Source organism: Lingula anatina, chromosome 9 (assembly GCF_051362555.1).
Source record: "Lingula anatina isolate TDL-2025a chromosome 9, LinAna3.0, whole genome shotgun sequence".
Lineage (NCBI taxonomy): Eukaryota > Metazoa > Brachiopoda > Lingulata > Lingulida > Lingulidae > Lingula > Lingula anatina.
This window is the reverse complement of record NC_141775.1, coordinates 10,170,270-10,236,200: the sequence shown is the minus strand read 5'-3', so window position 1 is coordinate 10,236,200 and position 65,931 is coordinate 10,170,270. Positions and strand designations below refer to the sequence as shown.

Genomic DNA, 65,931 nt, shown 5'->3' with positions numbered 1-65,931 from the left:
ACATGATACGGAGGCAAGCACAGGTCTCAAACTACTGCACATGCGCGAACAGTACGCTGTTTGAAATAAACAAATGGTGAAATTGACAAAGCCTGTCGGTGTTTACCGTCTGGTTGATTTGATTTCATTTGCTTTCTGGTGTTGTTTTAAGAAATTATATTAGAAATATTCTGTTGATTGTATGTTTTAAAAAGCAAATCCATCGAACTTTCCTGATTAACATTCATAATTGCCGCCATTGTAAGGGGGATTCCCTTCGCATTTATAGTGTTATATGTGGCCCCAAGGGGATTTTCCACCCCTCCCCCACTCTTGATTAATAAAATTCTTCATCTGGAGGATTGTAAATTATATTGCAAAAAACATTGAAAATCGTAGGAAGGTTAACTGCAGTTAATGCTGCGAGGATATTCTTAACAGTGGGGGAACTCGGCCAATATAAAATTTTTAACTTCGTTTTACGATATTGGAGCGCCTGTTTTAATTTTTGAAAGCGAGGCAATGGAACCAAACAATGCGATACAATTTTTAATCTCGTAAAAATTGCTATTTTTATATAAAGGTCATAGCGTGGAGTACATCGAAATGCAACTTGTTTATTATTATGATCTTAAATAATAATTAATATAAAACAAACGATATAATATGTTCTTAACGTTAGCTTATTTATTAGCTTAATTGATTATTTTTCGTATTTGGAGATTAAAAACACAAAAGTTGTCTGGTTTCATATCGAGGCACTACGTTTCGTTCGTGTGCTACGGAGGCATCAATGTTTGATTGTATGGAGCTTGCGAAATGAGCCGAGGATTGCCGATTGTAATTCTATAGAACTTTGACTTTAAAGATCCGGGATGCGGTCGGGTGAAAGAAATATTTCAAACGATGTTGCATAAACAAATTAGTGTTATTTGCCCTGGCACCGACTGCTATCCATTCAAAAGTGTCGACTGTGTGGTTTATGAAATTACTATGTATGAAACCATAGCGGCTTTTGCCCTTTTTGGAGCTTCAACCGTAGTGTGTGTGTGTGTGTGTGTGTGTGTGTGTGTGTGTGTGTGTGTGTAACCTTGATCTGTTATGACTTCCATTCTGTTATAGAAAAATGGGCCATACATTTATTTGTTGGAAATGATACCTCCTGTAGCTTTTAATTTATCCATTTGGATTATAATTTCCTCCCCTTCACGCTGTCTGCCATTTTGGATTTCGTTGTGATATAGTTTAGGATGTGCTGGCCCCCAGTGGACTATATTCAGGTGAGAAACCTTTGTTAAGTTTTTTACCAACTTCAGTTGAAAAAAATATCACCCGTTCAATTGCATACATGGATTATGCATTCTTTAAGCTAGTGCTTCAACGTTTTCAACTTGTAAAGGAGCCACCATGGTTTCATACAAATGCCTTCATGTCAACTGTCCCAGATAACCCGGGAGTCTCCCGGATACAGAACGAATCTCCTGGTCTCCCGCGCGGATGACCAAATCTCCCCGATAAAAGCGACTTTGAAAATTTACATCACTGTCAGCTTCATAATTCTCTTCTAATTTTAGGGGTGGGTTGAGAAAGTGATCGCTCCCCCCCCCCCCCCCCACACACACACACTGAATACAACGGCAGCGACCACGCCCCCTTACACTAGTTTGCCATGCCGCTCTATTATACATGGAAAAGCTGACACAGTATAATGCATATGTTCCCTCTAGCCGCAGGTTAACTAGTACAGGGTGCTCAAAATATTATAACATGTGCAAAAGTAACTTAAATTCAAACCCGCCATGGTATTTAAACAGTTTTTAAAATAATCCATTAACAGCCCAAGACAGCCCTAACCCCAAAGACAAGACATACAGGGAAGCTATAAGTGCTTCGATCGATCATTTTAAGAGCCACGGGGACAAGGACTGTGGATGTGACAATAAATACATCGGGGAGACAGAAAGAACTCTTGGATCATGGAACACAAGAGAAGAAGCTCCACCACCTAAAAGGTCTTTACACACATTCACTCGAAGAAACCGGGGCACCATATCCCGTGGAAAGAACATGCACAGGTAGTAAAGCTTGTTTGAGATCTTGAGAGGGGGTGGGGGACGGGGGGGGGGTGGGGGGGTGGGGGGGGGGTGGGGGGGGGGTCAAGGAGATTATTTACATCTGTGCTCACAACCGAAGCTTGAACTGACAAGGAAGAGACGCCAACTGTCGCACATACGGGACAGCACTCTTACTGAGACCATAGTAAATATATAAGTGCTCAGTTTCATGGATACACATACGCCTACAGAGGAAGGTCACAGAGTGACCGAAAACTTAGCAAGGTGCATCTTGAATTTAGTGTAGTAAACGAAAGAAAAGTTTAGTCTCATAATCCATTAGCAGATTTTAGTTTATTCAGTTTTGGTGGACAGACATTATTTAATGATGCTTTTGTTTTGGAAAATTTTGAATGCGACTTGCCTAATTTCAGTAAAGGGATTTGTTTACAATGTAACTGTAACCAACCGTTTAAAGGGTACTTGTGTTTTGGAAATACGTGCATGCTACATAGTTTCTAAGTGGAAGTTTGAATATATCAGGTAAAAAGAAAAAAAAAGAGTTACGCAAGGTCATATTTACAGTGCGGATGGCAAGTTCCCAATGAAATGTATTTTTCAATTTGAACCCCCCCCCCCCCCCCCCCCCCCCCACCATAGTTTGAAAGACCACGAATGCGTCTCGATTTTATGAGTATGTGGTCTAATCTGCGTTATTTCCTAATACCCCCTTTACACTGGACTGCGTCCTTTCTGCGTCCTATCTGCGACCATGAAATTTGGCATCGCTGTGGTCTAAATAAGGAGGCACGAGCATTGATTTTGTATCAGAATGAATGCTCAATGATCGACCAGTTGTCGGCACGTAAAGTATTATAATTTTTAACTCTTAAATGGGGCCGTACTGCTGGACGCAGAAAGGACGCCGTCCAGTGTAAAGGGGGCTTAAACAGTACGAACTACAACTGTCATCTTCGCAGTGAAAAACATCTTGATTTATTATATTGTTTGAGGTTTGGAGGGTCCATTAATGTTACTTATGCTTTGACAGCCGCAAAGTACAGTCAACTGTACATTATGTGGTCCAGCAATTTCCTGTTATAATGGTCAGTTTTTGGTTGTTTGCTTGGAATTGTTCGCACTAGCTTTCTTTTTGTTTGTCAACAAGTGTTTCAAGGTCAGAAGGTCAACCATAAGCTTCTCATCAATTTATTTATTTATTTACTTATTTGTTAATTTATTTTCGGACCCTAGGCTAAAACAGATCGGGATATATCCAGCCTTTGCATTTCTTTTAAGATAAATTTTTGTTGCTTCATTATTTTCCTGATGGTGCGTTTCACTTACATCCCTTTCGTTATTTTTATAGAAGGAAGAGAAATGTTGTCATTTTATTAGGAACCACAAAAAGCTTTAACGAGCATTTTCTTGTGATCGTCTGCCATAGTGAAAGTAGTTTGCAGTCAAGAAAAAAAAACGTGTAAAAACAGCAAAAGACCCAGATTAAAACTGGCCAAAACAATTTAAATTGCTCGCAGCCAATAATGCAATGCTCCCATTTGGAACAGGAAACTGTGGTTCAAAGTCATTAATTCGGATATCAAAGTCACTAATTCACGGCTCCAAGTTGTAATTATTGTTAATGAGGACTGATACTTCTTATATCTGAAAAATTGGGGTATGCCATCGAAGACACTTAGAACTGTACCCCGGAACTTTCATAAATACTAGAATGGAGAAAAACAATCAAATACGCAAAGCTAGAAGGCCACTTGGAAGATTTTCGTTTCAAAATAGTTCTCGTCTGAACGTTCGTATCTTCATCATGAACCGTTTTACATTTAAAATGTCGACTGAATTTATGCTGAACAAAGCCAGTATGCATACTACGCGCAAATGCATCACAAGCAAATAAAATAAAAGAGATAATTGCGGTCAGGTCACTTGACCGCCCCATATCCATTGCATGATTTTGTGGCTATCACACGAAAGGTTAATGCGAGGTTAGGAACGTGTTGCTCCTCCGAAGATAAGCAGATACAAAACATGGACGAAAATTGCGAATCGTTGTAGTCCATGTCCATGTCCAAGTACAAAATAAACCATTTTCAAAGGAAGGGGGTGTTTAATTCTCGTCAAAAGAGGACATCTTTTGTGCTTGATATGCATTGAATGCCGGAATATGGTCTGTTTTGACCTGCGACGCAGGCGAGAGAGCCTTTGGGTCGTAGACTTAATCTTCTTTTTCTATTTTTTTAACCGAGGCCAACGCAGGTGTTATTTAACCTTACCCTGAACTTGTAAGATTTTTGTAAGACAGCCATCAAAACATTAGAATGTTCAGAGAAGCTTATAAAGAGATGAAATGACTATGTATTAAAGACAAACCGAACTGCATAATTATCACATCCTGCTCAGGTATGAAAAGGCTATGATGTATGAATGGATGATGAAGCAGCGCAAAAGCTCATTTGCCATAAAGAAAAAAAATCGTTGAAGCACACTGTGTCAAATGTTATTATTTAAAGCTAATATTTAAACTTTTTTACCTTTAAACGGGGCGTACGCATAGGCAAGGTTACTGCAACGCGTGATTTTACGGTTATCTTATCTTAGTTTGTATAATAGAGGCGGCTTGTATGAAGTTCAAGGTTATCATATAGGGTTAGACATAAATCCGATTATATAAATGATAAATAAGCACAAGACAGGAAATATGTCTGCCCTCAAAATTTTCTTCCATTTTGAATCTTCATAAATTTTTCGCTGACCTTTAAAACCTGGTGTAAAATGATAAGTCCTGTCGACGTAAGTAGTGAACATGAGTGACGTCGACGACGCACACATTTTGTGTGATAGCCTATTTGCATAGCTGTTTCGTGCGACATTTAATTGACTTTTTTTTTTTGTCTTTCCATACTTGGATGGGAGAGGGGGCATGGTATAAAGCAGTGAAAATGTTGGACTACAGGCAGAATTACATGCAAAGATTACACAAAATGTGATCGCCAATGGCGTGACTCAAGTTTCCACTTTTTTGTATAATGACTTTATTCTGGGGTAAAAAAGGTACAGTTTGATACTTGTGGGGGTGGGCTTAACTCGTTGGTTACCGAGTACCGGGCCCATGGTTTTCAGGTGTCTAAAAATATTCAGTGTACGTCCGGTTTGTCTCTAGTTGACATGTGTGTCAGGAAATGGAAAAAGCGACCATAAACAAGGTCATCAAAAATGCTTTTTTCTGCATATCAAACGTTAGAATAAATACAGGAGTGTACCGGTAGTAAGTGCAACAAAGTCACAGCAGCCAAAACACCTACTCCTGTACACGACATATCTAGGACAACCAATCAGCGTCGGCCTTGCGCAGAAGTAGGGGTGGAAAATGCATATAAATACAACGCCCGTGCTTCACATCTTCCCACCTGTCACGCTGTCTCCGCTGGTTATACACCAAATCCATCCAGGATCGAGGAATCACAGCACTTTACTCCAGAATGCCTCACCTCAAAGAATTCAGCAGCATTGACAAGAGGTATTTCACCACCAATCAGGTATGTTAATTCTTACCATACTGCATGCACTACAGATCGGTACGGGGTTCGTCGCGAAAATTGTATTTAAGAAAACATGTCCTTGCCCTAATTATGCGCGATTTTATGCAACATATTGCAGTATATTTGAATTAAAATGAATTAATTCGGAATTACGTTTTTCGACATTGCACTTTCGCTGTGAAAGTGACTGTACAGAATTGGTGCTCGTTTAATGAGGTCCTACATGCCACTTCACAAAACTATTCACTTACAAAACTTAAAAAGAAAAAGAAAAAAAAGTGTGGTATTTAATATAAACCGGTTACTGCCGCAATTGAAGATTTCCGCCTATTTTTGCAGCACAATAGTGTATAGCACGCTCTATGGTGGTTGGAGATCTGAACTTAGAGTGAACTACAAAAGATAAAGTTGGTAGGCCAGGTGGTAGGGTGGGAGGGGTTCATGCACAGTAATAATTTCAGTTCTCTGATGGGATTGGCGGGAATTGGAGAGAGCTACCGAAATTTATCATTATAACTATTATTTATATTATTTTATTTATTTATTTATTTATTTATTTATTTATTTATTTATTTATTTATTCTTTTTTTTTTTTTTTTTTTTTTGGAGGGGGGGGGGGGGAGATTTGGGAGGGAAATTTTCATGGATTGTAATTAGTAGTGAGACCTGACTTTCCTTTTCAGGCCTCTGGCGGAAATGGCGGAACGCCATTCACGTACGTAAGGCTGGACGACGGCGCCATTATGACCAGGCTAAAAGCCTGGAAAGACGATTGGCGTATCCGTGGAGTGGAGATGTGGATGAGCGACGGGAAGTCTCACCTTGTTGGGAAGCGATCTGGAGCTTCCAGCGAGTTTCGCTTGAACAGCGGCGAGAAGCTGACCAAGCTCAACATCCAGGCCAGCGGAGAGACCAGCTCTGGCGGGAATCATCGTCTCGGCGCCATCTGGTTGCAGACGGACAAAGGGCGCGACTGGGGAATCTTCTCACGTTGGTTGGATGAAAACGGCCGTTATTGGCCGGATGTGGGCTCCGGCATCGTCTGCGGAATGTTCGGCGCCGGGGGCGAGGACGTCGACAGTCTGGGGTTCGCCATACTACATCCAATTAAGCAGGCACGATTGGTGGACGTAACCTACCCAAATCTTGACACGGAGATTGTCGCCTCGGTCCCGGAAACCGTCGTCCAGCAGAGGATCACCAATGAATCGTCCGTGGAACAGACCTACACCGTGAAGGGTTCCCGATCCGTCACCATTACGCGACAGTGGAGCATTACCACAGGTTTGGAGTACTCTTTGCAGACAACGGTCTCCGGGGGTATCCCAGGGGTTGCAGACGTCGAGGTCAGTTCAACCTGGAAGGTCACCGCGAGTGCCTCATACGGGAGGTCCACAACGACAACGGAACAGCGCACGTGGGAATGGCCGATCAAGTGCCCTCCAAACCGAAAGCTGTATGCCACAGGTACCATGTACGCCGACTCCATAGACACGGAGTACAAGGCCAACATGCAGATCGACCTTGTGAACGGCAACAGCTACAAGTACAGCGTGGAAGGGATCTATGACGGCATGAATGCTCGCAGTGGGTCGGTTAAGATTGATGACCTGGGCCCTTGCAATTAAACAGTCATTTAACCTTGACGTCACGACTTTTAGGTCGGTGACGTCACACTGCACCTGCCTAAGTGACGTCAGGGCCCGTTGCAGCAATGCAAACCAATGATTCACGCCTATAACCCTTTGCACAATTTGAACGCGTTTCGGGGCATTTTTTCGCAATTTAGAGATAAATGACTTAATTCAGTGATAAATTAGAGACTGATCATTATTTGTAAAACAATCAGGCATTCATGTTGAAAACCAAGAGTACATGGCTGAATAGTGACAAAATCCACTTGGTCATTATGCCCATAATGTATTTTCGCTTATTCAACATTCTTCTTCGCGTAGAAACGCTTTTCTTGGCCACTTATGTAGATGTGGACAGTGTGGTTAAAACCACAATATTAGCAAGGGAGATATACCACAGAAAAATTCAGTGCGCATTTTATGTGTCACTTGCACCGATATCTAGTGTATGAACTGTGTTAAGAGATGATTTGTTATCTTAAATCATTCTATTTATCTCTTCAGTTGACCAAGGAGAAAATCCAGCAGCGTATAGGTTGCATTCTCTTTGAATCATAAAGTTCACTTTCAAGGACTGAAAAATTGCTTATTCAGGTTTCATGTAGATGCTTAAAATCACGTAACCGGTGATTCGATCAAAAGCAAATGAAAAAAGGCCTCTTAGTGTTTATACGATGAGAATAGAAAATTTGGCATCGAAACTCGAGAGTGGCGGTTGGACAGAATTGAAATAGACCAGTGTCATATTTGCACCCCCGGTTACTACTTTTTAGCAGGCAAATAAATAAACTTTAACATTATCATTTTCTGGTAATTTTGTCTTTCTTTGTACCATTATCTTACATCTCTATCGATTGGCTTACTAATTTTGAAGAAATAAAAAGCTTTATTAACGTACTAGAGACTATTAATTTTTTTTTAATAGTTACCCTAATGTACCATTCCTCATCTAGTTTTGAGCCAATCGTAACGAAGATAGAGACAGGTGAATTTCATTTGTGACAGTAAAATTCGAAAATCGAACTGCGAAATGAGTTTATAGTCTAAAGGCGTACAAACGTACCTGTAAATTCTCCGCGTATGGCGCATCCATGACGGCCACCGAGGAAATGGCCGACCAAGTAGAAGCGTGTTGTACGTCGTGGTAACTTTTGTTTACATATTTTACTAAAAGAAGTTTCAATTAATAAATATTAAAGGTCGTGAACCGCACTAAATGCGCCAAATTTTCAGTAGGTCGTCAGTAAAAGACAACACTTTGCCCTTTCGGAATAATTTATACCTTCTAACCAACAGAAAGGCCTATATTGCCGGTAACAAGGGTATTTGACCTTGGCGTTTTTGAAGGGACTGCCTTGGTTGCTTAGCAGTACTCACTCGCGCTCTTCTACCTTTCCTTTGATAGTAACGGTCAAAGTCAAAAGAGAATATGTTCCGGTCTAAATATTTAAATCATGGCACATTGGTTAGGAATATGACGTTAACGGACAAGTAATATCTTTGGGATATTTGGAGTTCATATTTCACACTCGCAAAAATGGAACAGCATATGCTCGTATCTAAACATAGTTTCCGGTCAGACCATATGGGCTAACACCGCTAGCACGTTTTCTCTATACTACTGGTATAGATTATTATAGTATTTCATGATAATGTTGGCATCTATAGCACTGAATGGCGCGACAGAGGCAGTATCCTGAACAAAAATGTTCATCGCCTTGGAATTGATAAAGTGATTTTTATTTGCTCTAACCGATACAGATACAGAAATACATGCAAAATTACAAAGGCGTTAAACTACTTTTTATCTCCTACTTTTTTCTTCTCCCTCCCTTTACAGTCAAATCCTCAAGACTACTGCCTTGTCAGCGCTGTAAAAACAGGGTTTTTTTTCAAACTTTTCTCAGTCTAATTTCAGTAAACCGGCTGTGGTATAATTCAGTCTTGGCCCAGCACAACGGGTGATTTTCTTTCAAAGTTTTTGCAGCCATGAGCATATCTTCCCACTCACTTATGTTTTAAGACAATGGGCCACATATATAACTGTAAAATCCCCAGGTTACCATAAAATCCAATTCTGAACCAGCCACAGAAATGCAGCAAACTCTCTGCAATTTCTTTTGTCAAGAAAACTCAACATCAACAGCAGGCCTCCTGTCCCATTGGACAACATCCAAATCACAGGATTGATAGATGGCGCTATAACCAAGAGGCTAAAACCACTGCGTCTGATCACTCTTGGCCAGGAAATGGCTACTCAATCAATACAACCCAATCCATAACCAGGACAGTGCTAGTCCAAAGCTTTCTTGTACCAGAACCTTGCTCTGAAGTCATCGCTGCATGTCAGGAAGGCGGGGCCAGTGGGGGAGTGAACGATACAAGGTATTACATTGTTATGACCTGAAAATAATCGATGAGAGCATCATAAATTTAAAGGAATAAAAAATAAAATAAATAAAATAAAATAAAACTAGAAAAGCACTCCAAGAGCGCAAACCTCCGCCAAGTCAGCAATTTTGATTATGATTGATTATTGATTGATTATTGATCCGGATCACCACCAATAACTAATCACTTATAAGATAACATATTTGTAACAAAATTTCATCAAAATCAGTCAATAACTTTTTGAGTTATGTTGATGACAAACAAACAGACAGACAGACAAACAGGGGTGAAAACATAACCTCCTTGGCGGAGGTAATAAAATAAAATAAGCATAATAATAATTTCCATATCACTGCCAGGCCAAATTGACCAAATTTTACATGACAGGTAAAAGGTTTTAAAATTGATACAAAAATTAGAAATTTATTCTGCATTAATACCAAATTGAAGCAAAAAATTGAAAGTACTCAAATATGCTGTTTGGTAGTTAAAGCCCTAGGATAAAGAAACATTTTGGCCAGTGATGGTAACAATATTTGCATTATATATAATAAAAATAATAATAAAACTCACTGAGAGCAAGAAGCTTTTGCCTGTCAGCATTTCTAGAGTCCCAGCAACACAAACTAGTGGTGGCCTCATCAGGGAATAACACTGTGGAAAGATACAAGATATTGTATTCTTGTCCGTTTGTGCATGCATTTGCATGTGTGTGTGCATGAGTGTGCATGTCTGATACCTATCCAAAACATAACCAAAACAGTGTAAAAATGATATTAAGTGTTACAGGATGTTGGTTGCAAAAGCGCATTTCTATGTGATATTGTGTACTGTGTGAGTGTGTTGTATATAAGAATTTGTTGCAAGTAACACACGGTGAGATGTGACAGTGTGTTAGGTGTGGCAGTGCGTTGGATATAACAGTGTATTACAGGTGACATTTAGTCAGGGTGTTCCAGGTGATAAAATGTTAGACATGACAGCGCCCTATGTACACCAGTATATCCCTCACCATAATCCTCAGTATGATTGAAGACTGCTTGTGTCCTGTGCTCCATTTTGCCTGTTGTCCCTGCCCCTGTGTAGGCTATAAGACACCTGGAGGTAGACAGCTCCCAGAGCTTCACAAGGGAGTCTTTACCACAAGTTAATACATACTGAAACAAACATATTAAAAGTACATAAGAATGGAGAGTTGATAGAGAGTGGATTCTTAGTAATGCATATAAACCTCTTCTACTAAATTAAATTTCTTATACGACTCAAATAAAGTCAACATGTCAATGGATAAACTGAATGAATCACTAGATCAGCCATAGAAGAGCCTTAAACATCTCCTTTCTTTAGATTTTGGGTTGTAAATTTGACCCATCCATCTGACTTACTTGTTTGCCACATTTATATACAGCATAGAGAACTAAAAGAAAAATCTGTTCAAATATCATTTTTCAGGTAATATTAAACATTGTCTTTTGGTATTTCATATGGTACTTCATATGTAACTTTAGGTCCACGCCTTCTGTGGAAGAAATGACCCTGGTATGCAAAATGCTAGGAGAAGATAAAATCTATGTTTATTATCATATAAAATCTATGTTTCTTTGCACTGCATGTGAAAAACATAAAACATAAAAGATAACAACATTGAGGCTTATACCTTTTAAATGACTGGTCAAATGGACCAGTGCAAAAAATCCCCGATTTTTTTTTCATTTTCCTCACCTTAGAATTCCTTGAGAAGACAGCAGAGCACACCTCATGTCCGTCATGGGCACGTTTGAAAGTGTTGACGCACTTATTACTGACGCCATCCCACAGCTTCAAATCTCCATCTTTAGAAGATGATACATACATTTTAGCACACGGACTCCACTTCACCTGTAATGAAGAATTATAAATAAATAAATAAATATACTGTAATAAGCAAATTCAGACTGATATCAATATAATAAATGCACTGAATCCTTTAATTTAGAAACCAGTGTATCTATTGAGGATATCACTGGACAAACCATCAATTTTTTTTTCACAAAAATTGTCCAAAGACTCCACTAGCCACTACGACCTGAAGAAAACAGTCAAAAGTGCCATTAAAGAGGTAATAGATTTTTTTCATAATTCACTGTCAGTCAAAGTAAATATTTTTTCAAATATTTTATTTTTTAAAATATTTTATTTTTTAAAATATGTTTGAAAATTATTTTGCTGAATATTTTACCTTCTATGTCAGTCACTGCAAAGGACTGTTTAAATAATAATAAATAAATAAATAAATAAATAATCCATACTCACACTTGTAACAGGTGCTGTGTGTTGTTCTTTGGGATTGCTGGCAACAAAACATTGGAATGTATTCACATCATAAAGGCGCACTAAAAAATAATAAATATTATGTACTTGTGCACCACATGGATCCATCTGGCAAATTCCAGATGACAAACCAATCAGAAAATTTGATTTATTTAATCTATTTATCATGGTTAAAGATATATCAATTTATGAAGTAATGTCAAGTATCAAGTGACTGAGCCTCTACAGGCCTACCCAACTACCAGACTTGGCACCTAAGGATCCTGAATTAACCGGTATATAGGACCACGCTACCCGTTTTCAAGGTGTGTGTCAGATCGCATTTCGGAGTATCATCCCCCAGAGCAAATTTTGTAGCCGGGCTCATCCACGCTCGGCTGAACAACCTTAAACTGTACTCTTACTTTAGAGTACTCTATTTTATTGTCTCTATGGGGGTATATGGGGACTTTACGACATTCGGTTTGAATGTTTTAACCACTTTTGATAGGGCTTTTTTGCATTGTATTAGATTAATGTGGCAGTCTAAGGTTCATCTAGGTGGCTTTCAAAATTATGCACCCGGTTTTAAAATCATATAGCGATTTTACGACAATCGTTCACTATCCAATCAAGGTGACAGCCGAGCATGTCAGGGCTCATCTTGTCGGTGTTCTGGCTGATACTCCGAAATGCGATCTGACACACACCTTGAAAACGGGTAGTGTGGTCCGATATACCGGTTAATTCAGGATCCTTAGGTGCCGAGTCTGGTAGTTGGGTAGGCCTGCTCTAAATCTTTACATATAAGACAAGGATCACCAAATTGAATATAATAAATACACAAGCTGGACATTAAAAAAAAAATATATTGTTACATATTTTTTTGAAAATCATGTTTAATATTGTCATCTGCATATATAATTATATAATTACACAGTAAAAGGGGAATTTGAAGCCTTGTTTTAGATTAAATTTCTAACATTAATATATAGATGTCATATTTAACAAAGTAATTATTAATCTTAGTTGTTTTTTGTGTTTTTTTTTTTTTTTTGAATACCAGTAAGTGGCCTGTACTGAGTTTAGTGCGTTTTTGTTATCACCTGTCGGATGCTGGGTTCCAACAATTAGATAGTCGCCAGAAGGATGAAAATTCAAACATCGTACAGGAGAGGCCTCTTGGATACTTTTGAAAGCCTTCTTCACAGATGGCTTTGAAAATTCGAAGAATTTGACACCATAATCTTTGCTGCCCGAGACCAGGACTTGGCGATAGGGGTGAAAATCTACACATGTCACCTCCTGTAATGATTTAAATAATAATATAAGATCAACTTGAATAGTTAAAAAGTTTACAGATTAGGATAACATATAATTTATTAAGTTATTACAAAATAATTTTTGTCTTCAAAAATTAACAAGAACATAATGTGTTTTGTGTACCTTTTTGGAAATAAAACTTATATTTTATATTTCTTTGAATACAATGAAAAAAAGAGAGAATCTTATATTGTCATTCACTGTAAAATTTAAATATACAGTACTTCCTGCATGTTTGTTTGTATGTATGTCTGACAAACTGAATGATAACCAGAAACAAATGCTCACAGAATGTTCAAACAGGCAAATCAAACAGAAAGACACACAAACAGGCAGACAGAGAATAGATAAATCAAACATTCATACAGGCATATAAACAGGCAAATCAGGCAGACAAAAAAAAAACAAATATCGGACCTACAGAAAGGCAGACAAATCAGATAGGCAGACAAACAGAAATGTAACAGACACAGAAAGAAATGCACTTTAGACAGACAGACAAATTGATGATACTGAAAGGGATGGATGGACAGACAGGCAGACAAACAAACAGACAGACAAATCAGACAGATGTACAGACAGACACATAAACAGTCTTTTATCTCTTTTCAGCAAAAAATCCTCTCTGTGCACTATAGGCAAATGTGACTTCCAGTTTACCTTTCATAAACAGGGCAATCAAAAAGTCTAACAAACCATGACAGTATTACTCACATCAGTGTGGTCGTACAGAGTTCTAATGACAGGGTGGTTTTCCATCTGTTGTTGGGGGGTCTCCTGCGCCATCTGGTCAGCCGGTATGGCACTCTTGGCTAGCATACGTTCCACATCTAGAATCTAACAGAAAGAGCGTGTTCACAACAGTGGACTAACAGATCTGAGGATCAAATACAGGCAATCCACTTGAATGCTTGTTGCGTAATCCCCGCGTGGAATCTATTCAGTATTAATCCAGTATTAAGCAACAACCTTTTAAGTGGGTTGCCATATATGATCCCTGGATCTCTTTTCTGAATGCACTCAAAGAAACCAACAAGGTACAGTAATGCATTCATTCATATGGCGCTTCTTATTTCCCCCCTTGACTGTCTAACTCTATTGTTAAGCTACTTTATGCGCGGATATCTTATTAAATAATTAAGTGAAATTACTGCCACATGTTTCAAAAGAAAAATAGTAAAATTTTGCATTTGAAATGAAAAAAATTACATATAATGCATGGGAAAAAATCTATGACTGCTGCCACGGGCCAAGTGTTACAAATGCAAGGTGTCATTTTACTTTACTGACTGAACATTTTGTTGTGCAGCAGATAACAAACTTTTTCTCCCAGGCCATGTAATTTTCCCTGTTTATCATATTTTTCCTTATATAAAACTTGTTTAACTCACACAAATTCATTTCAAGAGATTCAGGATTAGGTGCAGTTGGTTGGTATATCATTTCTCTTTTGTATATAACTAGACAAAAATGTCTTAAGGCAGATGGGAAAATTACTGAGGGATCAGTCAAGGACAAATATGGATCAGAAATAATTTCTGTCATTTTGAAGCCATGTTTTCTTACTTTTATTGAGGCATCTCCTGATCCTGTGGCTATAAGCTGACCTGTAAAAAAAGTACACAATTATCTTTTTAGTTAATAAAGGCTCTTTACTTTGATATATATGAGCTTCTTTTTGTCTTCTTTTTTCAGGGAAATAATCATGACTAACATGATTTTGAATAAGTGAATATGAGTCAAGCTCACTACTAGTAGGTTTTCAGCAGAGGAGAGAGAGAGAGAGAGAGAGAGAGAGAGGGGAGAGAGAGAGAGAGTAGGGAGGGAAAGAAGAATCACCTGTCTTATTAAACACGCCAGCCCTGCAGGGAGCTTTGTGTGCTGTCACATAGCATGTCTCATACTGGGAGATGTCAGAGGCAAACCTCTGGACTGGAAGAAAACAACAACAATGTAAGCTAAAATGTTATTTAGCTTGGTAGTTGGATCATACAGTACATGAAAATTATGAAACACAAGCTGAAAAACTTTCATACCATTAGCTTACGGCCAGCCTGGATATATGCCCTCATCACCTAGCAGTCAGTGAGACACAACATCTACTCACATCAGTCTGATGGTTTATGTCCAGGTTGGCCGTAAGCTGAACGTATTTCGGCTTGTATGTGATAATTTTCATTTATGATTTAACAACATATTTTAGTACTTTTTTGTTCTTCCAACACTAATATTCACCTGAAGACTTACAAATATTATTCTGCAAACTCATCAAAGCTGTTTTAACACTTAAAAGTTTTAATATGCTGCTAGATCATAATCATGGTTCAATTTAACAGCAATTGTGCAAATAGTCAGGAGAAACCATTTTTATTTTAAATGTTCAATCTAGGCTTTAAAATAATATTCTTATTCAAAATTCTGCAACATTTTTTTTTTTTTCAAAAATAATATAGACACTTTTAAATCTTAATGGATGAGCAAATAGAAAGACAAAGGTTGCTACATATTTGGACATTAACAATGCTAAGTATTTTAGCATACAAATTGAGATATTTCATTCTTACCATCAGTCTCAAACTCTAGGTCAATGCCAGACCCTGGTGCTGTCACATCTCCCTTCAGCTTGTCTTGCTCACTGTTCTCTACAAATGGAGGAAACTACTCATTAGGATGAAATGTTAAGACCTAGTATTTTTCTGAAATTTAATGTCAAATCTCCTAGGAGTTTCTCCCTAAATTACATTCAGCTTAAGACGCTCTGATGTTTGGCATGCCTACTGAAGTTGTTAGGGGTTATCTATCTTTTAGCTGCTTCGGTAGGTGCACCACACATCTAATAGTAATACGCTGAAACCAAATGCAATTTAGCAAGAATCCCCTTGGAGATGGCCCGATCCTGCTGGATCGCTTTAGGTATGGGAATGGGGTCTAAGTTATGACAACAAGATTACTCACCTTCCTCTGCCTGCAGTCCAAGCTTGACCACATGCATCAGTTTGTCAGAAGGTGGACAGGCTGGAGTGGCTTTAACCAAGTTGGACAAGTTGACCGCCAGACTTTGATAGCCATCATAGAACAATTGACTGAAGATGTGGATTTGAAAAATTTTTGTTTAGCGTTTTGAAAAAAGACATCTGAACATATGAAATCTTTTGAGGGTGGAATAGTGTCCTCACAGCTAGAAAATTAGTGTTCCCACCAACTCATAAGGAAAAATTCTTGATTTTCCCTGGTGGAAGTTAAAAATTCCAGGATAATATATTTTTAAAAAAATCTATTTCTTGCTTTTTAAAAACATCTTCAAGAAACTGCCAAACAATGAATGCATTTTCCCTTGACTTGAGCAACTTATTTTCAAATTTTCTGACTGGAAAAAAAAATTCATTTTTTACGATTTTCCTGCACTTTCTCTAAATTTTCCCCGTTCATCTTAGTGAGGACAAAACAAAAGCTAAGATTTGCAGTTTTAATGTCAAAGAAAACCAGGTCAAGTGTAGGTTATTTTCCTGTTGCAGATTTAAAAAATGCTACATTTTGAAGTGCACGTTCATCTTTATAGCAGTGCATGCAGCTTCTGAACAGTCGCAAACACAATGCAAAAATATGAAGCCCAAAACAATGACGCCTATCATTATCAAAACAGCTAGGAGTCCTGACGCTTCTACCGGCGAGCTGCATCTTGTCATCCTTCCACATAAATTCGTTACTTTTTAGGAGAGGACATTCAAAGCATACCTGATGACAAGTCTATACATATATTGTCTGTCCTTAACGTCCACTGAACTGGACATGATTGTGAATTTAGGAACAAGTGAACTGCAATGTTTACTATTTTTGTCGGCACACGCAAAGCGACACACAGACGGACGTTTCAGATTGAGGCCCGTCTTATCACAACTCAAATATCAATGCGCTTTTCAATTTATATGAAATTTAAGACCTTTCTCTGAAGACATGGGAATAAAAAAAAGGCGGAATGTACTTTAAGCAATCATTTGAAGTGCATTTTGGGTATCCTTAAATGACAGAAAATCTAGAAAAAATGTTCTTTTTTGAGAAAATTGGCGTTAGAACATTATTTACCAGTGTGGTTGGGTCCTATAGGCGTGATTCAGACTCGAAAGCGTTTAGCTGACGTGTGTTTCAGTGGTGGGTACAAAAGCTAAGATTTGCAATTCTTACATCAGTCGATTTGAGAAACAGGTAAATTGAGAGATATGTTATTGTTATAACTTTGTCATTAATTTTGGTAACGTGTTCTAAATCGAATTTTATGTTTGTAAACTGACTAGGCAAGCAACTTTTTCTTTGGCCAGTCACGTTCATGCACAAACTGTTGCATTTATCACTTTCATTTTCAAATTTAAGGCCTTTTTATCAGTATTATAATTACACTTTATGTTTTGGGTATCATAGACTTGTGAAGTGCTGCTTGAATAAGTACCTTTTCAATGGTCGTTGGCTTTGTCATGGTATTTTTATGTCTTTTATGATAAAATATAATTCTTTCGAATTCAATGCAAATGATCAATTATTATGGAATGGTCACTTTTACCATTGAAGGGACCCAAGTTAAAGGCATAATAACTCTTTGTATGAGACCTATATTTCACAATAAAAACCTTGTGAATAACTCATAGAAATATAATATATTCTGTTTTACCACAAAAACAGCAGTTATAGCTTTTATTCTGATATTTGAACTTGTCTTTAGACCACGTGACCTCCATTGATGTCTATACTCTGTTAAAATCTCTTAAGAGATTTTAACAAAAAACCCAACTTTTTAGAAAAAAACCAGGGACTAACTTTGAATGTAAAAATGGATTCATTAACTATTGGTAAGCATGGGAAAATTGTTGTTTACTCCAGGAAAATTCATTTTTTGGCCGAAACGAAGAGTTATTATTGCTTTAAAGCACAGAATACTAAAGAAAGGGCAAGCAAGACAGACTGAGCATTCAGTGAAACTTTAAGAAGACACACACATTGTACTGGTAATACAGTATAGCGGTAGGCATACCACCGCATCATTCCATTATTTATGTGTTATATACTGAGTACTTGTACAGCAGAATTACACTTAACAGAAGTATCCCTATAAGAGAGAGCAAGACACATTCTAAAATGAAGAGGCACAGTCTGGTTGGAGCCATGGATTCCTTGAGGGACTATGTAGAAGACAAATACCACATTAACCTTGGCAACATCTTCATATTTGCCACTGTGGGATTACTCGTCTATGTATTCTGCTGTAGATCACGCAACAGGCGAAACCGGAAAAGAGAAAATCAGCAAAGGTCAGGGTCAGGACTCTACCCTGACCTTAACCAGGAAACTAGACGGAACTCTGTGCTGAACTATTTTGGAGTGGATGACATCAGACTCATCCGTGATCGCTTTACCTCGCTGGAAGAAGTCACAGAGGCAATTAGGAAAGCAGGGCTGGAATCCTGTAATTTGATTTTTGGTGAGTGTTTAAGTGAGCCTTTTTAAGAAAGGAGGTTCTTTAAATCCCAAGCAGTAACAAGTTACTTGTCGTTGAAACAAGTAAATTTCAGTTATCGTCAGCTTGGTTATGCTTAGAATGATTAAAAAATATTCACTGCTTTTTTTAAAGAACGTCTTTCTGCTTTAAAAATACATGTTCCAAGCTGGTGTTCAAGGCTCTTAACTTAATAACACATTCTAATTTTTTCACAGAGTTTTAAAACCTGCTAGTAGTTGTACTAGTAACCTTGAAGTTGTGTTTGTTGTGACAGTAGTATTTTGTGTGATTTAACCTCATATGTTTGCAACTTTATTTGGTCAGTTTTTACTAAACCAGTCTTAAAATGTGTATATAAAACTTGTTTTGAAAAGTCAGAACCCACAACTAAAAAAGACCCCCCCCAAAAAAAAAAAAAAATATATATATATATATATAAATAAAAAAAAAAAAAAAAAAGATATACAAAACATCACTGCTAATTAACAAGCCATGGTAGGCATTTTACCTGTTATTAAAATATCAAAACTTTAGAGGGCAAATTTTGTAAAACTATTAAAATTTAGATAAAGGCATTGTCACAGGGTATGTTTGATCTCAGTGTGACATCTTCCATCTGAAGTATAGTGAAGAGCTGGTTTTAGCAAAAAAGCTAGTATATGTGTACTTGTCTTACTGGCCTGTACCATACATGCCCCATATACGTACTGTAGTAAGGACTCCTCATTTTCATATTTCCTCACTTCATTCCCCCACATCTTGTAAAGGTATTACATCCTCAGACTGTCCTTTCATATTAAACATTCTTTCATATAATATAAATATATTATAAATAGATAATTTTATATAACTGTGATGTTTGGCTATATTTGGAAAGGGGTCTTTTTCCATATTTGGGTTAAGGTTCTGTTAGTAAGAATTCTTTGCCCATATTTGGTAGGTATTGATTACACCCTGAGTAACCTGGCCCAGGGACAGAGAAGTTTTGGAGGTCGAGCTCTTCATGGTCTGTACCCTGATCTTCTTAACCCTTATCAACAGGTAAATATTAAGGTGACATTTTTTTTTTTTGGTAATAAAGATCACACATCTGCTTATTGATGGATGCATTATTTTAAAAAGTCAAACATATAACAGGGTTATTGTCTTTTTGAAGTGGCTATAGTTTGACTTAGTTGTTAAAACTTGGATCATCCTATCTAGAGACCACGTGAAAAAAAAACTTCATAGTTTGTCAAATGCAGATCTGGCATGGTTATTTTCCAAAAGTGGTGAAAAGATGCATAGTGAATGAGGCCCCACACACACATGTGCCACATAGTCAGGCCTGCAAATTGCTCCTAATAGAACCATTTATGGCAGATATTTTCTTTGCACTGCACGCCCCCCCCCCCCCCCTTTTCAAAATAGTAATGATAACAAGAAGAAGCATAAAAAGGAGAGGGAGTTTTATCCGCTTAACTTCTAAATGTCTTGTAATCCTGATCTGCAGTAGTGTGTCTTCTCTCTGCATGACACATGTCCCTCTTAATTCTTCATATATAATTCAGTTTGCTCTCTATGATTTACATCTACAATATGGGTCTGGGTTACAGTATAGTGAATACTCAGAAATTTGAACACCATTAATTTTCATTTAATTTCATTCATTTTTCAAAATTTACTGTGATCCTTGATTTTCAGAACTACCAAGCCACTTTTTTCCAGTTATTATTGTACTAACATAACATTTTTATTTTGGAAAAAAGACATTATAAAAATTTTGTTCAGATTAAGAGAACACTTACTGTAATCTTTCCAGGTGTAGATTACACAGCTAGTAACAATATTCAAGGCCAGAGAACATTTGGGGGGAGATGTCTGCATTATATGGGTCCGGGTGCTGTAAATCCTTATCAACAGGTACTTGTAGAGCTTTGCATGATGTGCTTTCACATCTTTCTCTTTTTCGATCACGAAGAGTTAAGAGCCCATTCATTAATTACAGTGGACTAACAGATCCGCAGATCAAATATGGCCAATCCACTTGAATGCTTGTTGTGTAATCCTCTTGGGAAATCTGTTCAGTGTCTAATTGGGAATTAAGTGGCAAGCTTTTTAGCGAGTCCCCATATTTGATCCCCAGATCTGTTAGTTCGCTTTTCTGAATGTGCTCCATGTGTTAAAGGGAATTTCCACTGTGTTTTTTAAGCTATGGTTTGCTTATTATTATAATAGTTGTTTAATTCAATGCATAACCTGAGCCTGTTTGATAAAAGAGCTTTAGCCAAAAAAAATTGGTCTGAATCTTAAGATTAAAATTTAAGTCTGATTTGACCCCATACAGTTATCTGTGGATAGAAATGAGTCAGACCTATGGTAACTTCATTTAGGTGGACTCTTATATATGGCAGTTGACCAAAATTTTGGGCTGAAGTTCTTTTAAGAAACAGTGCAAACTACCACCCCCCTCACATTTGAAGTACATGGGACATAAAGGGTGCTTTGTCAGGGGCGGATTTAGGCCGTCTTCTGGGTCTTCCGGAAGACGGTCAGATTTTCAAGTTTACATTGTCAGGCATATAATGTTTTCTGTCGGAAGACGGTCAAAAATGGAGGATGGATCAACGAAGATAATTTGGAAGACTGTCAGAAAATATCTCTGGATCTGCCCCTGCTTTGTGGCTGTATATATTATTGTGTTTCTGTCATGCTTAATGAATCAACCAATACGTGCTTGAATTCTTCCCATCATGTCACTTTAGCCCTAGAAAGTAAATTTTACCTATAAAATGCACATGTATATTTTCAATTTGCACAGCCACATTATTCGCTATGCCTTCCTTTTATCATGTTCCACAAACAAGCCTATAGGGTGTTGTGTACAGATACTTGCATTTCTTAGTATGAGATCCTTCTCTTTTGAAGTTTGGACTATGAAACTTATCGTATCCATCCATGAGCCTTTCTTCTTGCACAAATCTGATAGTTTTCATATTTCTGGAATACCTTTTATTTATGTGATATTATGCTTATCGTCACATTTCCAGATAAAATAAAGTAAAAACTACATGTACATGTATGTTATCTTTTAGAGGTTGGATTTTTTTTTTTGATTTCTCTATAATTTTGACTGTTATAATACTTGTATTTTTCACGATTTTTTTCTAACTTATTTAATCATCTATTTATTCATTTATTGTGATTTTAATGGAAACTCTTAAGGGTTTTAACCACCAGGTGGTGTTGTATACAAGACAGGACAGCATTGTTCTCTGTACTTTCAGGTGATCAGTATCTTGGGAGAGACCATAGAGCCATTTGATGAAGATGGCATAATACCAGTGTTTGGTTTTGGTGACCAGTCTACCAGAGGAACTGGAGTTTTTCCTTTTAGAGCAGAGGTAATATTGCAGTCACATTCACAACAGTGGACTAACTAGTCCTCGGATCAAATATAACTGACCCACTCAAATGCTTGTTGCATAATCCCTGCAGGAAGTCTATTCATTGTCTTTAGGAAAATTAGAGCACAAACTTCTAAGTGGGTCTTCATATTTGATGCGCGGATCTGTTTGTCCACTGATCTGAATGCGCTAATAGAAAGTGATCGAAATGACAACATTATTGATGTTACTAGATTTGTCAAACAAGACATTCTGTACCTGAAAGGTGAAAATTGGTTAAAGAAAAAAGATGTTGCTCTTTTCACTGTCTTATCTTACAATATTTTCATTTTTTAAATTATGCATTTATTATTTGTGTATGCATGTGTATATTCACAGTTTTATTTTACAAAGGATTTATCAGTTTGTGTCAGATGAATCAAACTCGATCAGTATCCCGGAGATTAGATATGGTAAAAACCATGTTTATCTGGGACATTTTTGACGTGATTTGTAACTGTTTCAGGGATATTGCACTGGTTTCCATGATGCGCTCCAGGCATATAACCAGATTACCCCAAATGTCAAGCTAAGTGGACCAACTAACTTTGCCCCCTTGATCCGCAGGGCGCTGGAGATTGTCAGGCAAACCAAAGCAGTAGGTGGCTTTCTATTATAGCACTGCAGTCATAACTTTTTTTTATATTGTTTCATATTTGTTGCTTCAGTCATTCTTAATAAATTAAATATATAGATCATTCAAGACAATGATTTTTGACTAGGTATGGTATGGGTCTGATGGATGTTTTAACTTATTACTGAGAGCATATATGCTATGTAGAGTTTCAGTTATTGATGAAGAATTGCTTTTATAAAAATGAAAAATGTTACATCTTAAAGAATCAGACATACATCGAAGCAAATGAAGCAATTTAAGATTTTGATTATATGAATACATTAGATATGAATTATTTATTTATTTATTCGTTATTTATTTATTTATTGGATATAAAATTTATTTATTTGTAGTACCACATCCTGGTCATTGTGGCAGATGGTCAAGTAACCAATGAGCAGGCAACACGTCACGCCATTGTGGAGGCGGCACAATACCCACTGTCAATCATTATGATTGGTGTGGGGGATGGCCCGTGGGACATGATGAAAGAATTCGATGACAGCATTCCACAGAGACGGTTTGATAACTTTCAGTTTGTTGACTTTAATTTAGCCATGAGGGACGCAAGGAATCCACAGGCTGCTTTTGCGCTGGCTGCTCTGATGGAAATTCCGGATCAATTTAAGGCAATTAAGCAGCTGGGTTTACTGGAAATGTGATCATTTGGCCATAACTTAATAATTTAAACCTAATGAATTGACAATTTTTGTAAGTCATACTCTAAATTGTAGACTCAAAAGTTGAGAAAAGTTAGATGACTTATAATTAGTGCCAGAAGGAAAAGTTTTGTGATGATAAATATAAGTAAAAGGTGACTGACTCGGTGGTGTTTGGAAATTTTTTAGCAATCATAAATATTAACCAGGTGCATTTACTATGCCTAGGCAATTAAATGTTTTCTTTTCTTTAAGATGGAATATGTATCGTATGTATTTGTTTGAAATATTATTTGGCTTTAAAACAATTTTTATATGTGATTATAATGATTATAATACACTGTATAATAGATAGTATGTTTGTCGCAAGACAGCAGCAGTAGAATAACATTATTGCATATGTGTCATGTAACTAATGGGAAAAAAATTAAGTGACTAGCTTTATTTTAGCTTTGGGTTTTGGGTTATTTTTCCAGAGATGATATTATATATTCCATAATTGAACTAATAAAAAATAATAATATTTTGATTGGAATCAGCAGTTTTCTGGAACCTAGTAAACTAATTTTCCAATGGGATAAAAAAAACCAATGCTCCTAGGCAGTGTTTGCCTCTTAGGAAAATTAGTTGCTGGACCGAAAGTTCAGCCATCTTGAGAAGTAGCTGGCTCAAATGTCTGCCGGGTGGGAAAACTTCTCAGCCCGTTCTGAAAGTTGTCAGCCCCGGGCAGACAGTCCAGCCTTAATTTCTAACACTGCTCCTAGGACTGAAAAGGGCAAGTATGGATGTTTTCTGTGACAAGGTCATATGTGATATTTGATACATGTGGTGACTTGAAACCATTTAGATAGAATATTTATTTAAATTTGCTTTTGCTTTAAAAACTTATGTTCCTAACCTGTTCATATTGTACTCATACTTCTAATTTCTAGTCACATTTTTACAAATGTATTATAATTATTATATTATTTATATATATACGTAAAATTAAATGCAAAAGGAAAGCACTTTTATTTAATAAAGCACAGCTAAATATGTTATATTTGGTGGCAGTGATGCTGGTTTCACCCTAGAATGTTACAGTATTGTATTTTTCCAATAATTACAGCCAGTTTTTGTTCCAATATTTCTATGTCTGACAAGATGCCATCAGCAGGGAATGAAGCTATCATAATGTATGTGTTCTTATAGTAGCCCCTACCTTGGAGTGCAGTTAGAAAATATAACCAGATTACATCTACTATGGTTTTTAGCTGTTGGAAAAATTTATTGTAACAGTTGTAACTTTGACTGCATAGCTCAGCTGATGAAATTATTTGTTGATTAATTGTATTTGCAATTTCCTATTTTATAATGCTTGATGATAAATTAATATAATTTTATATCAGAATTACTTATATATTATACATATTTTTCATGTTGATAAGCAGCTGTTTTATTATAATCTTTATAATGTTGTTACCATGGTTACTGTAGCAATTCTTGCTGTCAAGTTGCAGAGGAAAGGAATTTATTTAGATGTTTCTTATGCCAACCCCAAGTACCAGAGCTTGCTGCAGACAGCATGCAGAAGCATTCTGCTTAAAGAGATTGAAATTCAGGGTGCTCCCATCTCTTCTAGTTAAAAAAATTTTTTCTTTACTACAATTTTGTTCACAGATATTTCCATACTTTTAAGAGCACTTATTTCTTGATGGTTGTTGGTATAAATATTCCATTTTCTCTCTCTCTCTCTCTCTCTCTCTCTCTCTCTCAAAAAAAAAAAAAAAAAAAAAAAGCAATGAAATAAAAACTGGGATTAGACTTATATATTACATGTTGATTTATTCATGATATATACAATACTTATACTATATACAATAAAAAAGAATTAAAAACATGTAAGTAAAATAATTATTGAATGGAATATGAAAGAAAATTGGGATCATTAAAAATTAAATGATCAAAGTTTTAAATTTTGGGTAACATTTTAATTACCTTACAACAAGAGGCCATTTGATATGATAACAATCTTCATGCCTCAGTATACACTGAGTAGTATGTGATATATAAAAAGTTCACTGGTTAGTTTTTGAACTCTGGAAATCATCCATTCCTTATTAATTAGTCAAATCAAGATGCGGGTGCTGTATTCAGAAACATATTGTAGGCCATGACTTGATATATACTGGCTGAATTATAAAAATTTCACAGCATGGGTAGACGAATGTTAGCAAAGTGAATGTTTCAAGATGATGACCATATTTTATTCCAGAATGTTGTATGTGGACTGAACCAGAGTTTTTATTACTTATAAATGATTGTTCTGAAGTGGACCCTTTTGATATTGTTATTTTAATAATTTAAAAATGATTTAGTTTACTGTGAATTTTACATTCTCACAATGCACATGATGAATTATGTAAAGATATTGTAACAATCTCATGCCTTGCCTTATATAAATAAATATTTTAATCTTGATTTAAGGCATGTCACTTTTGTTTCACATTGGTGAAAAATGTATTTAATGCCATTCAAAGTATATGGATTTCAATTTGTAAATTTCTTTCATTAAATTTTAATACCATTTAAATACTTCAATTCCACAATGTCATTCTCTGTATGATGAAGAAAGTACAAGTATGCAATGGCACTTCAGCACATAATATAAGACCAGTATTTTGGCTCAATATGTATATATATTTAAGCGACAAGGAGTCATTTATAAATAGCTTGTCATGGAAGTATAATGGCTTTGAGGTGCATGCATTCCTCATACTAAGCTCCTGTGTGCAATACTGCCATCAGTTACATTTCACTGTGCTTATCAAAACCTATCTTCTTCACCCCTGTTTTGCAGACTCTGGAATTAAGTACTCCCTGCTTTATGCCCTTGCTGAACACTGAGTTCATTGAATATTTGGGCATAATGTCATCATCAGTCCTCCATCGTCCTGCTTGTATGTGCTGGGCATCTATGGATTAACAAAGATGCCTTGCTTTTGTACACAGCAATTCTATCCCTTTTTGTGACTTCATGATGGTTCTCAGACGAAGTCTTGTTCCAACATCCTTAGCCTTCTCTCAAACGAAGCTGTCTCTTCACCTTTAGTCACTTTTTATTCTGGGACCAAATGAACAGATCTAGATCCTAACCATTGTATTCAGAAGAGAGGAAATGGTATATAAGTCCTAGTTTGTTTTATACATATATGTCCGTCAAAGGTGCTCCTGGTGTTTTTGTTATTTCAGGTAAATGCGGGTAAATGCCTACTTTCACTGGTTCTACATTTGTCTCATAGGGTGTAAATTCCATTTCCTTTGGAGTTGGCAGAATTTGTGACTGTTGCCATGATGCTTCCAGTTTTGCACGCTCTATTTCCTCTTGGTGTCTGGACTCAGCCAAAAATCGTTTTCTTTCTTCTAGACTGGAAATAGAAAGATGGAGTAGCAATGTTAGAAAACCCCTTGATCACAGAATAGGATAATTTGTTTGCAAAAACCATGTATTATTAATTAAAGATAGAATTGAATATATTATTGCATATAATAAGTAACAATTTTCAAAGCATATTGAAGAAGATAACTCTAATTTCACACTCAGAGACTATCATTTTTAGTAATTTAAATATTATGTTCTCACAAAAAATACTTTCACCTTTTCGGATTTTTGGATTATCTTATGTAGTTATTACTAAGTTTAAACTATGTTTTCTAAATAAAATAATATCAAAAATTAAAAAAACAACAACAACAACATATCTTTAAAAGTTATCATACTGTAATGATCACAGTTCCTTCACTTACTTATTCAACCTGGGGGAAGGCTTTGTTTTCATGATGAATTTATCGGTATATTCAGAATACTCTGGCCATTGGTCCACTCTCTGTGTATCTATCTGCTCCTGCCTCTGGAGTGCCTTGTACTCAGCTGTGGTCTTACGATTGATGGTCTGCAGGATGTCTGTGCGATTCAGAGGGACAGAGGAACCAAACCAGGTGCTCTGAGCTGAAAACAGAAAGTGAAAGTGGGTTAAAAGTGAAAGTAGTGAGTTAAGCCTGTATACAAGTTGCTTTGAGATGTTAACAGAAAATGTTTTTTGATGTACTTTGATACTAATTTATTCATCAGTAGTCAGTTCAAAAGAGAATGTTTAACAGCAAATGCAATAAATTTAAGCTAGATACTTGTCGAGCATTTCAAAGGACTTCCACTAATTTATCCCCTGTCAGAGCACACAATTAAAATCTTTCCAGTCTTAAAATGAAGACCAGGTTTGGATTTTGTCTCTTTGGTGAAAGAGGGCCCAGTCAAGCTTCATATTACACTTACATGCATATTTCTGCTGGTGGTATCCCACCCCAGGTCTTCCGCAGTCCATCACCGTGGGGCCGTATTCACACCTGGCTGGTGGTCTGTACACATCAATATTGAGGAAACTCCTGGTGGGCTCTCCGTCAAAATGGCGATATGTCTTCTCACCTAATAGTACAAAAATACGATGTGTATTATGATGATTAAGCTCATTAAATAATGACCTTGCTTGTAATACCAAGCATTGTCCAGTAGGGACTAAAACAAATTCAGTTTTGATTTTTTTAATTAACATCATTAAAAAATGATAAGTTAATGATAAGTTTAAGTTAATTTTAAAAAGGCACGAGCACGACTGGTCTATGACAACGTACGTGACTTCTATGACAACATCCTTTTTGCATCATTCAAGAGACAGTACTAACATTTTAACCCAGAACCAGAAACTTCTGAAAAAAATGAGTAAGATTCCTACCATTCCTCTTGGGTCCCCACTTCTCAAACGCCCCCTGGCGACAGGAAGTCTGGTCTGGGTGTGGGTTCTGGTCCCACTGGTAGTCCAGCCAGCAGTACGGCTGGTTGCGGGATACTTCGCGGACCAGATGCTGGCTGAAGTGGTTGCAGTAGCGGGGCACCCACCATCGCTTATCTGGTACGACCTTTGGCTGTGAGAAATGGAAATGCATGCTAGGGTGCTGAAAGAGAATATAAAATATATCAGATTACGTTATTAAATTTGTTTGATGATATTGATTATTTAGATGCTGGATAAAACAATTTATCTAAAACAGTGCATTAGTTTGAATAAATAAATAAATTATAAGATTTATGCAGCTTGGAAATATTTGTGTAATTTCATGGGCAAATTTATACTCACATTACACACCAAATCCCCAATTTTAAAGAGAGATATTTAAGAATTAAAGCATGGATTATCCCTGCATACATCACAAGCATGTGAACTATCACTGTAATTTATTCCTTAGCTGTTATATTTTACATGGGAATATTGATGTACACTTCACTTTACCATTACCCCATTACATTGTTACTGTACTTACAATGTTCACAAGTTTGATATTCTATTGTTCGTTGAATTTTTTTAAATTAAGAAAATGTTGCTTACTTTGCGGTTGTTCTGTATTTGTGTGTCCGTGAGGACTGTATACTGGTCATTGGGCTGTCTCAGTCTTTTGGTGTACACATCTATTTCTCCTGTGGTAGGCTCCATTTTGCTGAGTATTTCTCTTTTGATTTTTTATTGTTTTCTACAAGACAGAAATGAAAAACTGGTATTTATTATCGTTATATACAATAATAGGTCCATACATTTCAGTTGCATGATGCATAAATTAAACCATCTTTATAGCATATTTGCATATGCTGGATAATAAACTGCTTTAGTTTTATAATGTATTTATTATATCTTTAATCTTCTCTGAAATAAATATACATTAAATATATATTTTTTCAGTCAAAATAATTTATGAAGAAATATAGCTAGGCCTGTGTCAGTGCAACTATATTTTTGAGCATGGACAAAATATGGCAAAACCCAATAGCAATAAGTGCGACCAGTGTGAAATTACGGTAATGGTACATATAGGTTTTAACCATTAAAAAAGGAAAAAACTATTAGTGATTCATGCCAAATATCTCGCTGTCTCTTTGATTATAAATTATACGCGTATATAAATTAGCAGGTGCTTGAGCTCGTAACATATTTACAATTAGATGATTATACAACCCTTCATCCTATCGATATATCCTATATCAAACTCAAGTTGGAGATTTACTTAATCCTCACTCACCTGTTCTTAGCGTCTTATCCTTCTGGTAGTGTGGTTGTTGACAGGGGCACCTGCAAGCACATGGGTTGTATTATGTTGTCACGAAGCGTCGTTAGTTACCCATCTGCGGGATTACATTCTACACCGACAAGGTGTAAAAATGTTCAGATTTATATTTTTAGTAATGACTCTAAGAAAAAAATCTTCAGTATACTATTTCTATGTTATTTTTGACTGAATTGCTCATATGAAATGATAATAAGTTTGATAAAACAGCCAGGAACTGATTTGCCGCGGTTCCATAATCGAGCATGCGCATTACAAACTCCGCGAACAGAAGACGGAAAAAGCGTGAGGACTGTCTCGTGAAATTTTGTAAGTTTTTTAATTACGCCTCCTCACATTGATGCTGTGACGTTTGATTTATGTTGAAATGCATTATCCTAGGATAATTTCATCATTATTTTTAAAATGATTAGTTGTTCTGCGGAGAAATGGACATTGTTATTGTTGATCATGTTTCTCACGTGTGTGTGCTGGTTTAATGTCAACGAGTGCAGTGCAATCTTCACGACTGCAGCAAGCAGCGACAGTGCTCCCATTGCGTGAAATTACTCATAATTACTTCTAATTACATCTCGGATTGTTACAGAGGTCGTCGATGTTTTGGCTAACGTGAGTTTTGGCATTGGAAATTAAGATATGAAAGGCAGTTTCACTTTCAATGTCAAACCAAATTACAGTACCGCCCCCTCTCTCCCCCCTCATACTCTGTATTTGTATGTGTGTGTGTGTGTATGTCTGTGATATGCCTATGCTAAATAATGAGCTTATGCAGTACTTTTGTACTTAAGTTACGCACAATGCAATTGCATTCTGGAACTTGTTTACTAGTACTGTACGTAGTAGCACTGATGGGCAGAAACAAAAAAAAAAATTGAAAAGTTCTTTTAATGTACATGGGAATAACCATGTAATTCTTTTTAGTTACACCATTGTTACTATCAGGCCTCTCTTACTTAGGGCAGTCTAAATATTTATTGTACTCTTAACGACCTACAAATAGTGATATAACCCGTTTAGTGTTATTGGCATTCGGCATTATTACAGAAATCGTAATTGCTTTGATGCTTATCAGACATGCAGGCAATTATTGGGACTCCATGTTATAAAAACTGTACCAGTAGCAGAATGAATGGCATAAGCAAAGTCATTATTGTAACACTACTATAGATTCATTGACAAATTGTATTTATCACAGAGTATTAACAATTGCTGTATTACTGTATATATTCTGCAAAGAGATGCTAATGCCTGAGAGACATAGTAACATCAGTATATATAGATTCATTGTAAATAGTTAATAATGTTATTGTTTATCACATATTGTGCTGCACATAGCAGAATGACAGGCTAAGAAATCCTGAGAATCAGGGCCAGTGAAACAGTTGTAAAAATACACTGTATATTCATTGTACTGTTAATGCTATTGTTTCTGTATGTATCACGTAGGACAATTGGTACTACATTGTGCTGTAGCAGAATGAATGGTGGGGAGGTGCTTGCAGCTCAGGTGAATGGAGATCTACTTGAGCAGCATACAGACACTGTGGCAATACTGGACGCTGGGGCTCAGTATGGAAAGGTGAGGTTAAACTTAATGTATCCGTGTGTGTGTGTGTGTGTGTGTGTGTGTGTGTGTGTGTGTGTGTCACAGTGCTCGTGCATGCATGTACACATAGATATGTTGTGTTAAAGTAAGTAGCACAGAGGTGGTCTGATTCTAAAGATGAAATAAATAACACCTGTTTTATAACAAGAGAAACATTTTACTTGACCACTACACATTTCTACTAGTACAGAAGCTGACTAGAATATCTGTCTAAGTAAAAAAATCTTCAGCCCAAATTGTTATCTCTAGTTCTCTTGCAAAATAGGCCCCATGTGATTGATCTTTCCAGTGCATGTTGTTTACAATGCTGGAAGTTGTGCTATTAATAAACTGCTTTTCCTGTAGGAGTATTTTTAGAAACCCGAGAGCTGATAGAGAACAGGTGTTCCATAGAGCTGTGTTTATTTATTCAGTTACTAACCTGAAGTGTTGTTTGTACAGATGAACCACTTACTAATACAAATAATTTTTTGATGCGCTGAAATGTTTGTCTTTTGCTAAAGAGAAAATTTTGTGGCTAAAAAACTGTGTATTAAATCCCTTTCTAGTCTAAAGATCTCAGTCATCTGTATAATAATAATAATAATAATAATAATAATAATAATAATAATAATAGTGAAAAATATAACAATGTAATGACGGTGATAACCGTTAGTATTATGATAACTTATTTTATTACTCATTTCCAAGGAATAAACTGTTTCACTTCTGTAATGCTTAATGATAATTATTGTAAAATTGTAATGACACTATTATTATTATTATTATTATTATTATTATTATTATTATTATTATTATTATTATTATTAAAGTTAATCACTTTCCAGGTAATAGACCGTAAAGTGAGAGAACTGTGTGTGGAGTCTGTCATCCTACCCCTGGATACCCCAGCTTTTGCACTGAAGGAGACTGGATACAAGTAAGGATTTTTACCTGTTGACTTGTTTGTGTGTTAGCTTTTTACCTTTTGTGTGAGGTTTTTCTCTCTTTATCATCTATCAAATGTTTCTGGTAATTAAAAATAGGAATGTGTTATGAACATAATATTATATTAAGTGAGAATAACAGACTAATATTTACTAGTATCCAAAAGTAATTATTGACGAATAATGAGAATGGTGTATTGGATAAATCTAATAATGTATGATAATGATATTATATTATTATTAGAAGTTAAAATGACAGATAAAAGGCTTGCAGTGATCCAAAAATAATTACTTGTACTGTGGAGTAATAATTAAAATATCGGATTTTTATTTTTCAGAGCCATCATCATATCTGGAGGCCCTAGTTCTGTCAACGATGAAGATGCTCCTAAATATGACCCAGAAATATTTCACTGTGGACTACCAGTCCTAGGAATTTGCTATGGTTTGCATGTATGTTCCATTTATTTACAGTTAAATCTGTTTATAGTCCAGATTATCAATGATTTTATTTTTGATGAGGTGTGAAAACTTCATTGATTTTTTACCCAATACCTTTGTTTCACCCGATTTACAAAGTTTTCCCGTCATTTTCTCTTGATATTTTGTATAAAATGACTTTTTTGGCCAAAAAAATAAAAATTTATTTGAATTCAGTGAGTTTTAACAGTGACTGTAATATCTATATTCCAGATGATGAACAAGGAGTTTGGGGGTGTAGTGGAGAAGAAAGAAACCAGAGAAGATGGACAGTTCAATGTGAAAGTGGATCTGGAATGTTCTCTTTTCAAGTGAGACACTCTCTCTCTCTCTCTCTCTCTCTCTCTCTCACACACACACACACACACACACACACACATGCACAAAGGTTGTACACAGATACACATTAAGATACCACTGGGTCTCCTAACGCACACCATGGAATGGTGTGAAAAGGTGAGTGAAGTAGTATATGTTAAGTCAAATCTTCATATACAGTTTATGAATACATTTAAAAGTAGACTCTACATACTCAGCTGTTAATAATTGTCAAATTGTTGTTTATCTGCAACATGTCTTGGAGAACGTTATTTTTTTTGCAGTACCTGTCAGACTTCTGTAAGTACCCTAACTCAAATCTTTATACAAAACAAACACATTTTCAGGATCCAAAGTTTCCAGATAGTGAATGTGGGAAATGTATGTGTAAAATATACTTATAAATCTATAATTCCAGAGGTTGTGACCCAGAGGAGCCAGTGCTACTCACACATGGAGACAGTGTGGGTAGTTGTGCAGATGGATTCAAAGAGGTGGCCTTTTCTGGAAATATTGTGGCAGGTCAGAACTCGTGCTTGTTACAGGCATGCATACCCACATGCTCACACGCACATGTTTCATGTCATTGGTTGATATCACTGAGTTATAGAAAAAGTTCGCTATCATGCACATGCAAGCAAATGCAATTTGCTTGCGTGTGTAAACATGTATGTTTAAAACTTGTGGAATATATGTAATATGCCACACACGTGCACACACTTACACACGTACATACTTACAAATGAACATTCACATACCCCATCCTACGCTTGCCTTGCTAACATTGGTGCTATAAATACTTAATAACCAATAATTCCCATTTATCTCCTCAGCTATAGCCAATGAAAAACTGAAGATGTTCGCAGTCCAGTTTCACCCCGAGGTGGACCTGACAACCCATGGGAAGACTATGCTGAAGAACTTCCTGTACGGCATAGCAGAGTGTAAGGGCACTTACAACATGAAGGGGAGAGAGGCGGCTTGCATAGAATATATAAGAAAAACTGTGGGTGATCACAAAGTACTTGTAAGTAATTGGAAATGTTTATGTAGACTTTTGAATGCCTAAACTTTATCAGTATTTTTATTTTGAATGTTTTTTTATATTTATTTAGTTTTTTATGCATTATTTTTTGTTACAGTACCCTGAAATTTTGACGAGTGCCAAATTGAGTTTTCAGAGCTTTATGTCATAAATTGTAATATCAAATTAAATGTCATCGTATTGAAAGTGTAATATTCAAAATTTTCGATGAAAACTTACAAGGATAAACAGTAACTCTGTTGTACTTTGGATGTTTGTTGTATTGTTACCGTTGTTAAAAATGTTTTCTTCAGATGTTGGTTACTGTAGGTATGTTGAGTGTTGCCTTGCTACAAAGCCCTTGTTGTACTGTTGCTGAAATTGTAATTTATTGTATTTTTAGATGTTGGTAAGTGGAGGTGTGGACTCCACAGTGTGTGCTGCTTTACTTCACAAAGCACTGAAGGAAGACCAGGTGATAGCTGTACATATAGACAATGGTTTCATGAGAAAGAACGAGAGCAAAAAAGTTGAAGAATCTCTAAGAGGACTAGGACTCAAGTTAAAAGGTAAGGTGCCCGGTTACTTAATAAATTATGACCATAAAAGTGGTGAAATTCCCATGAGCTTGATGTAGGTTTCTTGGAATACTGACATTATGGTGATATTTTACAACATTGAATATTTTCTGCCCTTTTCATCATTTCTATCTTTGCAATCCCCACTGCATAATTCAACATCCAGGAAGAACAAAAGACACATTCATTTTGTCAAGAATGCAGCACAAAGCAGTCTAGTGCACAATTCAGAATAAATAATTTACCTACCTACCTACCTACCTACCTACCTGACTATCTATCTATACTCATAAGACATTGTATATTTAGTATTCAGTAAAGTAACAAAAAGCCCTCATGATTGCCATTGTACATTTTATTTATTTGAAAAAAAATGGTACCGTTGTTCTTTAGTTGTCAATGCCAGTCACACTTTCTACAGCGGCTACACGTCACTGCCAGTTGACAGCTCTGATCCCAACTCACGGAAACGTAAAACAAAAACCTTAAATACAACCACCAACCCAGAGGAGAAGAGGAAAATTATAGGCGACACGTTTATGAGGGTAGGACAGTTTGCCTCTGTCACTTCAACAAATAGAAATAATAATGGTCCTTATTCAAATTTACTTCTTTGAAAATGAGATCTACTGATATAGAACTTGTATCTAAAATAGGTGTTTTTACACCAGTACAATTTTGCTTGGTCTTTTACCTGAAAATTGCCAATTTTTGAGCTCAGTGTTTAAAAAGGAGCAATATAATTTTCTTTCTGGAGTTAGAAATAAATAAGACAAAATACTCTGAGGTGTGTACTGAATGGATATTTTAGTCATTACACAATGTAAATTTTTGTGTCAATTTGGCCTGGATTTTTTCCCCTGTCCACCACTGGTTAATATCACCCTGTAATTTGTGAAATATTTTTCTCCTAGGTAGCCAACGAAGTTATTGATGAATTAGACCTAAAACCAGAAGACGTATATTTAGGTCAAGGTGAGGGCAATGCACCCTGAGTTTACTGAGGTCACTGGGATCTGGCCTCTCTCTACTATCAGCAAAGACAGAGGCATCAGTTTCTAGTGACCTCTGAATCTCGGGGTATGACACTGTGGTTATATTGTGTTTGATATTTCTAGTATTTATTATTCATTTTTGGACCTTTTGAACATTAGTATTGTCTTCTTTACCACATTTTTCTTCCATGCTTTCAAATCTAGCAAAATAAGTTTGATTCTTTGTCTTTAATCTTTTAGAACAAGGTCCATAATGGAATCACAGTGAATGCAAATATAGATATATAACTGTTAATGCATTATATCGAAAAATAATAACACTCGTCTATTAAATTCTTTCAGGCACCCTCCGTCCTGATCTGATAGAAAGTGCCTCTGAGCTGGCAAGTTCTAAAGCAGACGCCATTAAGACGCACCACAATGACACAGACCTGGTCAGAGAGCTCAGGAAACAGGTGAGACCACTACTTAAGTCTGTAATGGATGAAGTTTGCTTTATATTAATAGCTAATAAAGTAATAATATATCTTGTGTCCGAACACTGATCATGGATGAGATTTTTCCAACTATTGGCAGACTTCTGACTTTTTTGGGAGCCAGAAATATCATTGGCCTGTGCAGCCTTCTGGACCCCATATCATATTTTCTTACTTTTTCACTAGATGGCAGTCTCATCACTGACCGACAAATTGGTTACCTTTTTGGAAATAAGTTTGAAATGGGGACATTATTTTATAAATGGGCAATGAAAATTTTTCAACATACAGCTATTTGCTAGGAGACTGCTTTGACAAGGATAGGAAGCAGAGAAGACCATTCGACAAATTCTACAGTGGGCTAATATTGGATTGGCGCCTTCAGGGAAAGATTTGTCTTAAAGGACAAATCGTATAAAAAAGGAAAATAAATATGGCCATATTTTTCCTGTTTTGATTTTTGAGTCAAAACACTGATACAGTGGCCACATTTTTAGAAATATTTTCAAACTGTTCACTTGCAATGATAAGTGGAGGTGTCATGGATGTGATGAGAATGTTTCAGCTGAAATAAATGTAAAAGATCAATGCATTTATCAAGTTGAATGTGTCTTTTTACGATCCTGTTTTTTTCTTTACAATTATACCTCTGTTTCTTTCAGGGCAGAGTTGTAGAACCCCTTGTGGACTTTCACAAAGATGAAGTAAGAATAATAGGCAAAGACTTGGGTCTACCAGCTGAAATAGTACAGAGACACCCTTTTCCAGGTAATATGAACCAAATGTACATACAGTAAATTAAAATTTAATTTATTAAATGTGCCTGTCTTTCTTTCTTTGTGAATTATCAGAGATACCCTTTCCCAGGCTACTTTTTGGGTTGTAAAAGAACTTACAAAAACATTTCATAAATGTATTCATTAAAAACATTGGAAAGATCTTCCTGAAGATCTGTGTGTATTTGATTAGTTCACTTTTATTTATTTATTTATTTATTTAGGTCCTGGTCTAGCAATACGGGTACTTTGTACAGAAGAACCGTATATAGATAAGTCTTTTGGAGAGACAAGTATCATATTGAAACTGATTATTGAATACAGCACTGCCATTAAAAAGGTAATCAGGAAAAAATTATACAGTCTGCACAAAATTGATTCGTTCCAAAAATTTTGATCTAACTTACTTTAATTTGAATTTTATTTTTTCGCTCGTATTATAATTATATTAATTTGAATTATTTGAACAATAAAATGTAGTCAAATGTAAAATTTTTTTAGCCTATGTTTAATATGATTATGGGCACTATTTTGCTTTTGAATTACTTTCCACAGCCACATGCACTTTTAGACCGTATCAAACGTGCCACATCAGAGCAGGAGCAGGAAGCATTAACGCGGATCAGTTCCACGGACAAACTAGGAGTGGCGCTATTACCCATACAGACAGTGGGCGTACAGGTAGTTGTCCATCATGCCATCGGGGAATTTGTACAGCAGTTTGAGAGTAATATGAGTTTGAGTAAAATTATGATTTATATTCAGTGTTTGAAATTCTTTCAAATTTGCTTTATATGACAGGTCTTTTCATTGAATATTTACATCTGAGTCAGTAATTTGTCCAGTATTTTGTTTTCAAGAAAGCGCTTTAAATTATTTCTCTTTGCATTTTGCAGGGGGACTGCCGGACGTATAGCTACCCTGCTGCCCTCTTTAGTGATACAGAGCCAAATTGGGAGAATCTCTTTACCTTAGCCAAACTTATACCTAGAATATGCCATAATATAAATAGGTAAAAGAGATGACATATATTTAGATATGACATTAGTGTCATTTAATTCATGGGACTTTGTGCAATATATTTTCCTCCTTGTAAAACTTTAATTTGGTAATTCTGTCGCAACTTATTTGTATCAAGGAATTCTGAAAGAAGTATATTTGTTTACTATCTCCAGTTTTCATTTCATTTCAATTACATTTAAAGTAGTACCCTTACTTTGTAAATTTTTAAGATGTATTAAGATGGGGCCTTTTATGAACAAGGTCCCAAAGTAATTAAACAAACGGCAGTGATGTAATAGGTATTCTAATGTTTCTTGCATAATAATCGCAGAAAAATAAGTATGTCATGACTTTTAGGGCTCACATCGATAAGTCAGTAGAGTGATCAAAATGAAGGGTCCAGACATTAGGCCTCTTTGATTAAAAAAAATAATTAATTCCTTTAGACAAGACTTACATTGTCACTGTTATTTTAACTAACTTGCACTTCCTTTCAGGGTTGTGTACGTGTTTGGAGGACTCCTACATTATCCGATACAAGATGTCACGCCCACTTTCCTGACAGAAGGAGTATTAGCGACACTAAGACAGGCAGATTATCTAGCACATAAGGTTTGTCCCTATGAGTTCTGGTCATATTTAATTTAATAATTTGAAAACTTATTCATTGATTTCAGTTGTCCAAAGAGCTTTTGCTTCCTTTTTGCTGTCTCAATCAATGAATTACTGTTTTTAGGTGAAAATCTTCTCACTGTCTTGACTTCTGATGCAGGAGTAGATTCTATTTATGTTATGATAATTGCTTAAGGATCATTGAAAGAAAAAACAAAAGTCATACTTTTTAGTGTAATAAACAAAAGATCTAACTTTCTGATAAGAACCAATTGTCTTGCTCTTCAGTATTTTTTAATAAAATGTAATTTGCTAGAATTTATGGAATGTTTACTATATGCTCCTTTTGCCTTTAAAAAATATTGGTGAAATTTATACTTTTAAGTATACTTAACAATTTTTAATCATAATAAATTTAGTCAATTCTGATATGTCTTCGGAATATTCTTTTGTATATATGCAGAATGAACCTTACATCTTGCTTGAAATTTTGAAATGAACAAATTATCATTTTTAAATTGATTATAACTATTAATATCCATTTCACCACAAATCAGGTACTTCATGAATCTGGTTACACTCCCAAACTCAGTCAAATGCCCGTGGTTCTGGTCCCGCTTCACTTCGACCGCGACCCCATGGGGACCGTGCCATCTTGCCAAAGATCCGTGGCCATAAGGACGTTCATCACCAATGACTTCATGACTGGCGTGGCGGCTGTGCCAGGGCAAGATTTGTCTAAAGAGGTTGAATTTTTTATCCAACTCATCGTATAATGTTCATTTCGGACAAATTTGTATTCAGCTATTTCCTGCTCTTTGACTGTTTTAATGTTTGTCATAAGTTGTAAGTTGTAACAGTGAAAACAGAGTAACAGAGAAAGAGAGGGGTAATGCATATTTTTTGTTTACCAAAAAGGTCAACCCAGCAATATTGAGATGTTTTGTATGTTATCTGTTGCAGATGGTGAATCAAATGGTGGAACAGATTCTCACAGTCCCCGGGATATCCAGGGTCATGTATGATCTCACATCCAAACCTTCGGGGACAACGGAATGGGAATAAGATCAGATGAAGACTGAAATCGGTAGAGGGTGGGGGTGGGAAGGGATAGAGGATTAAGGATGGGGGGGGGGGGGGGGGCGCAGAGGGAAAAGAGGGTTGAAGTGATCTCAACAGAGGAAGTGGTGCATCATCTTTTGTCAAAACCTCCTGGAGTAATCAGTGGGAATAGAGGAGGGGGGGGGGGGGGGTAACTATTGCGTCATCTTGTGTCAAAACTTCCAGGTTCAAAACAAGCAATTACTCATTGACAGTATATTTGAACAGTCTGTTTCATTGATTTTTCCTAAAGAAAAATTGTTTAGTAATACTTAAAAAAATGCTGATTCAAAAGTTTTTAAATGTTAATGAGCTTTGTGTAAGACTATGTATTTGTGTGTAAAAAATGATAAATCTTGAAATTTTAATGTAAAATACTAGACAGTATAAATGAGACATTTGAAAGAGTAAAACTCTTGGTTTAAGTTATTATAAGAACAACTAAATATTTCATCTGAGTTGTATTGTGCTATAAACTGAGATATTTGGGTTATAGTTGTAAACAAATTGGATAGAAAGTTATGAGCATTTTGTGATGAACTGTATATTGAGCAGTTTTAAATATTTTTGTTTAAAAATGCACACTTTTTTAAGGTAAAACTAAAAATGGAAATATTTAGGTCATGAATGCCTGTGTTTAACAGATTGGCAACATATTGTGGATTATGAAGTGGATTTTAAAGCATTTGTGAACAGTGACATCATGAAATATTTCTAGGTCAGTATTTTTTTCTTTCTAAGTGCAGCAAATTTTGTTGGAAAAGTGTAATTGTCAACTTGATGCTGTTGGGTCATATTTATAGGTCATTTTATTCAAACCAAATGGGTTATTGTTTAAAATCATCATACACAGTTTTTGTACACTAAAAAAAAAAAGTTTTTTACCTAAATATGTCGGGTTCCATGGTCACATGGTTGTGTGTAAAATCAGGATTGTTGTTGTTATTTCACTGCGTCACCACAATATTGAATGGGTCCAAGAAGGTAGTATTCAAATGCTTATGGCAGTTTTGCTTCTTTTGTGGCACTGTATTGTTGCTGTTACTGTAGTTGCCATCAGTTTCCAACCTGTCCTCAAAGAGTATTCAGTTGGGTAAACTAAGTTATTGTGAAATGTTAGAAGAAATGACACAGTGGGATTTTTTATACAGAAGAAAAGGAAGGGAAAAAGGGACATTTCCTGTGATAAAAAAAATGTAGTACTGCCCAGCCATATAAGTTTCAATAAACAAATTGCCATCATTTTAAATGCTGGAAACATTTTCTTTGCTAGACCTGGGGGAAATGACAAGTCTCCTCACTGGAACTTTATGCTCTTTGCAAGACTAGTTTTAAAAACTTGTGCTTGACATTCAGTTTCCTAAATTGAGAATTCCTGGACTTTGTGTACTATTGGACACAAACAGAAAATGGGTAGGCAAAACCAGCCTTTTTATTATGAACTCTTTAATATTTATAGAAGATCTAGTATTTATTACTACCCACTTGGATTGTTTTTACTTACAAATATGCTTCCATTTTGTAGTTTTTTTCGCATTTGAAATTGCAAAGCACTTGGAATATTTTCAGATTAAATTATCTTCTAAGTAGCATGGATTAGGATTGATAGTTTCTTGGTCTTTCACAAATTGTTTTTACCTTTGACTCAGAAATTCCCTGGCAAGGTTTACTTGTTTGCTAATGGGCATTTTTTTACATATGTTTATGTATATTTTCAACATTGTACACGTTTGAATTTATGTTATGCAGCCCTGAGGTTAATAAATGATTTTAAGGAATATGTTTCATTTTCCTTTAACCAAAAATTTTAAATAAATGATACGGTACCGTAACATTTCAATATAGGATTTGGCTACAGGATCAAAATCGAGTAAAGATTAGTCGCAAGAATTACAAGATGTGCCTCAGATGTAAACTTTTTATCACCCATCCTCCTCCCAAAAGGTTCCAAAACTTTTTCAACCTCATATCCCACATTTTCTTTACACATTGGTAAACGGCCAATACTACACAAAGGCCAATAAATTTACCAAACCAACAACAAATGTTCAAGAGAATCTGATAAATAACAATAACATTAAGACATTTATCATTCAGTTTGTTCTGATACAAAATTACACGTCTCCTACTTGAAAATATAACACTCAGCATATGCACTTAATGCTATGGCACACAATAAGAATCAAGAGGTGACCTTTGAGATGACCTTCACAGAAGGCCAAGGTTCAGATAAGCTTTAAACCTAATCCCTACCTAACAAACAACACAATGAATAAAATCATAATTATTGACAGAAGATACCTGTTGGTTTGTTTAAGAATGGTTTCATGAATGGTAAAAGAAAATCTGTAAGGTTTCTGAAAAGGAGCAAAACCATAGGACTAAAATAGGTACCCTTTTATTACAGTCATCTCCACTTAAAAATACCAAGTGGTGCAATTTAATTGCCTAGCAGGATATAACATGTACAAATATATACATATAACAACTTTGTCAGATAAATATGTAATCAAATAAGCTTTTACTTTAACACCTAGTACTGCTGTACTGTGGAAAATAGCATTAAAAATATCTAAACACAAGTGCAGAGCTACTAAACCAATTTATACAAGCACAGAAATCTACCAAGGACATGGAAAAAGGCATTTAAGACCATTTAAAAAAAATCAGCAGACCCAAATTAAGTTGAAATTGTCCACTTCTTTTTCATCTTAAATTACTGTCAATTGTAAAAATTTCATCAAAACTTGGAAATCTTTTTTTTTTGCAATTTCTCACCACTAACAAACAGACAAACCAACTTCGTCAAAACATAACTTCCTTTGTTGGCAGAGATAAGAATAAATAAATAAATAAATAATTAAGCACATAATGTTCACAACACTAATCTGCTGCACCATGCAATGTGCTAACTATTCTGGTTGATGCCAGGGAAGGTGATCATCTCCCAACAACTCAAAAAATGGTATATTAACTTTCCTTGAACAATTTCACTAATATTGAGAAAGTCATACTCCAAAGGGCTTCTGTAGTATGGAAATAATTCATGGATTTCAAACTACTTAGTACTTATGATATTTTTCCATATGCTGAGGGAAGTATTCATGGAGGGCCAGTTTGTAGTAATTTAAAAAGTTAAAAAATAATTTTAAAATCACAGCGACATCTTCAATAATTTTGCTAATATACTTTCAAGATTGACAATTTCGTTGTAACTCAAAACGAACCCACCTTAGCTTTTAGAACTTACAAATAATAACTTTTAGAAATCTCAAACAAACACGGCTTTCAATACAGGAAATATCAGTTTGGTTTGAAAAAGATGAATAATTGCCAGTCACAGTTCTCAAAGTTTCACACCTGTGGCAAGCCAAATCATACCTACACATGAAGCAAATCATTTTTTGGCAAATTTGTGCATGGTTTATCAAAATTAACATGTAACCCAGAGTAATTTTATCTCACAAAGGTCGCATCTATCTGTTGTAACCATGGCAACGTGAGCATGACCTTCCTGCGGTAGTTAGGATCAGGTGATCTGGGGTCCTCAGCACTCCGCCACAGGGGGTTCCTTTCCAGATAAACCGTCTGCAGGTTCTTCAGAGGGGTCAGCTGGTTCAAGTCTTCCCAGGATTCCAGGTGGTTGTCATTGAACTGGAATGATAAATAAGTAAATTAATTAAAATAAGTAAATTTATTAAAAATAAATGAAATAAACGAAATGAAAATTTATTAATGGCAAAATGATAGGTTTTCACATTTGAAGGCTTTCTACAGTAACACTACTGTAACAATACTCAATATACAAAATGAGTTAATTTACAAGTTAAATTTACAAAAATCCTATGCATATGTGGATTACAACATGACTGTGGTACAGGGCCTGCAAGAATATAATGCTTATATAACCAGAGGAGGCTGAGCGATAAAGCAGTCCGTATTTACATAAATTTAAATTGTTGCATTGGTCTAGTCTAGACTAGTCCTAAAAGCATCCTTTAAACAAAATCAAGTTTCATATAATATAAAAAGAATTGTGTATTATAAGATCATAATAATACAAAATACAATTTACACAATAATAACACCATCTCTTAAAATATAAATAAAAAACAATCAATAATATACCCAAAACTCCTCAAGTTTTACAAGATGACTGATGTTCTGTAGCCTCTTAATCCTGTTCCCAGCCAGATCCAGCGTGGTCAGTTTGGTCTGGAATGAAATGTGGACATTATAAAATCTCAAGCTGGGGAAATGCTAGCAATTTTTTTTTTCGCTTAGCCAAATCATCACTGTTTTGTCAATTTGTTATCCAAATGGATTAAATTATACTAAAACCAGTCAAATCAAGCCCATTTTATTTAGCCAATTTAAGTCAGTTTTAGCATTTGGCTAAATTGGCAAGTGTTGTAGCTATCCCAGTCAAGCAAAGATATGGCAGTAGTCCTATAATTGTAGATAACGATATTCAAGTACATTGATTTTATAGACATCTATGCTTGACGGAACAGAGGGGAAATGGTGGACATTACAGAATCTCAAGTACTGATATTACAAATACCAAACTTTGTAAGAAACATTGAAAGAATATGAGTACTTACATTTTTGTCTAAACCTTCTATATCTTCTATCCCATTGTGGCTGAGGTAAAGCTGATCTAGATTTACAAGTTTCTCCATTCCTTCCATTTTTACTACCCTATTGCTCTGAAAAAAATATAATAACAAATCATTATTATTATCATTATAATGGTCCTGAAATCAAATATTCTTTATTCAAATAAAGTACCTAATACTTCTTGTTTTCTGAATTAATTTCCATCAGAAGTACTGTCATCATTTCACAAGTCTTCCATCAACCATGACACTCTCGGTATATATATATATATATATATATATATATATATATATATATATATATATATATATACACAACAACATTAATACTATCCCTATGTCAAATGCCAGTAAATCAGAAACCTGGCCAGTGAAAATTTGTGCATTTATTCAGACAGAGGACAAATGTTTTAGCTTTGGGTCTGATTCTTAGACCCTGTTATCTTGAATGGCCATAAGGTTTAATTTTTTTTTTTTTTTAGCACAGACTGCTAAGAGTTCTCACACTCAAAGTTACTTATGTGGAAAAAAATCATCTTTGGAGAACATTTCACCTACCTGCATACTAAGGACTGTAAGGTTCTCTAAAGTGTCCAGTCCAGAGATTCTGGTCACTTTATTCTTGCCAATATACAAACTGTCTAATTTCACCAAGGACCCTAGGTTTTCTATGACCTGCGGAGATTAAAAAAAGATATAAATAATCATGTACTTTGTTGTCAACAGTGATATCATAATTTCACGGACTGTCATATTTCAGAAAGCTAAGAAGTTTTTTTCACATACTGTAAGCTAAAGGAAAAGTTTTTCATTACAAAACAAGGCAATACATTTGATATTGCTTCAAGTTATTATAATCAGGCTAGTCCAGTTCATAATGTTTTCTACTGACTTGAGATTGTGAATGATATACAGGAATGCATAAATTGTCACAAAAATTAATTAAAAAAATAATAGTATGCAAATTGTCATTTTTTTCAAAAACATATCTGTAATTCTAAAATGTCCAAATGAATTGTAAAACAGCATACCCTAATCTTATTTGCCCCAAGTTCTAACATTTCAAGGCTTGTTAGCTGAGATATGTTTTCAATTTTTCCTATCTTGTTCTGTACAAGGAAGAGTTTCTTAAGTTTTGTAAGGTTGTCTAAGTTTTCTATTTTCCGTATTCTGTTGAAGGACAGGTCAAGGACTCTGGAAATAACAGATAAAACTTTTTTTAATAACATAAAAGCAACATTAGCTCATTCAAATTGACATGTGCTTTGCTTGAAATTTTAATCTCTTTCTTTTCTATGCTGTCGTTTTTAGACCATGAGTAAAACCTAGACAATCTGTTTGATAGTCAGTTTAGCCAATCCATCCACAATGCCAATTTAAATAAAAAATAAATCTAATACAAGAAGAACACATAATTAATTAATTAGTTAATCTATTTTTTAAATAGGCAAGAGAGAGAGAGAGAGAGTAATAGAGACACAGAAAGAGTGAGTGAGACAAAAAAATTCATTATATTCTTTGTGAATCTATTACAGATTTAAAATAACATTTGTTTGAAAAGAATATGCCTGGCCCAGTTTCTCCCACTTAAGCATAAAAATGTACACACTGGCTACTCACTCTAAGTTCACCAAAGCATCTAAGTTTTCAATTCTAGTAATCTGGTTGTCGTAGAGGTCCAGCTCTCTGAGCGTTTGTGCCACGCAGGCCACATTCTCAATGGCTTTGATTAAATTATTTCTGAAACATATGCTCTGAAATATGTAAAAAAGGGGGTTATTTAATTACCAAATTTATTTATCTTCTCTCCATACAACAGAACATTTCCTATGAACATACATATTTAGTTATTATTAAAATCTGAAACAGTATCATATGTGGAATTTTCCCACCAGACTGAATTTTTCTCCACACAAAAAAATCATTATCCCACATTTATAAACCATTGCAGGACCAATCTCTGCACGTGGTTTCAATGTTTTAAACAATTTCTTAAATAATTTAGTTCATGAGAGATAGTCACTTGTGCATCAAAGAAAGAAATATAGACATCAGTCATGGGTGTAGATAGCAAAAATACCCTAGTGAAAACCAACACTTTATTCAACAAGACCAACTCACCTCTACACAAGTAAGCACTTCCAAGTTCTCTATTCTTCCTATTCTGCTGTGATTCAAGTCTATATCTACAGCTGTGGGATCTAACTGAACCATTTCTTGGACTTCTTCATCTTCAGGCTGTCTGTCTTCTTCTTCCTCATCTGTGGACATGCTGACAATGTGGTCTGATTGGAAAACCAAGGAGAAATTTGCATCGTTATTACTCTATTTACACAAAACGAATCCAAATTGGTACTCATGCAGATGAAGCAGCATCCCCCAAAACACACACACACATACACACACAATTTTGATTTCAATGTTTTCCTTGATTCAGTTATGTTGTGAATTTGATCAATGTCTCTGCTACTGAAATAAAATTGCTTGGCAATTACATTGGTTTTTCTGCGTATTATGAGACACTTCTAGTGCATTCACATTTAATTATTAACAGCTGAAGTCACTGTAAGTACACTACAAGTAGTCCAAAGACTAAAAATAGTGAATAAAATGTCTTCCTCATACATTTGCGTTACAATATCACAATGAATCAGTTACGTCACCAGAAAAAATTAATAAAAAAATTTGAATAACAACAGCAACTGAATTTATCAGTTTTCATCTAACACATTAAATACTGAAAACAAACTGTCATTTCGAATGAAATAATAAAACATCTCACTCTCGCCCTCTCCGTCCGCCATATTTCCAAATTTGCCCTAGTTCTACGAAGTTGACCTTTTGGTGATCAATGATTGGCTATAAAATACATTATGTGCGATACTTGTGTAGCCTCGCTTTCGCACAGGATAGCAACAGAGCGACAACAATTCTATAGAAAATCCGGCAATATCGGGGATTCAATCCCCTTTTTATCAAGTATGACTCTAAATCCTCTCGCCAACCCGAAAGGCGTAAAGCTGGTATGTGAACTGTGTCAGAAACCAGCGTTTATACAGTGTACAAAATGCAGAGTTACGTATTATTGGTAAGTGAAAATGCCTCTCATTTTCAACTAAGGCTAAGCGTTTTCCTGATACTGTGATAGTTTGTCTGTGTTTTTCGTTTTAGGTTACCTTAATGTGGGTGCCGGTTTTGATGCATTTTAAGTGAAGTAAAGCACGTTGTTTATCATGAGATTTTTAGTTTTATTCAAACAATATTGCATAGAGCAAAGGCCCCTAATAGATTGGGTTCATTTTCTTTAAATTTAAAGCAAATGTCTCCAATGGCCTCTGCACTGCATCAGCTAGTTAATATACTCATGTAATGATGTAAAGGTGTTGTTATTAAGACAACATGATAGCGGATCTCATTTTATACCAGTAATGTGATTTTTATCATCAAAGTATATTATGCAAAGGAGATTTCTTTGTTGAGAAGGTTGTTATGAAAGTGTGTACATCAATGGACAACATAAAACCAAATGTCAATCAGAAATTAACCCAAGATATTTCTATGTGTGTTATTAATTTTTCAGTGGTGTAGAGCATCAGAAAGCCGACTGGATAGGGATCCATGAAAAGATTTGCCAGCTCTTGATTCCTTTGAGAACACCCATCCCCTTCCTAGCTTCAGATGAAGAAAGACAACATAGAAAGGACCAGTTATTACAGAGACAGGTACAATCTTAAAGAGATTTACATTTGTCTTATTTAATCTAAAGGATATTTGTCCAAAAGTCCATTTGTTTGATGGTAAGAAAGAGACAGTATAATTTTTTTTTTTGTTTTTGTTTTTTTTTTTTTTTGTTTTTTTTTTTTTCAAAATAAACTGATTGAGGCTTTGTTCATTTATTTATTTATTTATTTATTTATTTATTTATTTATTTATTTATTTATTTATTTGATTGTTTGTTCAGTTATCACCTTCATCCATCTTGGCTTCTTAATACTCTGTACTGAGACTGTGACAGAAATTATCAGTGTCATTACATTGATACCTTTTCAGTAGATTGAATTCATTGCAAAGTGTAATTTGCTTTTCTTTATTTAAGGAAGTAATAGTACTAGTGTCAGTTTCTGTAGTAACTACATTTTTTGGAATTAAAAGAATAATAATAATGGTGTGATTCAGAGTGGTATTTTTGACATGTTTTAACATAGAAAATATCTTAATTTCAGAGACACATGATAGATCTGACAAGAACAACAGGGCAGAAGCTTTTGTTTGAGGGAAGACATGAGCAAGCTGTTCCAGCTGCAATGCAGTCACTGAGATTTGCTATAGAAGTCCATGGATTGGCTAGCATAGAACTGGTGCCTTCATATTTAATACTGGGAGAGGCCAGTATAGGTGAGTGCTGTGATTTGCTATAGAAATTTATGGTTTAGCTGGCATAGAACTGGATGAAACTCTAGAACTCTAGTCCTCCTGGTCAACATTGTCTTCACAAGGAGGACTTCTCCATAGTGAACTTCTCTTGAATGACATTGTAAGTATTAATAGATATAAATAAAAAAAAAAACATTTATTAGTATAAGTTATCACAACTGGACATCCAATTATCTCCAAAAATCCTTCCCTCACCCCAGGTTTAGGTAGACTATCCCAGGCAGAGGAATACCTGATGCAGGCACAGTGGACAGTGGTCAAGACCCCAGAGTGCTCAGATGCCATCAAGTCCAAACTGTACAGGAACCTGGGACTGCTCTATGCTGCCAAGGGGGAGTATGAGGAGTCTCTGAGGCAGTTAGCTGATGATGTGAGTTTTTTTCCCAATTGTGTTAGTTGAGATTTTCCAATTGTGCTGGTTGTGATTTCTCATTGAGCGCATTCAGAACTGCAGACTAACAGATCCATGGATCAAATATGCCAACACACTAAAAAAGCTTCCCACTTAATTCCTGCCAGACACTGGCAGATTCCCCATGGGTTTTACGCAACAAGCATTCAAGTGGATCAGCAATTTTTGATCTGCAGATCTGTAAGTCCATTGTTCTGAATGCACTAATTATGTTTGAGGATTTTTAAAAGATCTGAGTTGTGAGTGCAGGTTGTGTTAAATTTTGTGAGGATTATTTGAAAGGGTGTTTAACATATCAGATATGCTGCTTATATGCACAGTTTCTGCAGCCATCAGCTATACACAACATTGCAATAAACCTTTAACATATCAGATATGCTGCTTATATGTACAGTTTCTGCAGCCATCAGCTATACACAACATTGCAATTTTATTGCAGTGTAAGTAGCAAACAAGTAAATTGGACTGTTTTAGATCTCAATTTACACCTTTTTTTTTCCAGATTTTCCATGCCTCCATGGAGTTTTCCCCAGATGACATTAGGACAAGTGGCGGATATTTCCACATGGCAAATGTTTTCTTTAGACAAAACAGAATGGAAGTAGCAGACTCTCTATATGCTAGGGTAAGTCTATAGAAAGTTTTCTTTAGACAGAACAGAAGTAGCACACTCTATGTATGCTAGATTAAGTCTTAAAAAATATAGTTGTTTTTTTTTTTTCATACAAACTGAAGTAGTAGACTCTCTGTATATTATCATTATTTTTTAGTAGAAGTATTATTAGTAGTAGTAGGAGTAAAAGCAGCAGTAGTAGCAGTTACTGTAGTAATGTAGTGGTTGCAATTACTGTAGTAGTAGTAGTAATTGTGGTAGTATATTTAGTTGTGCTTTTTTCCCTCATTGCCAAAATTTTATTACATTCACACAATGGCTCTCATTACATGTCAGCGAGATACAACAGTTACTACTTCAGTTGTCATATTGTGCACATTCCAGGCCATAGCTAGGCAGGTGTGATCACTGAAAATTGCTTTAGTTGTGATATTGTGTACATTCCAGGTCACAGATAGCTGGTATGACTACTTACAAAAGATAGTCAGTGTTCGAACAGCCACACCCATAGATACAACAGGAATTGGAGCCATTGCCATGGAGATAAACCAAGAGGAAGAGGAGGGGTTGGGTGAGTGGTTGTTAACTGACTAGAAATTCGTGTCTGTGGTATTTGACATTTATATGAATGAATAGATTTTGCCATTGTCCATCAGTGGCCTGTTGGCCTCCTTTCATAAGCATGTCTGTGAGTTTGCTCTACACCATCCTGCCATTTTGACATTTATGTGCTGTAATATCTTAAAATTTTCATACACCCTATATTTTCCAATATAAGTTTTTTTTTTTACATTATTTTATTTTATATATATAATTTATCTATTTATTTTTTAAGATCTGTTATTTTCAAATACTTACTGCAGTGCACTTTGGGAAAGATTTTTTCCTGATTATCTTTCTCAAGGTATTTAAAGTACTGTAGGGGTATAATAGTATATAACTTAGTTATAGTTATCCTATCTGACTGGCAGTTGGAATGACACTGTCAACCATTTATCATGATATTTTCTAATTATTTTTAACATATATTTTAGATGAGGCCCAGGAAGCAGAAGCCAAACAGGTCCTAAATGCCATATATGACATCAGAGATCAACAGTCAAATAAAAAACCTGAAATTGTTGCCAAAATTTGCCATGCTTTGGCTATGCTGTATTTTATACTACATGAAGTGGAGAAGGTATGCTCAGAAGGATAAAAATTTTTAAAAGGGGCACAATGATTCTGTGATGTGTTTTTTTTTTTCATGCTTGACATGCTTTAACAACATTTTACTTTGGTATTACTAATACTTCCTATAAAAAGCTCTTTCTTGATTAGAAAATGTTATCTGTGAAGCAATAATTGCAAAGAAAATATTAAGATGTTTTCATTTTTTACAAACATTTTTGGATTATTTTGACAATTATATTTAAAAATATACATTTATATATTTTACAAATTTGACCTATATCGTTATAAAAGTATTTTAAATGACACAAATTATGATGCATGATGCATAATGGAAAAAAAAAAGAAGAAAAAAAAATGCAGTCGATGTTGTCTTTTATTTTTTCAGGCCAAAGAGTATGGACGGAAAGCAGTGGTGACGAGTGAGGGTAATCCTGATGACGAACTGTCACGATCCATTGTAGAGTTCATGAAGATTTGTGACTCAGTCAATGAGGTCACCATGTAAACATTGTAGAGTTCATGAAGATTTGTGACACAGTCAATGAGGTCACCATGTGAACATTGTAGAGTTCATGAAGATTTGTGACACAGTCGATGAGGTCACCATGTGAACACTGTAGAGTTCATGAAGATTTGTGACTCAGTCAATGAGGTCACCTTGTGAACATTGTAGAGTTCATGAAGATTTGTGGCTCAGTCAATGAGGTCACCATGTAAACATTTTAGAGTTCATGAAGTTTTGTGACACAGTCAATGAGGTCACCATGTGACCAGGAGAGGTCATGTCATAGGTCATATTCAAGGTCATATTAGGTCAAGGAAAAGATCTATCAAGGGCATGAATATTAGATCAAGCGTGTAGTTGTATAAATGTTCTTGGTTATGTTTCCCTGTAAAAGCAGCATATAGTGGGTTGTGTCATATATATATATATATATATATATATATATATATATATATATATATATATATAAAGATACAATATTTGGTGCAGTATTGAAGGGGAGTAACAGCATTGTACCATCATTTATACATGGGACCTATGGGAGACATAATATTGATTTTGATCAAATGTAGATCTTTGTATCTTTAATTTTTTAAGCTGAAAAGAGAACGGATACCACTTCTGTCTCCACTTTAATTCCACTGATGTATCAATTTTCCAAACACAAGACGTCTGCTGTCAAATTTGTAAATAGAACGTTGTATATAATAAAATTGTATAAAATATTTTGTTTATTTACTGATTTTATTATATTTAGTAGAAACTATCACAACAGTGTAGGCTTGTACACCAAGTGAATTACTTGGCCAAATCCTGTAGAAGCAGGTTAATTTGCTGTTTACAATTAAATGAGGGAAGTGAAGTAGCAGGCCCGCCGTGCATGCTGCAAAAATGTCTCTTTAACGATGTTGCTCTAAAAAAAAAATAATGATTTCCATAGTGTTCTCATTTACAAAGATTTGTTAATATATATTGGTAGATATCAGTAGTCAGTTTGTCCCTAAATGAATTTTGCTTACTTCAGAAGCAATCAGAAGCATTGTCTATCCCATTCCTAGACACTCAGGGCTAAAGTACATTGTAAATAAGACTTGTATAACGCATTCAAGAATAATGAGACAAAAACGTTTAGACATTTATTCCTTTTCGTTATTTGTCGTGCCGCTTGTGAGCATGTATAAAAGTAAAGAAAACCATCAACTTGCTGAAGCTACATGTATCCTTAACATTTGAAGGTAAAAATGAATGACCGCTTTCCTTAAATGATCAGTTTTGAAGTTTCAAGAATTTTTTAGTGCAATGCATCAATGAAATTAATCAAATTGAAACAAAAGGGTGACAATAATATTTACTAAATTCTGCATGGCAATTTGATTAATTTTCTTCGTCCTTAGTTGTGTAGTGTAGTTGCCGTTGTTGTGCTTGCTTTACGGTAGTTCTATATCCGATATCATTAATCGTGTGTGCATTATTTGCATTTTTCAAATGCGCGCACCTTATACAATGAATGTCTCTATTCCGTCGATTTCTCCTGTTTTTGCATCTATGGTAAAGTGACCGTATGACTGTGCTTTTAATCCACCCGTTGATGCGATAGTCTCGTACGTGTACAGACCTGATTTGAAGAGCGTGGCTGGCGTTGGTGTTTTATACTCTAAGGTTTCTGCATATTGCAAATATTCCAAAACACTTGGCTGAAATGGAATTATCAGTAGCGTTATTACAAATTAAAACTATCTACAACAATAATAATTCATTTAATAAGATTGGACTGGAGTGGGAGGAGGTGGTGTCGAACGAAGTGGAGACTGTGTCACGGAGACCACAAATTTCCCCATCAGCGATATGTTGTTGATAAAGGTACAGTGTAATCATCATCCCGCCTGTCACGCCACTTTTAGCGGATGCCGTTCACAGACTACGCTTATCTTGTTGTAGGCAATGGCCGATATCTGAATACTTTCGATTTCTGAAAAAAAAATCACACCGATGGTCCCCTCTTGAAATTAGGATTTTGACTAGCTGAGTCATAGTTCTAAACCGTACCAAAATAGCACCGTTGGCCCTTGAAAATGCCAAAAATTTTTGGGGTCCGAACCCAACGCCAAAGGGGGGAGGGAGGAGAGAGAGGTCGGATTCTTATCAAAGGACTCCCCCTTCAAAAAATCCTGGATTGTGTAGAACTTCTTTGGTTTTGTTTTCCTTCCAGCTGATTCTGAGGAGTCTTCTTAAGCACCAGGGTTTAAAGCTCTCAGTCCTTTTCTGACCGGAAAGTATTCTGAATTGTAGGACGCGATGGGGGAAAACCAGCGTTTTGAGGAGCCTGTTTTGAGGATAATACTTCTGTATTTCCAAATGCTGCTTATTGCAATTGTTGCATTCTTTGCTATGGCAATTCTCCTCTTGATCTCAAGTTAATCATCGACAGTGTTTGTAAAAGTTGCCACAAAGAATGTAAATTCTGAATTTTAACAGGGTCTCCATCTATCACAATTCTAGAATCTGTAGGGGTTCTTTGCACAGTAATGTAAACTTGCAGTATTTGCCTCTTTCAGGTATAATCTTTACCTTTTTTTTTTTTTTTGCCAATTCAAACCCCATTGCATGTTTGTGACCCTGTCAGTCCATGATATAGAGGAGATCCTACGGAAGCACCTGATGTAATGGTTCATTTTACATTTGATTGTGCTGGAGGATCTGGGTGATGCATCCAGCACAGCTCATTTAACACTTGTATACTTTACAACATTTTACGTTCAGGGATACTCCCATGAGTACGCATATTATTTCATTCCACTCAGTGTCTTCTTACGAGTAGGACCAACTTCAAATTCTTGTTATTTTGCATTTTAAACATTAACTTTAAATTTCTAAGGAAGGCATAAATGGTGAGAGTCGAATAGTGATTATTTAAATTTATCGTTTTTTTTTCTATTTGAGTAAATTTAATTATGTTTATGCATCTATGTATATGTAGCCACACCTATGTGGCGTTTTTTTTTTCATGCGTATTGCTCTTTGTTTGATAATCATAAATAACAAGTTTATATTCATAATATATTACGAGACATTTAATTTCCTATACTTATGTTAATTGGTAATGTATTATAATTAGTATTTTTTCTTTTTTTTTTTTTTTCACGTGTGCTTTCATTTCCCGATTTGCAATAAACAGTGATCCAGTGAAATAACTTCTGCCTTTCTTCGGTCTTTCTTTATCTGAATAGACCTCTCGAGCTATATAAAAGGTGTATACATGTAGCAGGTGCGGATAGAGGTCGTCTTCTGAGTCCTTTGGAAGACGGGCAGATTTCCAAGTTTACTTTGATGAGTATAATTTTTTTTCTGTCGGAAGACGGCCAAAAATGGAGGATGGATCAACAAAAATAATTTGGAAGACTGTCAGAAAATATCTCGTTTCCCAGAGTGACGTCACTGATAAGGAAAGTGGGTGAGTCGTCAAAGCCATGAGGCATTACTTGTGTGTTCTTTAGACTGATACAATGCTTGAAGTCTTTACATGGTGGTCCTGACCCCTTCCCCCTGCGGTTGGGTTTCTGAAAAAATTAGAATTTTGACTAGCTGAACTAGCTGAATTGTAGTTCATAACCCTACCAACCATTCGCCCTTAAAAACGCCAATTTCTCGCCAAGGGGGCTAGGGTTGGCTTTACATCCGAGGCTTGTGACTCCTAAAAATCGACTACCCTCTCCTTTCTAATAATCCTGGATCCGCCCCTGTAAGGCGTGTTAGATTTGAAAAAACTTTCCGTCAGATACAATTGTAATGTGTTGCCTTCATCTCCTGATTTGAATGCGTGTTTCAAGTAAACGGAAAAGGGAATGTTAAAGAGTGGTAGTGCTGATACACATCCTTGCTTCACACCACTGTTAATTAAATATATCAGTCACCATCAAATGGTACAGTGCCTTGTGTGTTGACATGGAATGATATAGTGAAATTCAGGAGGTTTGGTCGGCAACCAGTAAGGGCCAACGTCCCTCTCTGTCAACCATGTCAAAGGCCTTTGTTACATCAATGAAATCCTATCATTGGGCATTGGCGGGCATTTTGTAAAAAATGTCTAGAATAATATATTCATTTCATTCACGGAGGCTGAAGACCAACATAACACCTAAAATTTGTGCTTAGTTCAAAATTGACTAAAAATATAACTCAATATTTTACGAAATGTATAACGAAAAAAGGTTATGCCTATCAATGATATGTATTTCGTTCTTTGATTCGGCGGCTATCTTAATCAATATTTTAAAATAATATCACTTGTTGCAAAAAGTGTTGACATCTGGATAAACGAGGCACATTGTAATTAAAATTTGTAGATAGCTCACAGTTATGTATAAAAAGTGAAATGAACTAATGGCTTTATCCATTTCTAGTGAAAAATGATGGCAACCACTATGGAATTATCAAATTGCACCGAAATGATATCATACAGTAAAGGAATTAGTATCTTATTTCTGGTGCATATTTTGTATATCTGTACCATTAATCAAGTAAGATATGATGACTTGAATATAAATACACTGTTTGTAACAATTTACAACTGTGAGGTGATCATTTGTAAAAAAGTACACGGATCGAACTGGAGGTGAGACATCATGTTTGTCCGTATATTTCAATGAGGATTGGCCATATCTAGCCTTGGATAGTTTCAGTTGACCAACATAATTTGATAACCATGCTGAATAGTGCCCCTAGGAGAAAAGAACTTAGTAAGAACAGAAAAAAATCATAGAATTCTAGGTTCCAAAAATTTAGCTTGGACTAGAACAATTTGTATCATTTTAGACTACAAACACATTTTGGTGTAGGTATGTTGTAATTTTAATCTCTAAAACATTGACCAAATTTTGATGCCAATTATCCAGACCTGGGCACAGACTCGAAATCAAATAAATAAATTATAATATGAATTAGGATTTTTAAGATTAACAAAACAGCTTGTATACAAGGTCACTTACCGCCAATACGTATTCCCCATAAAACATTGAATTGGTTTTATCAAGAGTTCCTGTATACCCAGTTCCATAAACCTGAATGCTGTTAATGACCTCAATCACCCAGCCCGCGTTAGAAAGGAACTCTCTTGCCGTACAGTCTGTAATGTAACAAATTGTCAAATAACCATTTTATTCACTTAGACGACATAAAAATATTCAATTTCCTCCCTTCTAATAACAAAATGGGGAAAAATTATGCTCTGTGCATTGATACAAAATATTAGTAGAATCAGATTACTCAAATCGGATACATACATTTTTAGTCACCAGCAAAACGTTTTCATCAGACTTCCCTTCTCAAATTACAAATCTGTTCCTACCATTAAGAAGGCTGCATTTTGCATTTGGGTTTAGGTGGTAGGGGTGAAACTCCATCCTTCCGTCCTCTAATAGGACACGTCCATCTAGTATATCAGAATCGGTCACGGCAGACATATTTATTCCATAGTGGTCGCCAAAATATTTCACTGCATCCCTTCCAAATTCAACTATGGTCTGGTTGCTGCAAAAGTAAATGTGCTACAGCTGTACGTCGATATATTATATGTTCAGTCACACACACCACTCTCCATCTGTGCTGTAAGTACTGAAATATAAGTACATTAATTTACATTAGTAATAGTCTTAGTAGACAATTCTTTTCACCAGTGAAGACAATAATTTGTTGTCAACAGTATTTCACAAAATAGCCTCCTTGCCTTTAATGATAAAATAAAGTACACAAGCGCCATACTAATGGTACTCACTCTGTTCTCCCGGCACAGGCATGATGTTGCATAAATCTGGTGCGGTTTTTTTCTAGCCCTGTCCATATTCCACTCAAACGAAATACGAAAGTCAGGCTATCCTCGCTTTTTACGGATGGGAAAGCACACTTCTGGGTGACACAGGGAACGTACAATGAGCAGTGGAGCACGCAGATCAATGCTGTAGCAATTCTGAAATTACAAAAACATATTTTTTATCGTTCCACGACATAAGTAAGTAGCAAACTATTCAAATTCTATTCTGCGTCTTTATATCTGTTGAATAATTTTATGTTAATTCCAGAATGTAAAGCCACACTTAATACTTGCATTTGTCTTTCTTTGAAATATTACTTGTCTTTGAGAATATGAGTAAGCTCCAGGTTACATTTACAGTAACTAAGATAGTGTGCATGATTTTAAAGCACGCCAAAGAAAGGCATTTCTGGTGTTTTGATATAGGCTTAGAAGTTATGTCGGCATTAGGTAATATTTGCAATATTTAAAAGAATAGAACAGCATCTAGACTGCACCGCTGAAATTGCGAAAAAATGTTTCTTTCGATGTAGTGTTTTTGCTCAAAATTCAAAATAAACAAAATCTGTATTTTTCTGTCTACCTATCTATCTATCTATTTTATTGACCACCAGATCTTGAAACTTAATAATAATAAACTTGTGGTAAGGACGGTTATTTGTTCATTATTAAAACTCTGAGAGAATGTTGATCGAGAGACTTTGGCTCCGTATCTCGAAAGGTTCGCTATGTTCGCTATGTTCGCTTGCACGTGCGCAAGTGTCTCGATTCCATGGCCCCGTATCTCGAAATAGAATCGGTTATGGAATCGAGACACTAACGCACGTGCGCAACATAGCGAACCTTTCGAGATACGGAGCCCTGGTTATGAATATCAAGGCAAGAGACTGTTATTAACGTTGGTTGAATCTGTGCCACCCGCTTAAATATAGGTCTGTAGAGGGAAGAGCTATATGCTTTAATTTAATTCATTTGCCGTTTGACACACACGGTGTCCAAATAAGGCCTTGTATGAGACACATATAACCATTATAGACATTATATATAAACCAAGGAAGACGAAAATATGGAGGAGTGTAAATGACGCTCTAAAATACCCACAAATGAAAAACTGAACACAGCATCTGACGCCCTTGACTGGACCGGCCTCACTGTTCTTTTCTTTGGTTAATTTGTACTTAACCTCATTTCTTCCAGAAATATGAGTAATTTTCCTACTTGTGAACCATTCCATAAAAAGTCACAGCAATAGTGTATTTGATGATTTGTACCATCGCCAAGTAGGCCCTACATAACGTAAACGTAAATAAATTGTAAGCATTCGGACCGCCATCTCTTTCTGGCATTTCAAAAGGATATATCAACATCAGGTTCTTTTATTCCAAGGTGTAAATATTTTGTGAAGAACTGGATGGGGTTGGGGGGGATGAGCAGCTGTGCGGAATATTTAGACATACATATGGAGGCATTTGCAAATATATTGCATATTACCCCTAGCACTCAGATCCCTAACATTAATGTTGAGTGGATAGATTGACCCCCCCCCCCCTCATTGAAAATGAATAAACCATTAGAAAAGTAAGAGCTATTTGTTTTTATTTGTTGCAGACCTAAAACTAAAAATGCTGGTATCCTGTCAATTTACATTTACAATATACGTGTATTTATATTGCAGTGCTCATCGTCATATGTGACCGACAACCCAATACGGGGAAATATTATTATTATTATTATTATTATTATTATTGTTGTTGTTGTTCTTGTTCTTGTTCACCCGTACAACTTTGTGTGTCAATTGTATTAATTTACACAACTCGGGCATAAATTACTTTGATTTATTTTGCTTGAACTTAAACCATTAACCTTTTCTCTGTATCAGTATAGATGACACTATTAAAAATCTTAACATATACATTGCATTAATATTCTCTCACATATATACCCTTCATCGAAATATACAGGTATTTTCACATCCTGATAATGTTTATCAACTTCACAAGTCAAAGTTATAGACAACCTAAGATCGCTGACAATTGCTTTAGTTGTGACATTAGTTGTGTCGTAATTATCTTTTAAAAATCCTTGGGTTATGGTTTGCAAAATTTGGAAGGCGATGTATTCCGTTCGCTTGCCAGGTGACACGATGACACAAAAATCAGTGATATAAACTTTTCATGTTTTACGAGTAGCCCAGATAGGCAAACAATCTTATTGACACTTGTCAGCTTATTGATAATTATGCACATTTAAATTGATTGGATTGAAAAACATCATCGAAATAAAAATACCAAGTGATAGTTAAGGTTAGATTCGAGCGGCACAAAAATTTTACATTGCTGTCGATGTAAAGCTGAACATACTGGTATCCCCACAGGTTACATTTACAGTAGCTAACATAGTGTGTATGATTTTAAAGCACGCTGCGGAAAGGCATTTTTGGTGTTTTGATATAGCCTTGGAGGTTATGTCGGCATTAGGTAATTTTTGCAATATTTGAAGGAACAGCATCTTGACTGCTTCACTTGCTGATATTGCAAGAAGAAATGTTTCTTTCGATCAAGTGCTTATATATATATAATCGTAGGATCGAAACTCTAATTTCACCCAGCAGTACAGAATGACAAAATGGACGCTCTGGTGGATTTAAACTGGTTTCATTTTGAGACGTTATCTTGGTAATATTATAAATAAATGCTTCAGTTAATGAATAATTTTGATTCATTGAAGGATTCCGGACACCAAGAACTAAAGTAGTCTTGTTAATAATTAATTTATCTGATTAAGAAGTTAACTCTAAGGATCCTTGCTTTTTTAAGATTCTAAAGAGTGGGACTCCACACAATCTGCAGAATGTAAATGAAAACGCCAATGACTATTTAATAATTGAAACTGGTTATAGTTGTGAGCGCTAGATTTCCTCATAGCGATTTACACGTTGATGTTTTGACCGCAAATCTGGAAAATAATCTTAATGCGTTATCCGATATATCCTATATAACGGTGAAAGTATTTCAAACCTGTTTGTGATTATTATTCATTGCACGGTTCGGGACACCAAGGCTTGACTATGCACGTCAGATTTGACGAGAAAAACTGGTTATTGAGAGCATATAACATAACAGGCCATCCTATCAAATGGGCTTTGTTCTACAACGACAGCATTTATGCGAGCAACTGTTTCCCTCAAAGTTGTAAACTTATCTCGAGTTAATTATCATTTTCAACCTTTATTACTGAATACGTATCTTTTTCAGGGACTGAAGATGTTGTAAAAACCAGATCGACGTTGATTGAAATCTGAATGCTCCAAGAGCAATAAACTTGCAATGTGTTTTACATTTATTTATTTATTTATTTATTTATTGTCATATATTCCATGCGGGTCACGAGCATTTATCTGAATCGTCTACCTCACCGTATACATCAAAATGCCGCTTAGAGTAAGCATACAGAAATCGCCACAATTCCATGGTTAAAGGTTCGGAACGCAGGTAAATATAACGACTTACCTCAACATATTGTATCAGGTTTTACGTTAGTGAAGAACGTCCGATGCTTCTTCTCACAATCTGGGGATTGTATCGTCAGCGAAATGTTTTTAAAACTCATTTAACCTGGAGAGTTAGGGATGGTTGTGTGTGTTGAGGGGGGGGGGGGGGGGGGGTACAGGTAGTAAGGCCGTGTAAAAACTATAAAAAAAAAACATTTTGAGAACGTTACCCCTGTAAGAGTTATTTTGAATGCTTTTTTCTTGTCAAAAGAACAAAATACTTTTTTTTAGATAAACCGACGAAAGCACCTTCCTTAGAAGGCCTTGTTAAAAGTGTTTTCTTTGAATCAGTGATATGCACTCGACCTAATCAATACTAACATCACCCCTACTGGATACAAAATGGTGTTTGGTATTGCAACATTATAGGGGTACTTTTAACTGTCAACTTATTAAAAAGCACCCTCATAAATTTAGTGCAGTGTGACACGTTGGGCTCGATGCATACAACCTCACACCAGTGTAAACGGAGCGCAATCACGGAAGACGAAAATATAGAGTGTAAATTATGATCGACTCTCGAAAATTATAAAACCCACAAATGGAAAACTGATCCCAGGAGCTGACGCCCTTGAACTCAACCGGCCTCAATGTTCATATTATGCGTATAAAAGTATCTCCCATTGTCAATTGTAATCTCATTTCCCCCAGAAAGTAGACAAGCTTTTCTTATTTGCAAACCATTCCTTAACAAGTCTCAGCAAGAAAGTATTTAATGTTGTGTACCTTTCAAGTACATGACATAAACATTTAGACCGATTCAAGTACATGACATAAACATTTAGACCGATATGTCTTTCTGGCATTTTAAAAGGAGATATCTACATCTTTTCTAAAAAACTGAATGGGGAGGGGGGAGGGATAAGCAGCTGTGCGGAATATTTAAACATCTATATAGAGGCATTTGCAAATATATTGCAAAGTACCCGTAACACGCAGATACCCTAACATTATAATGTTGAGCGAATCGTATGACCCTGCATTGAAAATAAATAAAACCATTACAAATGTAAGAACTATATATTTTTATTTGTTGCAGATCTAAAACTGAAAATACTGGCTTCTTGTCAAGGTACATTTACAATGTACGTGTGCATATATAGCAGTGCTCATGATCATCGTCATATGGGACTGACAGTCCTATATTATTATTAATATTGTTATTATTATTATTGTTGTTGTTGTTGTTTACCTTCACAGCTTTGTGTGTCAATTATAGGGTAACGACGCTCTGGCATAAATTACCTTTTTATGTTGCTTGAACTTATACCGGTGACCTTTTCTACGTATCTGTGTAGGTGACACTCTTAAAAATACTAACAAAAACATTGCATTGATTTTCTTTTACACATAGACTCTTCATCGAAATATACAGGTATCTTCACATACTGATTCCGTTTATTAACGTCAAGTCAAAATTAAAGAAAAAATGACATTGCATACATTCAAGTTATAGACAACGTAAGATCATTGACAATCGCTTTAGTCGTGACATTAAGTATATTACAGGTAAAGGCAGCTGGTATGAACACTGACAATTGCTTTAGTTGTGGTATTATGTATATTCCAGGTCACAGCTACCTGGTACAATCACTTACAAAAATAGGGTTTCCAAAAGCCACTCTCATAGATACCACAGGGATAGGAGCCATTGCCATGGAGATAAACAAAGAGGAAGAAGAGGGCCTTGGTGAGTGTTTTTTAACTGACTGGAAATTGGAATATATGGATTTTGCCATTGTCCATCGGCGGCCTGTTGGCCTCCTTTCATAAGCATGTCTATGAACTTGCTCCAAGCCATCCTGCCATTATGATATTTATGTGCCATAATATCTTAAAATGTTAACATCCTTAAATATTTCTAATATTTCATTAGTTTTATTCTTACATTTTTATTATTTTATTTTTGAAAAGTTGATATTTTCAAAGACTTACAGCAATGTGCTTTGGGAAAACATTTAGTTTGTATTGATTGATTAACCAAATGCACAAGAACAGGTTTTCTATTAGTATACCATTTATATTTTATTTTACTTCCAATTTTCATTTTTTTTTTTTTGTTGTTGTTGTTCATTTGGAAATTTTTATTATTGCCTTATTACCTTTCTCAATGGATATAATGGTACATTACTTAGTTACATTTATCCTATCTGACTGTAAGTTGGAATGACACTGTCAAACCATTTATCCTATATTCCAAAATTTTTAACATATATTTTAGACGAGGCACACGAAGCAGAAGCCAAACAGGTCCTAAATGCGATATATGACATCAGAAATCAACAGCCAAATAAAAAACCTGAAATTGTTACCAAGATTTGAAATGCTTTGGCTGTGCTGTTTATTATACTACATAAAGTGGAGAAAGTATGTTTCAGAAAGACGAAAAGTGAAAAGTTAATAAATGGGGCAGAAAAATTTGTATTTTTTAGTGACGTAACAAAATCAGCTGATAAAATTTTACTTCGTTATTCCTTACCCTTCCTGTAAAAAATCTCTTCCTAGATTAGAAAAATTAATGTAATCCGTAAAGAAATAATTGCAAAGAAAATATTAGGACGTTTTCATTTTGGTTCAAACATTTTTGGATTATTTTGATTAATGTTTCATTATTTTTAAAGCATTTTAAATAACACGAAGTATGTTGCAAGTAAATAATGAAAAAGAAAGAAAGAAAATACAGTCATGATAGTTGTGTTTGTTTTCAGACCAAAGAGTATGGACGGAAAGCATTGGCGACCAGTGAGGGTAATCCAGATGACGAACTGTCGAAGTCCATTGTAGAGTTCATGAAGATATGCGACACAGTCAATGAGGTCACCGTGTGAACAATGTAGAGTTCATGAAGATTTGTGGCACAGTCATTGAGGTCACCGTGTGACCAGAACAGCTCGTGTCAAAGGTCACATTCAAGGTCATATTAGGTCACGGAAAAGATCTATCAAGGGCATGAAAATTAGATGGAGCATAAGTCGTATAAAAGCCATCATTTCAAAAGTAAAAAAGTAAAACTATAATTGTTCTTGGTTATGCTTTCCTGTAAAAAAGACCAGCATTCGTTATACAGGGTTGTTTTTTATATTTATAAAAATACAATATTTGATGCAGTTTTGAAGGAGAGAACACATCATTTGTACATGGAATATCTTGGAGACATAATATTGGTTTTGACATAATGTGAATCTTTGTATATTTTATTAAAATATTTTGAACTGAAACTACCCTAATGAAAAACTCCTATAGTATCCAATAACATCCTATATGATCCTATAGGACATTGGGCCAATTTCCTATAGAATCCTATAGGATCTTATAGGATCCTATAGGTTTTTTCAAAAGGGTAGAATGGATACCACTTCTGTCACCCATCAATTCCCTTGATGTATCAATTTTCCAAACACTAGACCGCTGTTGTTAAATTTGTAAATAAAGAAACGTTGTGTAAAGACAAATGCATAAAATACATTCTGTTTATTTACTAATTTTATTATTTTGTTTGAGTAAAAATCTGTCACAACACTGTAGGCTAGTACACCCAGTGAAAAAAATACGGCCTTAACTCCTTAGAGGCAGGCGTACTGTTTACAATTAAACGAGGGAAGTGAAGAAGCAGGTCCGTCATGCATGTTGCAAAAATGTTTCTTTAACGATGTTGCTCTTAACAGTATCAATTTCCATAGCGTTCTCATTCACAAAGATTTGTTAGTTCTTATTGGTAGATAGCAGTATAGTCGGTTTGTCCATAAAGGAATGTTACCTACTTATATTGATTAAAATATTACTGCAAAATTTAATATTCAATTTGATCCAAACACGATTTTTCATAAGATTACCGAGAATCTCAGCGTAAGTCAAAAGACGGTGGCTATCTTTATTGCCTTTCTAGTGCGTAGGTTCGTTTATATTTTATGGGGCAGAGGAGTCGGGCAAAGGTGTCTTTTTAAGCAAGAGCAAGGATTGTCCGACAAGTAAAATTTCTTTTCTTTTCCCCTGCATTTCAAGAACAATGAGACAAAAACGTTTAGACATTTATTCCTTTTTAGTTATTTCTAGTGCTGCCTGTGAGCATGCATGAAAGTTATGAAAACCAACAACTTGCTGAAGCTGCATGTTTCCTAAATGATCCGTTTTGAAGTTCTCAAGTAATTTTTTAGTGCAATACATCAATGAAGTTAATCTAACTGAAACAAAAAGATGACAATTATATTTACTAGATTCTGCTAGGAAATTTTATTAAATTTATTCGTCCTTAGTTGTGTAGTTTAGTTGCCGTTGTTATTCTTGCTCTACGGAAGTTCTATATCCGATATGATTAATCGTGTGTGCATTATTTGCATTTTTTAAATGCGCACACAATGAATGTCTCTGCTCCGTCGATTTCCCTTTTTTTTCCATCTATGGTAAAGCTACCGTATGACTGTCCTTTTAATCCACCCCAGGATGCGATAGTCTTGTACGTGTACAAACCTGATTTGAGAAGTGTGGCTGGCGTTGGTGTTTTATACTTTAAGGATTCCCGAAATTGCCAGTACAGTATGTTACCTAGCTGAAATGGAATTATCAATAGCGGTTTTACAAATTAAAACTAACTCTAATAATAACAATAACTTATTTAATTTGATTGGGCTGGAGAGGGAGGAGGTGGTGTCGAACGAAGTGGAGACTGTGTCACGGAGACCACAAACTTCCCCTAAGCGATACGTTGTTGATAAAGGTGTCACGCCACTTCTAGCGGACGGCGTTTTTAGACTACTGCACACTTTGGTTGTTGTAGGCAGTGGCAGATTTGGGGTGGGTGGTAGTAGTGTTGTCAGGGGGGTTCTGTCCACCCACCCCCCCTTCGATTTCTGAAAAAAATCACACCAATGCTCCCCTTTTGAAATTAGAATTGCACCTGACTGTAAATGTCATTCCTATCCTTTTTAGATCAAATAAATGCCTGTTTTAGTAAAATCTTGTTAACTATGTACATTGCTTAAATCATTAATGATATATAAAGAAATTCAGTAACATAATATTTAAAATGCAGTATTATTATGTTCATTATCAACAAGTGTAACTGAAAATATATTGTATTTCTTTTTAGTAATAAAACATTAAAATATTATATTTGATTCAGAACCTGAGTAGTTCTAAAACATAATAGTTCTTTAGAAAATTGGAGGTCCTATTGAATAAAGTGGCAGAGCTATTGACAAGGTGGCATAGCCATATTATTTCTATTGTTTCTAAGAAAAAAGGAATATGTTTATATTGCTTGAGGAAACATTTTGAAAGGTAGATGTTTGTTAGGATACGTTGAGCTAGAGGCTACCTTTTAGTTGAATAGGTTAGGAATAAAGAAGCGCGTTTGTTACTAT

General features: G+C 35.5%; 7 protein-coding genes across 10 annotated transcripts; 4 read left to right on the top strand and 3 right to left on the bottom strand.

Moving 5' to 3' along the window:
• The first annotated feature begins 5,426 nt into the window (after positions 1–5,426).
• On the top strand, positions 5,427–8,027 carry LOC106169422 (aerolysin-like protein). The gene is made up of 2 exons (XM_013548880.3): positions 5,427–5,587; positions 6,274–8,027. Exons 1-2 carry the CDS (start codon positions 5,531–5,533, stop codon positions 7,216–7,218), a joined length of 1,002 nt encoding a protein of 333 aa, XP_013404334.2. The 5' UTR covers positions 5,427–5,530; the 3' UTR covers positions 7,219–8,027.
• A 910-nt stretch (positions 8,028–8,937) lies between these two features.
• Positions 8,938–17,122, bottom strand: LOC106157402 (cleavage stimulation factor subunit 1). The gene is made up of 12 exons (XM_013533035.2): positions 16,963–17,122; positions 16,183–16,310; positions 15,792–15,869; positions 15,067–15,159; positions 14,794–14,834; positions 13,942–14,064; positions 13,011–13,209; positions 11,908–11,987; positions 11,338–11,493; positions 10,628–10,772; positions 10,189–10,269; positions 8,938–9,627 (listed from the first exon to the last, which is right to left on the bottom strand). Exons 1-12 carry the CDS (start codon positions 17,016–17,018, stop codon positions 9,518–9,520), a joined length of 1,290 nt encoding a protein of 429 aa, XP_013388489.1. The 5' UTR covers positions 17,019–17,122; the 3' UTR covers positions 8,938–9,517.
• Positions 17,123–17,281: 159 nt separating this feature from the next.
• Positions 17,282–25,153, top strand: LOC106157397 (copine family protein 1-like). 3 transcript variants are annotated; one of them, XM_086995272.1, is made up of 7 exons: positions 17,282–17,376; positions 17,791–17,805; positions 18,147–18,697; positions 20,517–20,617; positions 21,982–22,098; positions 22,607–22,738; positions 23,110–25,153. In XM_086995272.1, exons 3-7 carry the CDS (start codon positions 18,355–18,357, stop codon positions 23,416–23,418), a joined length of 1,002 nt encoding a protein of 333 aa, XP_086851398.1. In that variant the 5' UTR covers positions 17,282–17,376; positions 17,791–17,805; positions 18,147–18,354; the 3' UTR covers positions 23,419–25,153. The 3 variants fall into 3 exon arrangements, with proteins under 3 accessions (XP_086851398.1, XP_086851399.1, XP_086851397.1); XM_086995273.1 differs by lacking the exon at positions 20,517–20,617 and adding an exon at positions 19,656–19,756 and having other exon boundaries at positions 17,292–17,430; XM_086995271.1 differs by having other exon boundaries at positions 17,293–17,430.
• Positions 25,154–25,213: 60 nt separating this feature from the next.
• Positions 25,214–29,646, bottom strand: LOC106169410 (uncharacterized). Its single transcript, XM_013548867.2, has 6 exons — positions 29,521–29,646; positions 28,836–28,977; positions 28,185–28,404; positions 27,728–27,877; positions 27,202–27,403; positions 25,214–26,822 (listed from the first exon to the last, which is right to left on the bottom strand). The coding sequence occupies exons 2-6, from the start codon at positions 28,938–28,940 to the stop codon at positions 26,597–26,599; spliced, it is 903 nt and encodes a 300-aa protein (XP_013404321.2). The 5' UTR covers positions 28,941–28,977; positions 29,521–29,646; the 3' UTR covers positions 25,214–26,596.
• A 161-nt stretch (positions 29,647–29,807) lies between these two features.
• Positions 29,808–39,463, top strand: LOC106169407 (GMP synthase [glutamine-hydrolyzing]). 2 transcript variants are annotated; one of them, XM_013548864.2, is made up of 18 exons: positions 29,808–29,874; positions 31,012–31,144; positions 31,999–32,090; positions 32,436–32,550; positions 32,791–32,888; positions 33,314–33,417; positions 33,729–33,922; positions 34,323–34,488; positions 34,891–35,042; positions 35,412–35,472; positions 35,835–35,947; positions 36,631–36,736; positions 36,969–37,084; positions 37,300–37,425; positions 37,641–37,756; positions 38,244–38,358; positions 38,916–39,104; positions 39,322–39,463. In XM_013548864.2, the coding sequence occupies exons 2-18, from the start codon at positions 31,043–31,045 to the stop codon at positions 39,421–39,423; spliced, it is 2,067 nt and encodes a 688-aa protein (XP_013404318.2). In that variant the 5' UTR covers positions 29,808–29,874; positions 31,012–31,042; the 3' UTR covers positions 39,424–39,463. The 2 variants fall into 2 exon arrangements, with proteins under 2 accessions (XP_013404318.2, XP_086851396.1); XM_086995270.1 differs by lacking the exon at positions 29,808–29,874 and adding an exon at positions 30,029–30,174.
• A 2,062-nt stretch (positions 39,464–41,525) lies between these two features.
• Positions 41,526–46,977, bottom strand: LOC106170090 (uncharacterized). The gene is made up of 8 exons (XM_086995623.1): positions 46,861–46,977; positions 46,200–46,363; positions 45,699–45,832; positions 45,110–45,272; positions 44,637–44,753; positions 44,064–44,168; positions 43,588–43,674; positions 41,526–43,113 (listed from the first exon to the last, which is right to left on the bottom strand). The coding sequence occupies exons 1-8, from the start codon at positions 46,880–46,882 to the stop codon at positions 42,916–42,918; spliced, it is 990 nt and encodes a 329-aa protein (XP_086851749.1). The 5' UTR covers positions 46,883–46,977; the 3' UTR covers positions 41,526–42,915.
• Positions 46,978–47,000: 23 nt separating this feature from the next.
• On the top strand, positions 47,001–51,940 carry LOC106169409 (zinc finger MYND domain-containing protein 12). The gene is made up of 8 exons (XM_013548866.2): positions 47,001–47,166; positions 47,659–47,800; positions 48,302–48,473; positions 48,713–48,882; positions 49,427–49,549; positions 49,985–50,108; positions 50,572–50,717; positions 51,096–51,940. The coding sequence occupies exons 1-8, from the start codon at positions 47,060–47,062 to the stop codon at positions 51,213–51,215; spliced, it is 1,104 nt and encodes a 367-aa protein (XP_013404320.2). The 5' UTR covers positions 47,001–47,059; the 3' UTR covers positions 51,216–51,940.
• The last annotated feature ends 13,991 nt before the right edge of the window (positions 51,941–65,931 follow it).

Bases quoted from the DNA above. Each gene is read 5' to 3' on its own strand.
- LOC106169409 (XM_013548866.2), top strand. From the start codon at position 47,060: ATGACTCTAAATCCTCTCGCCAACCCGAAAGGCGTAAAGCTGGTATGT. The intron at 47,167-47,658 runs GTAAGTGAAAAT...TTAATTTTTCAG, and splicing joins TGCAGAGTTACGTATTATTG to TGGTGTAGAGCATCAGAAAG. The intron at 49,550-49,984 runs GTAAGTCTATAG...TGTACATTCCAG, and splicing joins CAGACTCTCTATATGCTAGG to GTCACAGATAGCTGGTATGA.
- LOC106157397 (XM_086995272.1), top strand. From the start codon at position 18,355: ATGAAGAGGCACAGTCTGGTTGGAGCCATGGATTCCTTGAGGGACTAT. The intron at 22,099-22,606 runs GTAATATTGCAG...TAACTGTTTCAG, and splicing joins TTTTTCCTTTTAGAGCAGAG to GGATATTGCACTGGTTTCCA. The intron at 22,739-23,109 runs GTAGGTGGCTTT...ATTTATTTGTAG, and splicing joins TTGTCAGGCAAACCAAAGCA to TACCACATCCTGGTCATTGT.
- LOC106169422 (XM_013548880.3), top strand. From the start codon at position 5,531: ATGCCTCACCTCAAAGAATTCAGCAGCATTGACAAGAGGTATTTCACC. The intron at 5,588-6,273 runs GTATGTTAATTC...TTTCCTTTTCAG, and splicing joins GGTATTTCACCACCAATCAG to GCCTCTGGCGGAAATGGCGG.
- LOC106170090 (XM_086995623.1), bottom strand. From the start codon at position 46,882: ATGGCGGACGGAGAGGGCGAGA. The intron at 45,273-45,698 runs GTGAGTAGCCAG...TGTTATTTCCAG, and splicing joins GATGCTTTGGTGAACTTAGA to AGTCCTTGACCTGTCCTTCA. The intron at 43,675-44,063 runs GTAAGTACTCAT...ATTTCATTCCAG, and splicing joins TAGAAGGTTTAGACAAAAAT to ACCAAACTGACCACGCTGGA.
- LOC106157402 (XM_013533035.2), bottom strand. From the start codon at position 17,018: ATGTCCAGTTCAGTGGACGTTAAGGACAGACAATATATGTATAGACTT. The intron at 13,210-13,941 runs GTGAGTAATACT...AAATCATTACAG, and splicing joins CTCTGTACGACCACACTGAT to GAGGTGACATGTGTAGATTT. The intron at 11,988-13,010 runs GTGATAACAAAA...ATTATTTTTTAG, and splicing joins TGGAACCCAGCATCCGACAG to TGCGCCTTTATGATGTGAAT.
- LOC106169407 (XM_086995270.1), top strand. The intron at 37,085-37,299 runs GTAATCAGGAAA...TACTTTCCACAG, and splicing joins ACAGCACTGCCATTAAAAAG to CCACATGCACTTTTAGACCG. The intron at 38,359-38,915 runs GTTTGTCCCTAT...ACCACAAATCAG, and splicing joins CAGATTATCTAGCACATAAG to GTACTTCATGAATCTGGTTA.
- LOC106169410 (XM_013548867.2), bottom strand. From the start codon at position 28,940: ATGGAGCCTACCACAGGAGAAATAGATGTGTACACCAAAAGACTGAGA. The intron at 27,404-27,727 runs GTAAGTGTAATA...TTCTGTTTTCAG, and splicing joins CCACCAGCAGAAATATGCAT to CTCAGAGCACCTGGTTTGGT. The intron at 26,823-27,201 runs GTAAGTGAAGGA...TTCTATTTCCAG, and splicing joins CCTTCCCCCAGGTTGAATAA to TCTAGAAGAAAGAAAACGAT.